At 40.0% G+C, this 72,089-nt stretch overlaps 1 protein-coding gene across 1 annotated transcript; it reads right to left on the bottom strand.

The window, feature by feature from the left end:
- Positions 1 to 44,887: 44,887 nt before the first annotated feature.
- Positions 44,888 to 69,545, bottom strand: TMEM182 (transmembrane protein 182). Its single transcript, XM_030476737.1, has 5 exons — positions 68,870 to 69,545; positions 68,399 to 68,498; positions 66,956 to 67,054; positions 56,766 to 56,903; positions 44,888 to 46,490 (listed from the first exon to the last, which is right to left on the bottom strand). The coding sequence occupies exons 1-5, from the start codon at positions 69,008 to 69,010 to the stop codon at positions 46,267 to 46,269; spliced, it is 702 nt and encodes a 233-aa protein (XP_030332597.1). The 5' UTR covers positions 69,011 to 69,545; the 3' UTR covers positions 44,888 to 46,266.
- Positions 69,546 to 72,089: the final 2,544 nt, after the last annotated feature.

The following is a 72,089-nucleotide window of genomic DNA, read 5'->3' as shown; positions in this document are numbered from 1 at the left end:
TCAACAAGCTTTTGGGTTATTTTGAAGAGTTTTGAATCTTGTTGATCCAATCCCAAGCAAGACACTCTTTTCCATATTTCTAAAAGCTGGTGATGTACTTGTTATATTCAATTGTTATTCAGGTGTATTGTTATTCAATGTTATACTGAATGACGTGTATCTGTACAGTGCTCACTCTTAAAGATACTCTGGACTTCACTAGGGCAAAATAATACGCAATACTGAGTAGTTATACTGATGACTTGTACCACTTTATCATTATAGTTCAGAATACTCTCAGTTATTTTACTGAGATAAAGTTAGCTAACATAATGACAAGTTTTCTGACCACTATAAATACATATTGCTGTCACATTTAAACTAGTAGATAATTAATGCAGAGCCAGCTGCTGCTAATATACAGTACTAAGACTTGTTAATACAAGGCTCTAATAAAGCTGTTAATACTGATAATACCATGCAGCATTTAAAACTGTTGCAAAATTTTCCTTGGAATTGTCTCCTTGCTACAAATGGTTTTGTTGCATTTTGGGTTTCTTTTTATAATTAACCTCCAACAGAGTATACCATGTTATCTGTCATAAAGTCAACCCTTGCCTCAAGGGTCCTGCAGTTTAAAAGGCAAGAATAAGAAAGCAAGATGTGCTAAAAATCTAAACCAAGTAGGATTCATTATTTGCCTTATAACAGAAGCTGAAGACCCAGTCAAGCACAGGACTTCACTGTTTGTATGCACATTGCAGACACATAAGAAAAGATAGACTTTGTCCTGAAGAGCTTGAATTAAAATAATATAGACCTAGAGGAAAGTATAGCTTTACAAAATTGCTTTTTGCTTGCAAGAGTCTCTCTGCGCTTCCCTCAAACCCAAGAAAACCTGTAGTAAGGATGGGCATTTAAAGGCAAAATCAAAACCTCTTGAAATCTGTGAAAGTTTTGGAGTACGCTTTTAAAAATTGAGCTCCTGTTACCCAGATGTCTGAGGAAGATCATAGTGTAAATGAAAGGAAAGAATTCTCTGCTAATTCACTCAGTGTTACAATAAAGCTAACTGAAAATGAGAATAGTTCTGATCACCAGAGTCAGAAATTGGTATTCCAACAGTTTCATAACAGAAATTGGTTTGCCTCTATTTTACTAAATTATACTGTTCAGTAGTTAGAAACTCATTTTATAAGCAAATATGTACTTACCTATTTTTTAAGGCTCTGACCCGCTGCTCGTCTTAATGGCTTATAAATAAGAGTGTTCCAAGTGGTTGATACCATCTGTCTGATTCTGCTAGACAAAAGGGTAGCGGACTAGATCTGTGGCTCTAGCTCATTTAGTTTATATTCAAGAAACTGTGACATTAGTCTTCAGTATGGAACACTGTTGAAATATTATGGAAGCCAAATGATTGGTTTTTTTAAGAAAAAAAAATGCAAGCAAATGTAATTAAACAGGAATAAAAAAGAATGACATGGCAGCTGTGGACTGTGTTATTCTTTGGTCCCTAGATATGGATGGGCATTGAAATAGCCTCTCTTCTGGGAATTCAAAAAGAGGCGCAGAAGGGGAAAAGTAGGTTTCTGAGTGCTCAAAGTTAAAACCCTCTCACTAAAATAAAGGCAAGAGGGAAGAGGAGTAGACGGCTGCTCTGAACTATGTATGGGGACCGGATCTTTGGACTTGTGTATGGTAGCAATGGATGGTCCTATGTCAGGTTCCCATGTGAATTCAAGGAATACAATCACCTCCAATAAGTGGAAAAGACTGTCAGTGATAGATGGAAAAATACTCTCTGCCCCAGGAGGTGTCAGAAGATAGTTCAGTGCCTGGATCCTAACTGCCTTCAGGCATAAGCAAAAGGCAAGTTTGTGTCAGTGACCAACATAGTTTCTGACATGCAATACCCTTGACACTGAATATTAAGGGTAAGAGAGATCAATGTCTCATTTTATAGAACTCAAGGTTTGTACTCTAAAATCCTGTTTAGAACATGGTTTTCACCCTAAGAGTTAAACACTGACTAAAGCCTTTTCCACATAAAGGGTCCAATTTGCTAATGATTTGTATCCATGCACAAATCAACTTAATAGCACTATTTCTGGAAATATTGCAAGCAGAGAGATAAGTTTCACATTCATCAAAGCTGTTTAAACCCATTTAGAGCCTTTTTTTTTTTTTTTTTTTTTTTTTTTGAAGCATTAAAAAGATTTAGCCATTTAAGGAGAGACCAAGGCTATTTTCACAAAATTATTTGAAATTGTTAAAAACTGCCCATGCTTTTTCTAAAATGCACATTGTGATGCCATTAGGGCAGTGCTGACAGGAGTGTAGACAATGGATTTTTTCTCCCTCTCCCTTTTTTTTTTATATTGTTTGGAGTTGCTTTAAGGACTACTTTGGCCATTCGGATCCACGTCTGTCTTGTTCCCTTGAGAAACAGATACTATTAGTAGAAATTTGTGAAGAGTCAGAAAATTATTTATCTTTTGACACTGATGACTATACTTACACTCCAGACTCTTACCAACCAAAAAGCTGTCTTTAAAAAGACATGGTGTTAGCACGATTTTTTATTCTCCTCAGCAGGAGGGATGATCACAAAGTATACATCATGGTAAAATAATTTTTTTCTTTTTTCCCCCCAAATTAATTAACCATATACTCAGTTTGCTACATAATACAGTTTGTCTGTGTTTTATAGGGTTTATCAGTCCCTGTGGCAGTTCTGAGCACCTACACAGAAAGAAACCTATACAACGACGTTTTCCTCCAAATCTCATTTGTCCTGAATCAGGCAACACAGTTAAACATAGAAAGAACAAAGTTTCCATTACTCCTCTCTGATTCAGCCCTGCAATGGCCATCAAAATTAAAATCTCCTTTTAATCCAATCTAATTAAAATTAATTGGAAGCACATGCTTTAACCCAGTTTGCCGAACTGTCAACGTAATCGGTTTGTCTTATTCTAGATAAAGCCGTACCTGCTTGCTAAAGGTACACACGTTCTGGCTTCTTCATTCATCTTTGAATATTAATAAACTACCCAGAAGGCAGGTGAGAACAGTTTTCTCAATGATTTGTCTTTTGGTGAGAAATGCTTTCAGAAGATAAAACAGTAGTCATAATACTCACAGACCCCAGCCAGGCCATGAAATGAAGCTGAAATGATCTTTTGAGAGACTCCTCCTTCAGTGTCTTGGGAGGAACATGATCAGTGTGATTTAAGAAAGTGAGTCTGTAGGAAAGGGAATGGGGAAGACAGACACAGAATGAAGAATGCACACTGGAAATGTTTAGCTTGCACAGATAAACAACCAATGTCTAGCGGCATCATAAATCACGACGCAAAACTCCTTTCCTTGTCCTGCCCAAAGACTGCTAGATAATACTACAGGATACTGATTGTACATAATATATGCCTGCTTATTGAATGAAGCAAGAGAATTAGAAATAATAATCAGATAAATATTTCCAAAGTTGTCAAAAAGTCAAGGAACATTCTTCTTTTCCTGCACTTCTAGTCCTTTCCCTGCCTGCTCATATTGTCCTGCTTTTGGTTGAAAAAGACAGCTTTGCAGGTGAGATACAGACACAAGTGTGCAGGCACACACACACATGCATGCATGCACACATTCTTTAACTGACATTCATTTTAAAGGCTGCTGTGCAAAGTCTGGTGGACTCATAACATGCATCTCCAGGATAAATACACATGTACCATTTTGGAGGCACTAATTTGTCCAAGAAACAATTTTACCTTTCCTAGCTTCCAATATATATGGTAACTAGAAAAAAACCTGCAGCTTACAATCAAAGGACAGATTTTCCTGGTACTGCCAGATACAGAAGGTGTAATGTAGGTAAATCAGGAAAATCAACTTCTCTTATGTCTTTCCCTTTCTATTTGTGTGCTTTTGTAAAAATGGATTCCTTTGTTAAGGATTAATCACTTTGCACCTCTCACAACCAGCATTAAGTGAGTAGAACCAGTCTACTCCATTTCCACTATGACTTTCATCAAAAGATCTCAGAGCATGCTACTACATTATATAATCCCCACAATGACAGCCTGAGTATTAGCAGCTCTTTTTTATGAGTAAAATCACAATTGGGTTTTGGCAGAAGTGTCAATATAATCAACCCCCTTTGTATCCCCTTCTCCCTTTCCAAGGTGCTAAACACTTTTCTTTGTTACAACCTCTACATCTTGCACTGGTCCAGCACAAGTGTTGGTGAGCCATGTGGTAGACAGGATCAGAGAACTAGATCTGCTGAAAAAATACCTTTCTTTGGGGGCAGAGAAGCCTATGTTTCAGTCAAGTCAGTCCCCAGCTGTGACTCACCAAATACATGTCTGTGCCAGAGCAGAAACAGCACCAGAGTAGAAACCAGTGGACAGAAGAACAGAAGGGCAGTACTGTGTCTGCTGAAGCTATCACTGCCACTGAATATCTACCTATAATCTAAAAAATAAAATTAAGATCCAGGGTCCTGCCTCTTCTTGGGTCAGGATCAAAAATCAGATCTTTAGTTATCCACTCAAGGTCACAGAGAACATCAGCAGAGAGAGAATACGGTCCCAGAAGTCTGCTTACCGGCTCTGCACTGCCCTGATAGAGAAACCCTGCTTAAAATAGCTCTTAAAAAGTTTTCAGTGACTTGCTTCTCAGGATATATAATTGCACATTACTTGTGGCATTTTAATCACTTCTGAAAGTACTGTCTGGAATTGTAAAGTTATTTGAAGACAAAGCAATCTCCAGCATGCATAGTTTAAAATGGGCTAATGTTAGAAGCCTGCACTGTTCACAGTCACATTAACAAGGCCTTTTTCCCTCTCCTCCCCTAAACTACATGCCAAAAGATGTATGATCCACTTTCTGAGCTGGGTCACCTTTAAGAGCACAGTGACACACCACAGAATTATTTGCCAGTCCTCACCAGAGATGTCTGCAAGTGCAAAGCCTGTGACAAAGGACTGAAATGACAGCACTTCAACTCACTTCTACATTGTGTTTGTTTAGGAAGGTCCTAGAAATTGTATTTCGCCAACCACATTCGCTATCAACACACAATTATCTGGCTTAATCATGTGGAACAGTGGCAAATTCACCTGGGGCTTAGGAACTAATGACATTCTCGTCTGAGCTGCTTTAGTGAAATGGCCTAGCACCTGAAGCAGGAACAGCAAGATTGCTCAAGAAAATTTGGTTTTCTTTTTTCATTTCACAGCATAGGGGCTCTGCTCAAATCAACAAACGCTCCTGATTAAATAGCTGTGGTAGTTGACTTATTTGCACTTGTGTGTATGGCTCTGAATGTACATTGAGAATCCCTAACCTTTACAGGAAAAGAATTGTCTGTGACTTGTTTTTAATACATTGTCCTTTTGACATAGAAAATAGTCAAATAATTTTGTACTTTATAATTTAGTATGATAAGATCTGTAAGTGTGGGTAACCCCACACTAGCACAGGGGCAAGAGCAAAAACCCCCTCATCTTTTCTCATGCTGAATGTATTTGTATCTATTTTTGTCTGCAGCCTGGGAAGGGCCATTTAAATTCTGCTTGCTCAACAGAAATGCAGACCCTTATGTTGTCCTCCCCCCTAGTATACAGGAGATGACTTGTGTTGCTGCTGACTATGCCACTCAATCTCAAAAGTTTGCAGGCTGGTGAAGATGAGAAATTGAGTGTTCAGGCTCCTGAATGCTTCAGAGGAGGGGTAAGAAGGGCTGGGTGATCACCCACTCCTCCTATTTTGACTGCAGGAGAGAAACTAGCCCAACAGCCACTGGAACAGGTTGCTCAAAGAAGTGGTAAATGCTCCATCCCTGGCAGTGTTCAAGGTTCTGTTGGGCAGAGCCTTGGGTGACATGGTCTAATGTGAGGTGTCCCTGCCCATGGCAGTGGGGTTGGAACTGGAAGATCTTAAGGTCCTTTCCAACCCTAACAATTCTATGAGTCTATGATTTTGATGAATAAAGTCTGAAAAAAAGCCATTCAGAAAGATACAGTAGGTAAGACTTTCATACTCACCTTTCCTAGTCACATTTAGCACTTTCATGCTCAACGACTCTGTATCTGAGGAAAACACCGAGAGACTTGCATAAACAACCACAAAACAAGGCAGCTCAAAATTGGGCTCAGTGTAACCACTTTCTCTGCTATAAAAATTAATTAGCATTAACTAGAGTGTGGATATATTCTCAGATTGATATACAAGTGAAATTTAGTTCATACGGATAAGCTGCACAGCCACACACTCAAAGTTGATTCTGCATTCAACTACTAATAATACAGTATCCTACTAATACAGAATCAGCACCAACCTATACTTATAGCAGAAGCCTCACACACAGCTTCTATACCCTGATTACTCCCAGGCGAGCATGAGAAGGACTCATGTAAGGTTTTGGACAAAGCAGGTTTTGCTAGAACAGCCTATGTAGGCCACATTTTGGAAGCCCAGAGCCTTATTTCCTGGCCCATTCTAATGAAGCTCTGGCTGCAAAATCTTTGGTAATTGCTGGAGGAGTCAGTGATTCAGGATCCTCTTAGCAAACAGTGCTATTTCAGGTAGTCCTGCTAGGTTATGTGCAAATATACATTTTCCCTTTTGGGTTAGTGCCTAGACATAGACAAGCATAAATCTGGCTAAAAGAGTTTTGCTGAAAGATACTGAAGGCAAATCCAGTTTTGTAAGTAGAAGGCTAGAAAACATCCATTGCCTCAGAAGCAGACAAGGAAGCTATTCAATATGGTTACAAATGAAGTGAGTTTGATTTGAGGTTGGTCTCCAAAGGAACTGCTTGCTGACATGTTTTGCCATTTAACTGGAAAGAGCTGAAAGTTTGCAGCAGATGGACTGATAGGAAAGAGTAGAAGGGCACAGTTATTAAGATTAGCTTTAATGTAATGTTCAAGATCTCAGGAGGAGGCTAGCATATGCTTTTGTTTGTTGTGGTAATATAGGAGCTACCTCAACATAAAACTAGGTAAAACAAGAATAATTTTGGAAACTGTGAGGGAAATCGGTTCTTCATAGCAAGCTTTCTGTGTTGCGAAATCCTGAGGCTTACCTGGAAGGCCCATTACAGAACAGTCATCAGAATAAGATGTCACCACCAACACCTTTGAAGCCCTCAGCATATTACAATGTCCCTGGAACTGCTCAAGCATCCAAAGACCTGGTTGCTAAAATATACCTCAGCATCACTACTATTGATTTCATGGGGACCTTGGGTTTTCTACAAGCCCCAAAGACAGTCCACCTGTTTACTTAACAGGCACTGGGCTTGGCACTGTCTCAGCAACTGCATTACAGCCTGCTCTTGGTCTCTGCACCAGGCTTTGCATGACTGCAGGGATTATTTCCTCCATTCTGTCATAATTGTAGTTTTGTTAGCACTCCAAATCACAGTGCTTTTTAAATCTTATCTCACCACTAGTATAAACCAGTATAGCTAGACTGAAGCCAACAGTTACAGCAAATAACATTGACAGAGTATCCAGACAGTAAATCCAACTTACTGACAGGAAGAAAGTACTTTTTCAATATATCTCTGTCACTGCTTCTACAAGACTCCTATGCGTTTTAAGAAAAGGGCATACTTGAACACTGGAATACCTATCATCTCAGGGAAAAGACCATAGCTACCAAAACAGTTGTATTTTGGTAACAGATAGGGGGATAAATGCAGGCAGCATGAGTTTGTATGGCTTCCATGACACCAATGCATTGCCATCATGAACAGTTTAGTCAGTGAGTTCAACAATTTGAGGACACAATAAATTCACTGCATGCCAGGAAAAGCATGTCACTGATAATGGGGAAAGGTTGCTTCCAAATGGTCTTACCCTATGGCTGTTTTGGACATTTTGCTGCTCTGGCTGTAGAATTGGTTAAATGACAGAGAAGCAGAAAATGTGAGATCAGGTGCATTAATGCAGGTATGTATGTGAATCCTATCATTAAATTTTTCATGCCAGTCCCTACCCAGAAGTTACTATACGTACAGTCACTTATCACTAATACTAGGTTTCATCGGGCATATCTGAATCAGGAAATAATATGGTAATTTTCACAGTCACCAAGTGGAAAATATTTATGGTGCAGCAGTTTAATATATCTGTATTTTATATTTCTAAGATTGTACCTGATGACATAATAAGAGTTTGAGTTTAAATAACAACTGGATGATTTCAGGAGGAAGAAAAGATTGTACTGTTAGAAAGCTTACTCCTTTATAAAAAACATTTTCCATGTTCATCAGGATTGCCAGCCTGGGGCAAGCTTAATTAAAGTCAATGGAGAAAAAAATTGAATACTTAAAAGTGCTATTTGGGGCTCACAGAGCTTGAATGACTCAAAATATGAAATATTCAATTACTAATAATTGTGAGGTTTTGTTTGGTGAGCATTTTGTCACTTACTCCACACTTCACATCCTTCCCCTTTCTTTCCCTGCTAGATAGAAGGGTTAAAGGAGAAGAAAATTAGCAGCTCAGCTCCAGGGGTACCCATGTTTCCCCAATCCTTTGCTCTTTGTCATCCTGATCTCTCCCTTTGATTCAGACCTTATGCTTGCTGCTTCCCCTCTTTCTCCTTCCCTCTCCCCCTGAAACACACACTCTCCCCTCTCATTCTTTCTTTTTCACTTGTTCAGAGTGTGATCGTGATTCATGAGGCGACGATCTGACTTTGAACGTGACCTTACATTTAGCAGCTCTGTTGGCTTAGGTGCCTGGGAGAGTTTTAATTTCTCACTGACTTGGGCACATCGTTTAACGATCCCAAACACTTCAAATAACGGTTTGGAGGAAATGATACCAGGACTTACTTTTCAGCACAAGCTTGACAGGCCTTGTAAACGGAAAATCCGTTGGACAAAGACAATGAAACTTGAAATGGTTTTATTTACTGGATTGCAGTATTAGAGGAAGTGAGCTAAAATTTAAATATATCCCTTGCCCAAAGGTGCAGCTGATTCCAAATATTGAGTTTTATATCATAGGAGGAAGAGCTCATTGGGATTGATGCTTCACTAAAAGTGCTGTGCAAGAGGTCAAGCAATTTCCTCAACTTTAGAATTAAACCAAATCAAACCAGTGTTTAGATCTATGTATTAAATTGGACACAAAAGAACTGAAGTCAGCCTGCCAGACCAATGTAAATGCTTCCTACTGTATTTCAAATATTCTCCAAGTATTATGAACAAAGGAAAGCTTGGGCTCAGTTTTGGGCTGTTCAACAATTCCAGAATTACAGAAAGAAACAAGAATAAGGTTCATTAAGTGGCTGATGAGGACAGGCCATTTGAGTGAAAAAATTTTAGCATATTTTGCTTTCTTACAATAAAAGAAAATCCTAACCCGGCGAAATGGCCAATTAATTAGCATATTCTCCAGTACTTAACGACACCTCAGTAGAAGGCAACTCTTAAAATGTGAAACCCTTGACACTGCCAGCATAGAAAAATAAAGTACATGTCTCTCAGTGGGTACCAGAGACCTATATTATGTCCTACTGTTGGTTACAGAATTTTCAATATTTTCTTATCCTTTTTCACTCATATGAACTGCAGCTTATAGCACTGGTAATCATTTCCTGTGTTTGAAAAAGAGATGAAAGCATTCATGGATGAAAGCAAGTTGGATTTAATCTCCTTCTCTCTCATCCAGTGCACTGTACTGATCATTTTCCAAAAAAACAAGACTTAAGCTCATTTTTGTCATGACAAAACTAGTTTCATAATAATCAGATGGCAATTCCTAGTGTACACAATTCTAATATAATTACCAGGAGGAAATGTAGAGGGAGTTGCAGGTTTGAGATAAAGAAAAGCCTGTGAATTTTGTATTAATGTCTCAGACTCTCTTATTTGTGCAAGTAATCAATCTTTCGGGGAGTAGAATAGTAATTCTTTGTGAAAAAAATGACAAGAGTCTGAGGAAGAAAGAAGATAATCTGAGTTTCATTCTGTACACAGCAGGTCAGCTGTGATTGACAAAGCTCATCACAAAACTATAGCTCCCGGAATAATCCCAATAGCAGAGTTTCATTTGCAGCCGAAGCAGTGTTAATGACATGTTTAACAGCTGCTTGTTGAAGTTTGGAATCTGCATTAACCTGCAGAGCAGTGAACAGAGAAATGAGGGGAAGTATTGAAATCAAGCCTTCATTATGCTGACAGCCCAGGGTAAGGGGTAGCAAGTGGTTCGTGGAGAAGGAGGGCAAAGAGGCGCAGGTTTGGAGAATTCAGTTGCAGATAAGGATAGTCAAGGAGATGACAGCATCTGATCAATGAACACAACAGGCTGCAAAAGGGAACCAACATGCTTGACTCAAGACACAGACGAAGGGAAAAATTAGACAACTGAAACGAACAAAAAGGGAGAGGTGAAAAACTAAGGTCTGACAGCACGGCTTGTGAAGAGGAGAACCAACAGCACCATGCCTTGCAGGCTATCACACTCTTCAGCAAGCCCATTCTCCAGTCTGTAGATGTTCTCTTTTAATCAAAGGCCTTTGCCTACCCTATAAAAAGGATCATTTTCACAACATTGACTCCTGCTGACATCCATTTCAAGATAAAAGGCTCTTCCCTAATGAAGAAACAATGACAGGACACTGAATGCCTTTCCATGCCACACTGGTATCCAGTAATTAGAAGTTTAGAGATCCTGGTCTGACTCCAATCTTTCTGCACCAATAAACATGTTAGTAGCCAGAGTGTGTGCTTAAGTTGCCCATATACTGTACTGTTCTACACCAATCCCTCCTCTCATACTCCCAATACTAATGTCACACAAGCAAAGGGCAAAGCCTGGAAGTTTCTGATCTCTACGTGTGTGCTTCAAAATGTTGGCAGCACCAGCAGGCATCTTTTTATGGAGATTGCAATAGATAGACATTTACATACAATACCTTAATAGGTTAAACAAAATGCTTCAAGCTGTACTTTGTTACTCAGAGTCCTGGGATCAGTTATGGCTTCCATTAGAAGTCATTGGAAGGCCATCTCTCACACCAATTATGTTAAACTTTTCTTCTTGTTAACCCATTGTCTAAGGGGCTGCTTAGTCAGCATTCTTCACTGGAATGGGTGGTTCTCTGTTGCTTCATGATATAAAAAGGACACATTTAATCCTTTAGAAAACCATACAATTTAGATCAGAAATTGTAGGTGGAAGGCACTTCCAACTCAATCCCAGACTATCTTAGGCTTTCAGGCAAATAAATCTAAGCACATTACAGCTTGAACTGAAAAGCTCCCAAAGTGCCTGACAAAATATCTTTCCAAAGACAGGCACTTGAAAACATAGGCACATTTGTGGTTAAGTTACGTCTAGCTATGGTAGACTCAATAGACCCATCACAGTGCCTCTACACTACTACAATAGGTACCTTTACCATTAACAAAAGTGACCATTCCTGGGAAGCTGGAAAAGATTTTTGTCTTTCAAGAATATTTGGTATTCAAAGCCAGGACATCCCAAAGGTAAGCACGGGACATAAAAATCAAATATAAGTTTGGAGATATGCAAGTGCAACCTAAGTTTAGAGGTCACACTAATGATAAGGTCTACCATTCAACCTGCCTGTGATTTTCTTCACATGCCTGCAGCTCCAGCATTTTATTTGTTACCCCTTTTTTTATTTTTGATTCATATGTCTTTGTCTTTAGTGAGGGTCAAAATCTCTGCTCTGGAACAACATTGTCTGGGAAGCAAGCCAAAACACAGTTGATGCTCTTTGAAAACAACAGGAGAAAGCAGAACAACATAGCACTGGCATAGTCCAGAGGCTAGAGCAGGAGTCAGAGACCTGTGTTATATAAATACCTTCAGAGTGACTTATCATAGGACTAAGGGCAATATTTCTTGACATTCTTAGTCAGATGGGGGGTTTTTTGCATAAAAATCAAAATTAGGCTAAATATTGAATGTTCCTGTGGTCAGTTTCTCTCTTTTGCATGATTGCATGTGATGAACACATTTAAAAGCATTTTAGTGGGGAGTCTTTTTACAAGCACTTTTGCAGACAACCTTCTGATATCTTACAGTACATAACAACTCAAACACTGCACTAGGGCAAAAATAGAGATAGAAGCATATGTAAGGTAGAAGCAGTTAAAATCTTCTACCATGACAGAAAATATATGTATTTTGTCCAGAAAAATCTCATTCTGTGCAATTTCACTCACTCTCTCAGCTGTCCTGTGGATTTAGGTGTTTAAGATCAGCCAAAATTTGGGATCATTTTCTTATGTTTAAACATCCATTTGCTGACAGTGAATAATGTCAGATACTGCTTTTAGTCTTCTTTATGCATACCTGCTAGCTATTGCATTATCAAAAAACTTAGATAGTATTGTTAATTTGTCGCCTAAAATATATGCTATGGATTTACACAGGTTTTGACAGTAAAATCTACTCCTGAGACAGTCTCCTCAATCCTTGTTCCCAAACAAACCTGAGGGCAAAGACTGAATGATAGTAAGCTGTTGAACGTGAAAATAAATAAAAAACAAAAGAAAATGAGATATATCTATGGAACAATTTGGCAGTGTGTTTAAGCGCTTTTGTTTTGATCTTTCACAGCTACTTTTTTAATAAAATGACTATGTTAGATAGAGAATTTTCTCAGCAAGAGCTTAGGAAGCCATATTATTTTCAGCTCAGCCTTTAATTTTTCAGTGGCCAGGAAGCGTATTATAGAGAATATAAAGTAAGGAGCAGGCTTAGTCTTTGAATCTAAGTATGCAAAGATTCACAGTTGCTAGAACTAACCAACAGTTCAGTTGCCACTCCATTCTGCTTCACAATATCGGAGTATTCTAACTGCTATTGAATTTTAACATAATTTATGAATTTGAATATTTTCTATATGATAATAATAAACAGTGAGGGGGGGTTGGTAGCATCATGTACTACTTGTGCTCTCCATGTCTGACTTCGTTAAGTGCTGTATCTTCTCCCATTTGACTACTCTGCAATAAAGTTAGCTAACACACGCTAGCATTACACTCGTAACAGTAAAAGCTCTATTTAAATTGGCTGTGCAGAGGTTGGAAGACAGGGCTTTACAAAAGCTGGGAGACAGAGTATGTAGAAACTACAATCTATGGGAGTTTCCTTGGAGACAAGTATTTCCCGATGAAAGCAAGAAGCATTTAAATCAAAACAGAAGTCTGTACAACTTTGTTTGAAAATACATTTTGGGAAACAGTACTGCTGTGTTAAAGTGAGTTGTCGACGTCTTTAATGACCATGACTTTGTATCAGGTCTGCTTAAAGTTCTCCATCAACGCTATCCAGCTTTGAAAGTGCTTTAGAGAGGCAGACAATATCACAGTATCTAAAAAGCAGAGAGTTGCAGGGACTTCCCTATGCGCAGTATTCAGCAACCTGACAGTTGAAGTAACAAGGCTTTGTCCAGGTAAATTGTGAGCAGTATTCCAGGAAACTGGGATAAACATGTGTAGAAAAGATCATGAAGCTACTGAAATGTCCTCAAAGCCAGCAGTGGGAGCTAGGTATACAGGATTATTACGTAATTTATTTATTTTTTAACTCACTACTGAGCACCCTTACCAAACCCCCTTTGAAACTAAGGATGTTAATCTGTGGTTGCATTTATGCTTCATCATGAAGAAGTCTCTCTGCAGAGAGTGGGACCAATTCTGTGCAATAAGTAATTGTCAAAACAGGGATTGCATGGTATGGAAAGGGGAGTACGCACAACTTAGAGAATACATTGATTTTCATTCTGTTTTGGTGTAAAAATATTGCAATCCTCATGTGTTTTTTTTACAGTTGTTTAATTTCAGACCAAGAGAAAAAAAACCAAAAAGGGACTGAACTGTCGACCACATACACATACATTACAGACACACACCAGAACCCAATTAGGTGTAAGGAAGTGGGAAGATCTTGACACCTTTTAGTGGAAGCATATGCACTATTTACCGTTAGCATTTCAGGGCATTTTTTATGGTCAGATAAGAATGAGGTGGCAGTAACATAAATGAGGATCAAACTCCATACCTGTCTGAACAAATTTCTTGCACTAATGGGTTGAATTACAGGAAATGATCTTATTGCCATATGTTCATTTTGCTCCTCTTAGCCATATGGCTTTATTGCTAAGCAAAATATTTCTAGATTTCTATTTTTTTCATCCTCAAGCTGGGACAAATGTCAGCATTTTGAAATTTTTCCCACATTAAGAATCAGTGGGGAAAATTGTATCAAAGCAGTTAAAATATTTTTCAGACTTTTACAAAAGTTTATAGTATAATTAGTCTAGCTTACAAAGCAATCAGTTATTTTGAGCTGAAAATAAGGATTTTTATATGGAGAAGGTCAGAACAGAATGATAATTTATCAGGATTTTGAAAAGTTTGTGTTATGAATGAATCAGCAAATTTAGTAAATAAATACTATTTAAGTTGAACATTTTTTCCAGTCATTTCCAAACAAACGTAATGCATGCTTTGTGATTTGAAGAGAAGCCAATAAGGTTTGGTTTAGGGCAGGAAGTGACTTAGGGAAATGTGAAAGTGGGAGAGGGAAGGCAGACAGAGATAGGTTTTGGAGAGGATCAGAGGTTTCGAATCACGCATGGAATGGGACACAGGAAGAAGCAAAGAAAATGAGCAAATAAATGGGGAATGGCAAAGCACAGAACACGAAAGATAAGGAGCTTTGGTAAGGACTGTGATTTCACTTGTGGCAAAGAGAGAAAATGTGAAGTCCTCACTTTGTCATTAAGCTAGCTATGACTTAAGCAAATTGCTACCCTTATTTTGGATTTGAGTCAAGAAGGGCTGATGAAACCCTGTGGTCATGAGAGAACATTAAACCGTGCCTGTGGTTTCAACACCCATTACTACATATAGCACACTAGGTGGATTCTTGGAGTGTTATCTTCTGGCTTAGTTTCAACTAAAAGGATCAGTTTCACACACCCTGAGACTACTCTATGATGTGAACCAAACTGCTAAGAAAAGCCAAAAGCTCTAAAAACAAAAAAATGTTAATGTACCAAACCCTTGTCTAGCTTTGCACAGAAGGATAGTGCCAGTCAGAGCAGCCTCTGTTTGAAATATCTTCCTAACTGAAGCAAGAAATGGTAGAGAGCTATATGGATGTGTGACAGCCTTTTTTTAGTATTTTCCCACCAATGTCCAGCTCACATTATGATAAGAAAATATAAGCAATCTTTCATCTTTCCCCTGATTGGAGGCTTGAAAGAAAGATCAAGACCACTGATAAAATGAAGAGTGAGGACAGTAAAAAACTTGGGGAAATTATCTCCATCACATTGCAAGGCAGAGATGGTGGTTCACTACCATGTTTTGGGGCAGAATGCAGCAAGCAGTTCTGCCCTCCAGTGCCCATGGCTAGGAAGCACACTCCCCAGCTGCATGACACAACACTTCTCCCAGTCACGCATTCCAAACCACAGTTATTCCATGTTAAGAAAGGAGACACATGGAATGTTCACCTTGCCACAGCTGAAGGGGCAGAGAGAGCTTGCTCTTGTTTTGGCAAGTCTTCCCATTCCTGAAGAGTCCTTAGAAAGAAAGACCTCATCCTGTTTAAACCTTCAACATTGATCTAAAAGCAGAGGCATTCTTTGTATTAGTGAGAGCAAAAATATGGGCAATTATTGTATATTTCATAATCATTCTAGGTTTTAAGAACTCAGTTAATGCAAAGTTAATGCATGTTTTCCCTGATATTTTTAAAGGTCATCCATCCTTTTCTTTAAAAGATCAAAAGTATGAACTAATACCACAGTAAATGTTCAAGCTGCGAAGTGTCCTTCCTCCATGACATGACCTGGGTTTGTTCCCTTCCTTGCTTTGATCTTTTTCCAGTAGCATGCAGGCCCTATAACCTTTAAGTCTGAATTGAACTTGCAAACCCCTAATGACTGAGCAGGTTCAAAACTGAACAAAAGTAGTCTTTTCTATTCATTGCTAGTAGGAATAGAGGAGTCCTCTACATCTTACACTGTCAGCATGGAAGAAGATGTCCATGATTATTTACCTTTAAATTAAAGAAGAGCTTTTCTACAGCTGCTAATAAAGCTAAATTTTACCCACTTTTGCCACGCAGCTGCCCTCAGAGAAAGCTGCTGTGTTCAGGACCAACAGTTCTTGTCAGTATTTGTCTGGGAAGAGAAATATTAGATTAATCCTTCAATGACAAACAGGAATTTACCCCCTTTTTCTGCCTATCATGGTAGGAAATGTGCTCAGGAAGCATCTTGGGAAAAAAAAAAGACCTTTGTCCTCCAAAAGCATAAGCTAAGAATTCAGGGGATAATTTCAAAGACATTCCAGGAAGGTAGGAGCTGATGCAATTTGGCCATTACTACCTTTGCTAGATTTTGGAGTATCATTATCTCTAGTGATACTCTTTGTGTAAGCCAGCTGCCACTTGCAATGGCACTGTTCACTAAATGGGTAGCTGGTCTCCTTCTAGACTAGTTATTTGCCTCACATTGCCATTTTCTTACTACAGACCTACACCATGGAATATTAGAATCATAGGACGGTTAGGGTTGGAAGCAACTTTAAGGATCATCTAGTTCCAATCCCCATGCCATGGGCAGGGATGCCTCACACTAGACCATGTCACCTAAGGCTCTGTCTAACCTGACCTTGAACACCACCAGGGATGGAGCATTTATCACTTCTTTGGGCAACCTGTTCCAGTGCCTCACCACCCTCACAGCAAAGAACTTCTTCCTTATATCCAACGTGAACTTCTCCTGTTTAAGTTTAAACCCATTACCCCTTGTCCTGTTCTACAGTTCCTAATGAAGAGTCCCTCTCCAGCATCCTAATTAATAGTCCCTCCCTGGCAAGCTTGTAGACCCCCTTCAGATACTGGAAGGCTGCTATGAGGTCTCCACGCAGCCTCCTCTTCTCCAGGCTGAATAGCCCCAACTTTCTCAGCCTGTTTTCATATGGGAGGTGCTCCAGCCCTCTTATCATCCTCGTGGTCCTCCTCTGGACTTGCTCCAACAGCTCCATGTCCTTTTTATGTTGAGGACACCAGAACTGCACACAATAGTGGGGTCTGTACACAAAGTGGGGTCTCACAAGAGCAAAGTAGAGGGGCAGGATCACCTCCCTGACCTGCTGGTCACGCTCCTTTTGATGCAGCCCAGGATACGGTTGGCTTTCTGGGCTGCAAGTGCACACTGAAGCCGGCTCATGTTCAGTTTCTCACCAACCAACACCCCCTAGTCCTTCTCTGCAGGGCTGCTCTGAATCTCTTCTCTGCACAACCTGTAGCTGAGCCTGGGATTGCTCCGACCCAGGTGTAGGACCTTGCACTTGGCTTGGTTGAACTTCATGAGATTGGCATTGGCCCACCTCTCAAGCGTGTCAAGGCTCCTCTGGATGGCATCCCTTCCCTCCAGTGCATCAACCGAACCACACAGCTTAGTGTCATTAGCAAACTTGCTGAGAGTACACTCAATCCCACTGTCCATGTCATTGACAAAGATGTTGAAAAAGAAAACAAAAAGAAATGAACATGGTTCATTAAAGCCAGAGGCTCTCACAGTGAAACACTTCAGCTGCTTGAGAGGTATGAAGGTGAAGTATGAAGAAGGGGAATTAGCCAAAGGATCTTTAGAAGACCCTACATCTATAAGGTATCCATCTTCAATGCATATGGGATTTGTGAGGCCCTGCATTGATATTTTCAAATCAAGATTCACAGTAACTGGACAAAAAGTCTTAATATTAGGCACTTTTGGTAGACTTATTTCCTATGAGGGTGAGCTAAGACATTTTTCATTCTCGCTTGGGATGGAGAGTTATTGAATGGTGACAACCTGAACGTTAACCTGGTGAAGTCATATTTTTAGTATGTGCTAAAGCATGTTGCAGGGTACACATATGTGCCAGCATTTTCTCCTTGACTTTAGAAGTATGACTTTACTTAAGGTTCTATGCAAAGACAGTGACTCATTACTTATGTTTTTGTTTATTATTTGGGTAAAAGGTTAGGAATTACAAATAATCCTTTATTATAATGTGTACAGATTTAGTTACTTAAGAGCAAAATAGTGATCCATTAAAAATTATCTGGGGGACTGGATTAAGCAATAAAGCTATCTGATAAATTTAGCTTTCTTTTTCACAATTCTACCTATTATTAAAATATCTTTTAAAGTCTCTGAATTGATTTGAAGCAGAGCTTTGTGGATATCTGATACAATATCTCCAGGGGAATTTGGAGATTACAGCATGTTCTGAAAGACCAATGAATGTACTGCCCCTTTCCCTGCTGTCAACAGGTACTGCTGTCCTACAGAGATAGCAGCTAGATCTCAGTAAGAAAAAAGATTGAGAGCTACTGTTTAGTTCTGGGATAGGAAATTTGAGTTTCTTATTCAGTCACCTTTTTTCTAGGGATGGACTTTTCTTCTAGCCAAAGTTTGAAGGCAAACTTTAAAACCAGTATTTTATTTTTGGTATGTATGTTCGTATATTTCAGATTCACTTCCAATTAAATTTATATACGCAATGTAAGGCAAGAAGGACATCTCAGACTATAAGAACTAGAGTTCTTGAAATGTGATCACAGCAGTATGCAGGAAGTAGGTTTGGCATGCCTATATTTTTTTTCCTTTTGAATTATTTAAATCTGTTAGATTTTGGTTCTGTTCTATTTACACATCTCTGATTCAAGAAAAAAATAGTGTTTTAAAAAATGTTACCCAGAAAAAGGCACTGGCATATGCAGAATTTGCCCAGAAACAATCCTACCAGAAGTAACTGATAACCACAAATTGTTTTTTTGACTCTGCGATACCATGAAACAAATGACAGTCCTCGTCTTTCTCAGGCAGCCAACCTGCTGCACTAAAACTACAATCTTACTTCAGGTTTAGTTATCAGAGAGGAGAAAACTTTGATTCTCTAAGCCAGGAGTAGATGAGTGCACATCATAGCAATGTTATGACCATTTAACCGTTTTTCCATAAAAAAAGATTAAAATGCCTTAGTTATGCTAGATTAAATGCTCATTCGATAATTGCAATGGACAGTATGCTTTCAGAGTAAGAGAATTAAATTAAAAGAAAGACAACTACAGAAAATGTACTAGTGGTAGAATTAGACAATGTTTCATCAGTCCCCGATGTCTCTACAGTAATGAACCTGTCAAAAGATAATAATATTTTAGTGAAAGGTGTGATTGGATAAGTCATGTTATTTATTAACTGTTACCCTAAAATATCATTTTTGTCTTATTATTAAAGAATGGTTAGAGGGCAGCAGGGATGCCTGACATAAAGCATTAAAATATGGATTATGGCTATAACAGGCCGTGGAGTGTATATGTTATGTTGTAAACTCTGTAGCATAACTTGCCCATACCCAATGACTAGGAGCATTCAAGAAACCATAAACGAGCAGACTTTGTGAAAGTTCTTTGGCTTGATTTGCTAATTCAGTAGTGTATTTAGCTAGCTCCCTGGAGCTATGTTTGCCAAAACATCTTAACCATCCTGTTTCTACATCCTTAGCTTCTAAACTTGATTTTCAAAGCATTACAATTAAATACATTCTTTTTTCTTTTTTTTTTTTTTTTTTTTTAATGATGGTGGTAATGGTAATAGGCAGGGGTGTGTTATGGAAAAAAGAACTATACTGCAGCAAATACCAAAAAAGCACTGTTCAAAGATCACAGCAAGCTCTCTGGTATTCCCATAGCACATGCTTTTTTATTGCAAGCCCAGACTAGGTCATCTAGCTGTATGGTAAAGAAGGGATCTTTATAAGTCCACTGCACAAGATAATGAAGAGGGAGGAAATAAGCAGTGGCACCACGGATGAGAGCAAAAGAGCTATTATGAGAAGGGCAGGATGTGGCTACTATAATGAGGAGACTATATGAAAACCACAGATAGAATGTACACAGAAAGGGTCACTCAAAACATTACTTCGTTTTTGTAAAAGCAGAAAAAGTAAAAAATCAGGAATCCAGGCTTCTCAAGCAATGCGTCCCATTTTTGCAAAAAAGCAAGGCACAAATAATTTTGTATTTATTTTATTTTTTTCTATCCATATTTCCTTAGCTCGAAATCAGCAATTACAAGTAGGATTCTGCCAAATCATACTGCCCTGTAGCAGTTGATGGTTACTCAGGATATTCTGTCTTTCCTGTGCTTGTTAGATCACATCACATTGATAAAATGCAAGATACGGAGCTGAACACAGCAGAAGCTTTTAAACAGCAAACTGTACCACCTTTAACTAACTACATGCAATTGCCTAAAACCATGCCTCAACTTCATTTTCAAGGAAAACGTATGCTGAATTTCCAGAAAGTATTTTAAGAGAAGATGAAAAGTTACCAATTATACCAAGAAAAAGCTAACCTTGTGGAAGGAGGAAAAACTACATAAAGTGAACCCATTCATTGATAAAAACACAATTACTCCTGTTAAGTGCAACTTGATCCAAAGTGCTAAGTGTGGGTTTACAATTCCTCATGTTTCTTGAAATACAAAGCCTTCAATGAGCCAGGGGCACCAGCAAGTTTTCTACTTTTTCCATTATTGCCAGAAGAACTTTTGCTAAATGCATTAACTCAGGGAATAACAGTGCAACACTGGATAACACTGAACTGGCAAAGCTTTCAAGCCTCATATGAAAGGCTGCTCATAGACGCATCAAGATTTTTATCATAGGAACATAAAAGGATGCATGACATACTGGGACAGATACTAGGAGGGTGCACATCACCTCAGCTTCATCAGTATTGTTGCATCGCTGGCACACCCTCTTACAAGCCTGCAGATGTGGCATTTGGGGCTGTATGAGACACAACACGCACATGTGTGCATACACACTCATGTGGAAAGACAAAATCCCACAGAGTAGAAATGTACATATTAAATTCTCATGCTTTAATATTCAGTAAACTCCATCAGCTTTTTTGAAATGAATTAATATTATCAAAACCAAAGCAGACACTAAATTACTGACAAAACCCAAACCCTGGAGCTGAGGCTACACTCCTGTTTGGCTAAGTACACAAATCTTGTTCCATTTTCCTTTCTGTGAAAAACTGAAATCTTGGAAGTCTTCCTGACCTGGTTCACATTTATGAAATTATAACTGAATCACTATTCTGATACCAGATCTCTGCAATACTCAGAATGATCATGAAGACCTTTTTTTCATGGCAAACCAAGGCTCATCGCTGCTGAAGAAATAATGTGAAATAGATTTTACTGTTTGACTCTTCTAAGGATGATTAGTGCCAACCTAATGTGCAAGTGGGAGTATCAGAAATACACAGAGTATACAAATTTAAATCCTAACACAGGATTATATGAGAGTAGCTACTATCACAGCGTTTGCCACTGACACAATATTATTGAGATAATGTGGCTGTAGCAATCAAGGACACCACATCTACCATGATACAGAGTTTCATAGGAGGGGAAGAGAATGGACATAAACAAAGCAAATGTGTGCTTTACTGCAAAGCTGAATGAACCATTGCCCAGAACAAACACATGAAAAAAAATACAAAGACAGTCAACATACCCTCCTAATTTGGAGACCTCCCCAAATATAGTGCAAACCACTCCTTACAGGAACTGAAGAGTAGGTTTCTGAGGTGGTTTGTGGAAGGGCTGTTAAACAGCTTATTTGCACCTTTATGCCTGGTAACAAGATGGTGTAAATACATATCTAATACCTACACATATACCTCTACACACTTACAGGAATACTCTTGCCCCAAGGAAGTTTTGGACTATACGGTACCCTTTGGAAACAGTTGCTTTTTACTGGACAGAAGGTAACCCACAGCTCAGGTTTCTAGAAAAGCACATAGCAAAAAAAAAAAAAACCCAAAAAAAACCTCCCAGAAAAAAGATTTGTTTTCAGCTCACAATAGATGGATACTATTTGTGAACTGGCAAAGTGAGAGTTAATCTAATTCCTAAAGCTCCTTATAAAATGACAGTTCTTAAAAGGGCTGCACCTACACTTATAGCTAATGATGCAAGGAAGTGGAGAATCAGGCCCACTTGACTCTAATCCTACTGAGTAAAATATATATTTGTACATTAATCAGAGTGTGCACAGAAATACCTATATAACAATACATAAGGAAATGAACGGATTAAGGCACAGAAAAGTCCAGATGCTGGATAAGATTTTGCGTCCTTATTTTTAGCAGTCAGCATCAGCAAGATTGTCTTTCAAAGGAAGGAGAGAAACTGACTTCACAAAGACACTTGTGTTTCAGGTCAGCGGTACTTAGGGAGTATTTCTGTTCCCAGATGGCTTCCTGAGTATATTTATAAGATGCAAAAAAAGGACCTGTGAGTATTTCCGCACTCACTGCATTTTAATCTGGACAAGGGATTAAAGGGAGGTTCTTCCCATTGCGTGCATAACAGTCGCCAACCCACTTCATATAACCGATGCCTGTCTGAGCAATGTCTATGCCAAAAGTACGGAAGGTGCTTGGCCCCTGAAGCCTTACTAGAAGAGCCACAGAAAACCAAATGATGTACACGTACATCAGCACCAAGGATCAGACACAAGTTATTGCCAGTCTCTGTTATTTACTCCTGAAATTCTTTGCACAAGCAACAACAATGTACAATGATCTGATAAACAGTACCGCTCTTTTTTTCTCTTTCAAGGTCAGTTCCAAGAAACCCTCGCTAGAATCAGCTAATTAATTTTTGGCCTCTTTAACTACAGGGTATTTGAAGGCACATGTTATGAATCATTTTCAGTTGAGATATTAAAATCAGATTACAAGAGAAAAGCCTTGTAAATATTTGCCTTCAAATGAGGCTAAGAATAAATATATATTCAGTAATTCATCCATATTTAGCAGATATTAAAGAGACAAAGCATAGCTTTAAATTCACTTATCATTTTATACAAAGAGGGGAAATATGAAACTTGGCTTGATTAGCTTGTTTCTTCCTATGCTTTGTAATACCTTATTAAAATTTGAACTTTGAAATTGATATTATCAGTCAAATAATGTCAGCAGAAATATTTAATCTGTGGTTAGAGCTTTATTAATAGAACTTTTATTTGAAGTGGTTTATGTCCAAAGAGAAAAAAATAATAAAAAGAAAGCCTGAAATGGACTTGGAAGGTTGATTTGACTGATTCCATTTTGAAACTCTTCGTAACTCACTGCTAAAGAAAACTCCCTAAATCTAGCTTCCCACATACACACTTCAGACTTACAAGACTGCTGTGCTCTCACTGGGGAAACTGCTCTTTTTTGACTGGGAGGTATTCAGGTCTTCATGCGACACAAGGTTCGACTGGCCTATCACACTAGGCAGAAAAAGACTGTTGTGTTCACTGGGAAAGACCCATAAGAAGTGTTTTCTCTTTTCCTCCCCTAATGATAACATTTTAACCATTGAAGAATGTCCATACAGTATAGAAGTGAAACAGGGAAATCATTGCTTCTTGCCTATTTTTGACAAATGAGTAGTGTTAAATGATGAAACAAATTTGTAGAACTGTGATAGGCCAAACCTCAAAATTAAATATAATTATTCTGACAAAAAATGAGGATGACATTGCAGAGCCTCCAAGGGTGACATTAGAAATAAAAATCACTTCAGAATTTCACTTATAGAGGAGCTGCATTTATGGAAGTCTGAGTGACTGTCATTCATAGTATTCCATTTTGTGCTATAGTAATGTCATTGGAAATAGATTTCAGTTTCCCTGTAAAGTATCTTTTCATCTCCACCGACACATGCACCAAATACTGCAGAATGCACCCTATAAAGAAATATATATGAGAAAGGGAATCATGACGTCTTGCTGTGCATTCTTATTTTTACAGTAAATATTCTAGTTTTCAGCCCTGTCAGTTATGAATTTGCAATGATAGGAATTACCTTGAAAATAGCTGAAGGAGAGATATGGGGGGAAAGCATGAGGGAGAAGGAGAGGAAAAGGGAGAAGGGAAAAGGGAAAGGGAAAGGGAAAAGGGGGAGAGAGAGATAAGAGGGAAGGACAGGAGGAAGGGAGGGAGGAAGGAAGGGAGGGAGGGAGGAAGGGAGGGAGGAAGGAAGGAAGGAAGGAAGGAAGGAAGGAAGGAAGGAAGGAAGGAAGGAAGGAAGGAAGGGAGGAAGGGAGGAAGGGAGGAAGGGAGGAAGGGAGGAAGGGAGGAAGGGAGGAAGGGAGGAAGGGAGGAAGGGAGGAAGGGAGGAAGGGAGGAAGGGAGGAAGGGAGGAAGGGAGGAAGGGAGGAAGGGAGGAAGGGAAGAAGGGAGGAAGGGAGGAAGGGAGGAAGGGAGGAAGGGAGGAAGGGAGGAAGGGAGGAAGGAAGAAAAGAAGGAAGGGAGGAAGGGAGGAAGGGAGGGAGGAAGGAAAATGTCAGAGTAAAGAAATAAAGATAAATTGAAAGAAATAAGAGAGAGAAAGACAAGGAGAAAGGAGAAATGTGTCTTACTGGATGAATTCCAATAAGACCCCCAGTTTCTTGCTGTAAGTATATGAAGAAATAAAAATACAAATGTTGGTTTGACATTCAGGAAATCAGGGAATCTGATTTTAGAAGCGTTCAATAATCTTCGACTGTTTTTAAAAAATTGACTCTATTCATTACCTTGTTACCACCGAAGTATTCCTTATGTAAGGACAAAATAGAAGAATACTGCACATAGTAAAAAACCCCGCACTAATATACCAGACTTTGGGTTTTTTGCACATTCATAGGTCTGAATATTTGTTTCACACAAAAAGTACAGGTCACAACTCTTAGGAACAAAGAAGGGAAAGATAATGCTTTCCACTTTAGCATGGTTTTAGTCAAGACAAAACCAGTACAAAGCCTAAAAACAAGAGATACCTGAAAAGATCTGACTATCAGACTTTGTTTTGACTAACAAAAAGCCTTTCAGGTCTCTACCTCCCTGCTGATTTGTGAATGCCTGGCTTTGATAACACTGCATGTTACTGGCAGAGGTTATGGCATTATCCACTGTGAGCAGTTCATGAAGACAGGCACTAAAAAGCGAACTTTGAATTCTCTACTTAGCATTTTTCTTTCAGAATGAAATTTATGAAATGTGTTAGAAATCACTCTGTAGTAGCTGGGTGAAGCACATTGTTTTACTCCTGAAAACCTGACTAAAACCACACAGCCACAACTGAAGTTTCTGTCCATAGCAAAGGGGGCTAAATAAATTGCTTTCCCAGGACTATGAAAGTGAGGATGAGAAGGGGAGGTGAAAGGAGCTTTTTGCAAGCATTAAATATTAAAAGATGTGACAAAATCAACAAAGTTTGTAACAGAGAAGGGTTTACTCGGTTGCTGGTGCTTTCTTACAACCAGTCTGAAGGAAAATAAAACCTCTGTATTTAATGCTCTCCCTAGCACTGCTCTTTCCACCCCTCCGCCCCCCGCCCCATCCACAAGTGCCTGCTGGGTGTAGTCCAAGGTGGTAGGATCACAGACCACCTGTGGCATCCCTCAGGAGAGCCCAGAAGATCATGGTAGATAATCATAACTCTTATTCCCCTTCCTAACCTCCTCATTCAGTGACAAAGTTTTTATTCAGGTATGGACAACAAAACCCCCAACCAAACAACCCAACCAAAATCAAGGAGAACACAGTTACTTCCAATAAACACTGATCAGGGACAGAAGCTTTGAGTCCAATTGCCCTCCAGTTTACAGCAACAGCTTTTCATGCCAAACAAGAAAATAATAGAAACTTCAGAAGTGAAGGTTTCTGCTTTGTGCTCCTCCAGCCTCAATCTTGTTTAATTTTGGTTTGGGGATTTAATTTTTTTTATTTTTTATTTTTTGTAGCAAGAGGCATTGCTTGCTGCATATAGACACTAGTGTTTGCAGAATTCAGCATTCAAGAGTTTACTTTGTTGTGACAATGTCAACACTCACACTTTCTTAGTAGACTTTAACAGTGTGACATTACTGGTACAACTAAAGCAAGCTTTAAAATATTACTACTTTTATAACTAAAAATAAAAAGCTATCAGATTTTTTTCTGAAAGGATGAAAGAAGGCTGGAGAGAAACTCTTCATCAGGGACTGTAGCAATAGGACAAGGGGTTAAAACTTCAGAGGAAGTTCAGGTTAGATACAAGGAAAAAGTACCAAAGAAGTGGTAAATGCTCCATCCCTGGCAGTATTCAAGGCCAGGTTGGACAGAGCCTTGGGCTGCATGGTCTAGTGCAAGGTGTCGCTGCCCATGGCAGGGGGGTTGAAACTAGATGATCTTAAAGTCCTTTCTGACCCTAACTATTCTATGATTCTATAAGATTGGTCACAACAGTGAAGAATAGGGATGATAGCTGTGACATGAGATCAATTACTAATTAATGTAGTCTAAATATTTAGATATTATTTGGTGTAATTAATTTCCAAATGCCAAAGAGCTACTAAACAGAGTATTCCTGTTTATCTTAATATTCATGATTTTTTCTTCATTTTAGAAGAATTTAAAAACAACAATGACATTACATGGGAGATTGTCAGAAGGAACCAAGGGACTGGGATCCCAGGTGTCACTGCTCTGCAGAAGAAATTCTTCCCCAAGGAGCAGCAGAAGCTTTTCAGAGTCCTTCAAATTAGCAATAATTCTAAAGGCAAGTGTTTCGCGATCATATCAGCACTTCTTGTATTTTCTCTCTAGCTCCCCAGTATGCTGTATTAATTTAATTCTTCCCTTGGGATGGAGGAATAAAATAGCATGAAAAAATGCAAAATAGAAGGCTACTGTTTTTAGCAGAGGGGGCTTATTTATGCTGTTCTCCATAGCACTGCCATCTCCTTAAGAACCAGAGGGCACAGTTAGTTTAAAAGGTTTTGCACGTGACAATGGTTCCAGTATGCACCCTTTGGGCAAGTCCATGGGATATAGCAACCACTTGGGATTATCAAGATGAAGTGGACATAGGCATCTGCCCTGAAAAAAGTAGCTGTGGGCAGAATACCTCCTTTGTCAGGCACACAAGACTGGCTGAAAATTGTTTCCCACTGGTAGAGAAGCAGCAGCCCAGTCATGTTCCTGACCTGAAAGTTACCTCCCTGCCCCTTTGCTGAGTTGCTGGCAGGAGTTGGAGCAGGCACAACGAGGATGTGGTGGGAGCTGGAGGTTTGAAAAGGTGTGAGGAGCAGCAGGGAAAACTGAATTATAAAGGAGAGAGGTGGCTGCTCAGGAAGGAAGGGAAGAAGGCAACAGCTCACCAGGCTGAGACTTCCGTGCTGCTGAGGAGGAGCAGAGGAGGCTGCGAGTGTACTCTTCCAGTAGGCATGCCAAGCATATGATTGCTGCTGATGGGGAAAGAGCTTCAGTGAACAAGCACATTCTTTATAATGCAAAGGAGTGTTTCATTACGAGCTGGTTGAGGAGCGTTACTTTGGCTCCGTGGATGCGTGAAAAGGACAGGCAGCATCCTGACCCATATGGCATGACCCAGCTGCTGAGGCACCATGGCTGCATGGGCCAGAAAGCTGGTTTTCTGAAAACATTGCACAGAGTCAGCTTCTGGGCTTTTATAGTTAAACTTTTGAATTAAAGTGTGTGGCAATTCCCAGGACTGTATCCTACAGTTGCTCAGCATGCAAGCACAGCTACAATCTCAGCATTTAAAACAACATCTGAAATACACTTTAAGCAAGAAAGTAGCAAAGCCACTCACTTTGGCTTAAACAAAAATACAGACTAGCTGTCATCTTTTTGGCTTATACCACCACCTACATGGCTGCAGTGTGATTCTTCCCCTGACAAAACCCTGCAATGCTCAGGTTGCAAATGTTGTTGAGAAATCTTTAACCTTCCCAAGTGGACTTTCTTCAACCAGTTAAAAATATTTCTATCCAGCATCAGTTCTGCAATTTTCCCCTTTAATAAGTAAAAGCAAAGCATAGGGCCCAACTTTTCTGTCACTTGCCTACCATATGAAAACGATGCTGGCATGTGCTTTGCGCTGCCTTCCCCCATCACCCAGTGGGTGAATTTTGTAGCCTGCCTTGTTAGTGGCACAGCAGGTCGCCAAAAGGAAACCGAGTTGTTTGTACGAGATGAGATGTTGGGCTGCCAACTGTTATAAATCTTGTGCTACTTACAGCTTCGGCTTTTCTTCAAGCCTACTCCACCCCCTGCTGTGGTTTCAACTGTTGGAGCAACATTAGGAGGCACAACTGAAAGCAGTAATATTGGCATTTTTGGGGAAAATAAGAGAAAATGCAAGGAAGCGGCTAGGCACAAATGTTTCATTGCAAGAACTGTATGCATAAGACCCGCAGCCGCAGAGATTTAGGCCCTGTGATAGTGGAAAGGGGATTTGTCCCCTGCAATATTTACCTGTAGCTGTACCCATTGCTATAGGCTTGTTTTGTAAGTGTAACTGCTTGTAGCCTCACACGTGCTTCCCCACTGTCATATCATATTAAATGAGCTATAATTGTAGTCTATTAGAGTGCAATAACCTAAAAGTGATAGTGCATGACAGCACCTGTCAACACGTCACAGAGGATTGTATGGAATGCTGAATTATACCCATTTTATACCACATTAATGAGGCAGCTCATTCTTATCTAGTCATAAATAAACAGGTTTCAATTTCTTTATACACCATGAGAAGCTTTTTTTTTTCCCCTTTTTCACAGAGAGACACAGAAGTGATGATAAGGTGATCTATTGCCTGAAAAAGAGTATCGGATTGTGGTCAATAATTACAGTGATGATGTAATTTTTATCATTATTAATTGCTTTATGAATACATCTTAGTGTGACCGTTTTTTTCCAGTTTTCTGAAGAATAGAGAAACACATAAAGAAAAATAAAATTGGTTGTCCTAATAAAGTTTTAATATAAAATAAATGAATCGTCTGATTGCTTCAGCAGCACCCAAAGGACGGACTGATATGGGCAGAAACCTGCTCCCCTTAAGATCAATGGCTGTGCTGGGGCCTGGTTCTCCTTCATAAACTCTTTAAGTCAGGTTTGAAATGGGAATGTAAAGAGAAAAAAGGGAAATGACAGTAGTGAGAGGAAAGACAAAGAGCGAGAGGCTTCCAGCCAAATCAAAAGAAAAGCAAACGTATCAAAGCACATGTATAGTGCCCATTATTTTCCGTAACCTCACTGGATCAAGGTGTCTTCATTTCGAATAGCTGCTTAGGCTTCAGAGCCATAAATACTGTCTGTACTCTTGTGCTGAGCCCATGTGAGGAGAGGTCGATACAGTCCCCCGCAAGTGAAGATCTCTCTTGCCTGAGGCTGGCAGAGGCCCTGTACACCAAACACACCAGTCAGTGATGCTGAGAGACAGATGTGGGGAAGGGTGGTCGTGTTAGACAATTTCTTTCCTTGCTCAAAGTTACTCAGCTAATGCAAGAAGAAGAAACCCAGTCAGGAATTTTTAAGCACATATGATGTGCAGAAATACAGCACACATCTTAAGAGAGAGGACCAATAAAGACTAGATGGTATTTATGAGACAAAATATTTTATTGAAAATAAATAATAATAAATAAATAGCAATAAATAAGGAAAATTAAGGGAGGGAAGGACCAGCTACTAACCAAAACGATCAATAAATCCTGTTCCTTTGCCAGGCATTTCCCACAGGGCCCATGTAATGGGTGTCTTTCGGGATCCTGGGAAATAGCCTGCTCTTTCTTTGATCTTTGAACTGTTCCAGGAAGAAGAGCAAGCTTGAAAGCACAGCTCCCAGGAGGCACGCCAGCTTTTCCCTCGTGAGTGACAATGAGGAATCCAGCCTTTGGAGCTGACACCCAGGCAGCCAGCATGACTAGACTCTGATCTTGCCCATCCTTGGGTCCACATGGGACCCCAGAGTGGCCCTCTGCACCCAGAGTAAGCACCAGTTTGCTGCAGGAATGATGGCTTGTAAATCCAGTGCAAATCCGTGACACTTGCCAGTGCATACTCTGACACAGCATGATATTTTATTCTGGTATATTTCTCAGGACTGGTAGTTGGTAATTTTACCAGTAGTGGTTTTGATGGACTTAAGAATAACTACTTGCATCATTTGTCAAGCCTTATTTATTTATTTACATATTACTTTTTTAAAAAGCTAAAGAATTGCTTCACTTGAATATTTTGTCTGTAATCTTAGCTTTATAACTGGGAAATGGGTTTAGAATTATGTCCTTTGTCTCCAATAGAAGTGAGATAAAAATCCTCATTTAAAAATCAAATCATCATTTCCCTCAGAAGTTGTTTGCAAGCCTTCTTCCAACAAAGGTACTATATCTTGTTGTCCTGGGTTCAGCTATAGCAGTCATTTTTCTCCTGCTTAGTAGCTGGTGCAGTGCTGTGTTTTTTAACTTTCAGCCTGGGAACAACGCTGATAACACCGATGTTTTTAGTTGTTGCTAAGTAATGTTTATTCCAACCAAGGACTTTCTCAGTCTCATGCTTTGCCAGGGAGGAGGGGAAGCCGGGAGGAAGCAGAGACAGGACACCTGACCCAAACTAGCCAAAGGGGTATTCCATACCACAGCACGTCATGCCCAGTATATAAACCGGGGGGAGTTACCCGGAAGGCCCAGATCACTGCTCGGGTCGGGCTGGGTATCGGTCGGCGGGTGGTGAGCAATTGTATCCTCTCCCCTTGTTATTTCACTAATCGTTATTATCATTGGTGGTAGCAGTAGTGGTTTTGTGTTATACCTTAGTTGCGGGACTGCTCTTATCTCAACCCGTGGGAGTTGCATTCTTCCCATTCTCCTCCCCATCCCTCCGGGAGCGGGGGGAGGAAGAAGGGGGGGGGGGGGGAGTGAGCGAGCGGCTGTGTGGTTCTGAGTTACCGGCTGGGCTCAAACCACGACACTTGTGAAAGCAAAGTGGAAGGATAGAGGGAACCAGTGCCATTAGGTACTAGGCAAACAGAACAGGTCAAAATTGTTCCTGACTCTGGCTTAATGTGGCTAATAATTTTGGCTGAGAAAAAGATTTCTTAAAGAAAGAGAAATGTTTTTCATATTTTCACAGTATTTCAACATTTTGTTCAAAAGTTATTATTTTTAAATTTCTCTAAATTAAAAATGCACTTCATGAGCATTTCAGTTCCCCCAACTAAATTAATCATTAACTTTGACTTCAACCCCAAATCATTTTTTAAAACTTTTTTTTTCTTTCATTTTGCCAAGTAAGCCAATAAAATTATATGTTTCAGGTCAGTCCAAAATGAATGTTATTTTTTTCTTCAGTTTGACCAGTGAATGGAAAAATCAATTATTTACACAACTCTAATTCACACAACTTTAAAACGGCTTGGAACTGTCTAGTTGTGCATGTAGGTAGTTAGTTACTGTGTGATCTTATTACTACTCTCTTAATTCTTGCTCTTTCCCCTCCTAACTGTTGTTGTCTTTTAAGTCAAACCATAGACTGTTACAGGCAGCCACTTCGCCTTCCTATATGCCTGAAACGTGTGTGTAGGGCAATTACCCCTATATGAGTGGGATAAAAGTGGCACAGAGTTGTGCCCATTACATGTCCATCAGCCCTCCCTAATACGTAGATGCCTTCCTGTCACTGTGAGTGACATTCTCAGAATGCAGTGTTCATGGCCTTCTATTTTCTTCTGGAAGTAATAATTCAGTTTTACAGTCTAATAATTTAACCTTTCGTATTGAACCTGTCCATTGCTGTGTTAACTGGAGGCCAACTCAAGGAAGGAAACACAACAGAAACCTTCCAAATCTCCATAGCAGTAGGAGAGCTAAGTGTTTGATTTCAAAATTGGAAAGCAGATGAGAGAAGCAGCAAATGACAGAGAAGGCTGGAAGAGTTTCGTTCCTGCCTGCTCGCCAATGTTGGCAAAGGAAGAATAGATAAACGAATGAATAGCTCTTGGTGTAGATATAATTACCAGATCATTCAAATACATCTTTATCTTTCACTGTCTCTTCCAGGTTTTTTGTTGTTTGGTTTGTTTGTTGGTTTTTTCTTTCTTTCTTTTTCAAAGAAACATGTGCTACTGTTTTCTGGTCTCTGCTTAGAGAGAGAGAAATAAACTCTGGTCTGAGTTTATTTCAGTGGACTTATACCTCATTTGCAGTGTGGTAGCAAAGCTTTCCTTGCAACCCAAGAATAACACTTTAAGTAAGATGAGATGCACTGTAAAAATGTTTGATTCCTTCTCAAAACCAAATGGATATTTCACCTTGACCTAGACAAATGGCAGATGCTGCCAAAAGCTCGCTGCAGCAAGTAGAGACAGAGGAAAAAGCAAAGTTTTATTTTTACAGTAGCCCCCAGATTACTCTAATGATTCATAAATAACTTCTGTGTTGTTTTGGTTTTCCTTTAATGATTTTTAGTGCCCTTTTAAAGTTTCACTTTAGCCCTCTTCACCCTGTTACTAACAAGGCAGTTGTAAGAAATCTGCCTTCAAATATGATACGCAGCCTGAAAAATATGTTTCTTTCTGAAAGGGGACTCACTGGCAGCTTATAAAGCAAGCCCCTTCCTATTTGTAAAGCATTTCCCATACACCCTCTGTACATATAAGTCATAGCTTTCTGCCTCTGTGCACAACAGAAGCTGATCCAGAATCCATGCATTAGACAACTGCGTACTGTTTCAGTGCATTGAAGGAACACTGGTGGGGATGACCACGAGCAGTTGGCATGAAGATTCTACAGAAATCCTGATGCTAGCCTTGAAAAGTTACCTTCCTCACCCTGTCCCCTGCCCTCCACACTGTTATTTCCCAACTACGCAAAGCTGGAACTTTGAACTATGCAAAAAACTATGACTGTAGATCTTCTTTGGGATCCTAGTTTACAAGGTAAGAGATGGCAAAGGTAGGCAAAGAAAAACCATCACAAGTCCAGACTCCAATTTCAAAAGAACACTTAACCTTTTTGGTGCCAGTCATGGCCTCCACAACCCTGGGTGCAGGCCATAATCTCGCACAGAGCATGTGAGAAGGAATCAGTACCTGAGACCAGGACCATGAGGGAACAACTCTGGAAGCAACATCTTACATCACTAGCAGAGAACTACACACCATTTTTTGTGTAGAGAACATACTATGGAATAAATTGTACCTACTTAATTAACTGTACTTTGCAGTTCTATATTATTAGCTGCTGAGGGCAACTGGCGGCTTGGCACTGTAGACAGTGTGGATTGCATACACAGCCTGAACCTGCTAATTGAGTATGTGCAAGTGTATGCAGCTCAGCTGGCGGATGTCCCAGACCCTCCCGCACTGCTAGCAAAGGGTCTCAGGGTCTTCTGCTGGACACCCGGTGCAACTGTGTAGGTTACAGTAGCATCACCTCTGTCAGCTATGTGTGGGGAATCTCTTGCAGAGCACTTGCTCACTGCGTGATGCCAAATTTGAGCCTTGATTTGCAAGGGCTGGATATGGAAGGAGGCTTTCTTCTCCCTGGCTGCACTTCTAAATGAATCTTTATCTGACATCCAAGTACCACCCACATTTGCCAGATGACGCCCTGCTTCAGGCTCTGCTCCTGGTTTTGTAAATTCCATGGAGACCCCAAGGACAGTGAAGTGCAACAGTAGATAGATCTCAGGGCTTGGTTTGAGGTTTTGATGGTTTGGTGGTTTGTTTTTTTTTGCTACTTCTTCTCTATGCAAAATTAGGAATTTAGAATTCCTAATTCAAAATTTAGAAAGATCAGTGCAAACAATACAGACTTTTATAACACTTGACATCAATGTCAGCAACATTTGAGCTCTCTATAAAAGAAGTTTGCAGTTTAATTAGAATGGCTTACATCCGGCAAGTGCATTCAGAATAAACAAAAATTAGAGCATAGGGATCATTTTTTTTTTCCTAATGGTAGCTTAAATAGGGAGAGGGGAGAATTTAATTACATCCACACAGTCCGAGCCTGTTTTAGAAGCACATTGCCAGAGCAGATGCTTCTGGTTGGTGGCCAAGGGGAGACGCCACTGGCTAAGTTAGATGAGGTGCATGTTACGCAACGTGATAGTAGGAAAAAGGAGGGACCAATATTAGGCCTCTGCCCAGAACCCTTCTTTTTGTGATGCTGCCTCAGCATAAAGTACAAGAAAGTATATGTGAAGCCTGATTGTCTTCATAGTTTATTTCCTATCTTTTGAACTCCACTTCTTGCTGAAAGTATCATGGATAAATTGCATTAGCTTTGATCTGAGCCTTTCCCAGCACCCCATAAAACACAGCTTTGCGCACCAGGGCACAAACAGCATCAATAAATGGGTGCATTTAAGGGCAGGATTTTATGGATCCATCTGCCAAGCATTTTCTCACAAGAGGAGAAATACATTATGAGTTTAAGCAGATGCCAGGTCTCACCAAACTGTTCGTTGCCAGCAAAACATCAAGCCATCCCCATGTTTGCCTGACCTGGTTGCTACATTTTGGAACTGAACCTGAAGAAATCACTGAGGCCCTGACTCTGAAGGAGCACTTCAGGGAACGGAGCATGGCAGGAGATGATTCTGAGGGCACTGAAGTATTTTCTCTGTTCCCGCCTGGGCCAATCATGGTCCTCAACTGCAGCTTTCTGAGTTCCTCCCAGGCTGAAGGAGAGGCAAAGATGTACACCAGATTTATAATCAGTTGAGGAGATGTCACATTCAGCCTTCCTGATCTCTGAAAAAGGCAGAGCAGAACAACAGGCATTGCCACTGCATAAAACTGGTAAATGGCATGCGGAAAACATAAGGGTACTGCACAAGAACATGGATAAGTAAACATGACTCCACATTCATAGAATTCATAGAGTTATTTTAGTTGGAAGGAACATTTGGGGTTCATCTGGTCTGATCACCTTCTCAAGACTGGGCTAGCTTTGGTGTTAGTAAATCAGTCCTACCATAGCAAGGGGGTTTAATCAGTCACAGAATCATAGAATCACAGAATGGTGAAAGTTGATCTCATGACACAGCTATCAGCCCTTTTCTTCATTGTTGTGGCCAATCTCACAGAATAGTTAGAGTTGGAAAGGACCTTAAGATCATCCAGTTCCAACCCCTCTGCCATGGGCAGGGATACCTCACCCTAGACTATGTTGCCCAAGGCTTTGTCCAACCTGGCCTTGAACACTGCCAGGGATGAAGCATTTACCATCGCTTTGGGCAACCTGTTCCAGTGCCTCACCACCCTCACAGTAAAGAACATCTTCCTTATATCTAACCTGAATTTCCTCTGTTTAAGTTTAAACCCATTACCTCTTGTTCTATCAGTACAGTCCCTGATGAAGAGTCCCTCTCCAGCACCCTTCAGGTATTGGAAGGCTGCTATGAGGTCTCTATGCAGAACATGGTTTTTAGAGCCCTGACAACACTCTCTGACACCCTCAGTCCCCTGGAACAGACAGAAGTTCCCCTGATGAAGAACCAGGGAAGGACAAGCGTCCCATGCAGTGTTCAAGCCTCCTTGTAGCACTCATCAAGCTTTAACATCTGACTGGGACAAAACTGTAAGAACTGGGCCCACCCCAGATTTCCCAGCAAGAGAGGCAATCCAAGCCAGGCCCAGCGTTTTGTGCCACCAGTGTGTTCAGAGCATGCGTAAGTTTTCTGTAAGATGCTAAATTCCCCTCTGCCTCTCCATAGAGGCTGTGCTTTCTGTAAGACATACTGCACAAGGGTATTCAGGGGTCAAAACACATGTGAAATGTCTACAGATGAGTATCCTTCCCCCTGTGTCCTATTCCTGGTTTTCCTCTCTTCTCTCTTCCTCTGTTGCTCTTGCTGATGTATAAACTGCCAGAATTGCTTGGGAGAGGTGACCATTTAGCTTCTACCTCCCCAGGCCTCCAAACACCTTCCCAACTGCAAACAAAAGGGCAGAGCACAGGCAAACCCTTGCCAAAAGGCCCATGCCCTGGGAGAGATGTACTATTTGCACAGACAAAAGCTCCTCCTGCACACCTAGATGCCAGCAAAACCTGATCACCCAAATGTTTGTGCAAAGAGAATAAAAGGAACAGGAATGTGATCAGATGGAATCGCTAGCCAGCTTTAGCAAACACGGGCTCTAATTAATTTTTTCCTCCCATTGTTTACCCAGCTTTGTACGTAACTGAGAGCTGAACTGGGCTTATCAGTAATTACCAACAGTTCTGGAAACTTTACATGTTATTGCGCTGTGTTACTACACAGGGTAGTGATCCATAAAGATGAGTGTCTCTTCATCCTTTGCTAGGCAATGTTTAAAGAAAGCCAGAAAATTCCTCTGACCCACTATTAGAGTTGTTGTGGTGGAAAGCAAAAAGGGGGAGGGAAGCAGAGGGAGGCAGCACATCTGTTTCAGATCTAATTATGAAAGTTTCCCGGACATAGTGTCATGCTACCTCGGTGGCGGTGGCAGTGTCAGAGGATGCTTTGCGTGCAGCCAAGCTCCTTTCCCGGCCCTGGAATTGCATTTTCCCATTCTATAGTGACACCTGCTGGGAGCAACTGAGCAGAGACTCTCCCACTGCTCTGCTCGGCGAGGGGCTACGGACTACAAAATGAAGGGTCCACAGCAATCAGGCAGACTGATTCTCCTCCTTTGCTTGCAGATTGAGCCAGGCTCTTACCAGAGGGAAAATGGATCTCTGCAGAGTGATTAATGCTCAGAAATGCCCAGAATGAGCAGCCTCTGAGAAGCAGTGCTGGAGCATCAGCCAGAGGCCTGCAGGCGAGAGAAGGAGATCAGAGAGTTGTTTGGATGAAGGGGGCCAAATTTAGCCCATGTGGCAAGGAGGTGAAAGCAGGGGTCAATTTGTCCCCTTTGCAGAAGCTGAAAGGTCACACGAGAAAAAGGGCCATGTTACACTTGCTCTTTGCTGACAGTCTTTGCGCACATATTGGCCACTGTAGGAGGACAAGATCCTGGGCCAGTACCTTTGGGCTGATTCAACATGGCCATTCTGATGGCAGCCCAAAGTGTGGCTTCCCTGTGCTTTCTAGTCTCCATCTCTCCTGAGGATTTCACTGCTCCTGGTCAGCATTTAGACCCTGTTATGCCTGGCATGTGGGCTGCAATGCATGCATGCAATAACCAGGAAAACTGAAAAATCTTGCCCTAACCCTGCACTTCCCTTTCCCCCACTTGAAGCTGAAGGGAAAAGACAACCTGGCAGAAAAAGTGCCAAAATGTTTTAGAAATAAATGACAGACACCAGAGTCATCACACATTTTCCTAGGCAGGATAGTAATTTCTGTAATGTATTTTTAACCGTGAGGAGTGATGGGAGGGAAGCCACTTAAATCTAATGCAAATGGAAGATTTGTCAGTTATGCAGTTTGTATAATGTCATATGTAGAAAATGTTATAAAAGTGGAAGAGATTACAGAGAGGAGAGACATTTCTAAAATTGGAGGCCTCCTTTTAGGTCTTTAGACCCCTCGGTCTTCCAGATCACTGGGAATGTTTTTCTCCAAGGAAGGGCAGGAGCCTATCTCAAAAACTGTGACAGCTTTCTAAGCTGCATGTTACTTAAGAAACTTCGCTCTCCTTCTCACTGCTACCTCTTCCAGTCTCTGCCAACTGCTGCTCCTCCTCATTTCAGCTCTTCAGTCATCCCCAACCACATTAACCACAGAGGGTCAGTTTCCAAATGCTTCCCGGCTGTTTTCTTCCCTGCTTCAAGGCAGCAGCAGCTTCTGTGACCAAAAACCTTATCTAATATGGAGGCTTCCTGCTGGTTTGGTTTTGGTTCCAGCCTCTGCTTGAAGGTGTTGGAAACAGGAGCATTTGACTGGCTGATGAACAGTGACAGCATCTGTTATGAGCATGTCTGGAAATTCTTCACAGCAGTGGTTCAATAGGGTTAATTGTGCTGACCCCATTTAAAAAGCACTTTGAGATCTTACGAATGAATATAAGTGTTTTTAAAAAACCCTCTATTATAGTTATTAATATGTATTACTCTCACGGCTAGTTATTTAAGCAAGAAATTACTGAAGCACCCGTTCATAGCAAGTAGAGCAGCACCGCAGGAACAGGAATCTGGTAGGCTGTAAAGAGCTTTTAGCACAACATCTGGGGCTGTCCTGGCCCAGAAACAGCCATTGTTGTTATTAGAGTAACACAAGACTTCATATGCTGAAGCATATTAACCTCAACTTTTGCGAAGGCCGACAGTCTTGAAACCCCCCCAGAATAAACAGGGAGGCCGAAATACTTTTAGATGGATAAACCTGAGCCAACAGCAAATGCTCCGCCACGCGGGGAGAAAAGCCGGGCTCTCATTAGCGCTAACAAGCCGCTTGCTCTGGAAGGAGCTCCCGGCAGAGCTGCTTTCGAGGGGAAATGAAGCCCTCCGGTGGCAGCCGAGCGCCTTGCAGCAGCCTTGTCTTCCCGCCCTGCCACGTCTCCCGGGCCCCTGCGCTTCGGCCCCGCTTTCCCACGGCCCTGCTGGGAAGCCCGCGGTGGGTGACGCAGCCCAGCCTGCCCCTCGGTGACCGCGCCACAGCAACACACCCCTGGCCCAAGCATCCAGGCCAGGCTGCACGGGGCTTTAAGCAACCTGCTCTAGTGGAAGGTGTCCCTGCGCACGGCAGGGGGTTGGAACTGGATGATCTTTAAGGTCCCTTCCAACCCAAACCATTCTGTGATTCTATGAACCCCTCTCCAAAAATTTTGTCGTCATAGTCTTCTTCCTCCAGCCCACTTTTATGAGTCGCTGAGTGAGAGTAAACAGCAGCAGGCTGACAGATGCAGGCATCAGCTGAGGGGATTTCCATCCTCTGTGTAACATATGGGTTGTGGCTTGCACAGGGGTGACATGGCTATTATCTGTGTTCCCTCTTAAACTGAACAGCAAATATAAATCTCTGTAGCTGTGATGCAGGTTGCAGCTCTTCTTTCACAGAGAAAGAAGTTGATGGGCATCCGTGTCTCATGAGGTGAGTTTGGTTTTGCCAACTCTTTATCTTAATGCTGGAAGAACAGGTAGTTCAGAAGCTCATGTAGCACAAGTGTCCTTTTCAGGCTTAAAACCACACCTTCGGCATTCTTCATCAGTAGAATCCAGGTGCACTGAAAAGCTGGCATGGGCAAAATGCTTTTTGTTAAATCACTCTCTTAAGGTCCTGTCTTTTTCTATTATTGAGCAGTTTCTTAGACACTCTTACATCTAAAGGTATCCCTGTGTCTAGACATACAGATGATAAGTGAACAGGCAGTGTGTTTGTGCTGGAATAAGGATCTGACCAAATAACCTAAGCATATGACTGATCAAAGAGTTTCAGATATCAAGATGTAGGGCATTAGCTTCTAACTGGGGCTTTTTCTTTGGTCTCTCTAGTTCACGAATTTCCTCCTTTTCCAAGTGCAGAAGCTCCTTATTAAATTAAAGAGCCCATAGCTGATTCATGCAGAGTCTTTAAGGGATCTGCTCATTTCGCTGCAGCAGCAGAGATATGGGCACAGATTACCAAGGGCAATCTGAAGGTGATTTCACTGTCATTGAAATATGCATAGAATTTGTTGGGGTTCTTTTCTTCAGAGAAAAAAGTCAGATATGCTTTTTATAGCACTTAATAATTGGAATATAATTATTTAATATTTCCATACATCTGAATTACCAAGTAATGCTTCTTACTGCAGAAAGGTTATCCAAATATTTTCCTACTGGGTGAATCACAGGTTAAGACTTGTAAAAGGGTCTTATGTACTAGAACCAGCTGTCACCATCCTGTCTTTGAGTGTGTATGTCATTGCCTTGTGACAGATTTCTATGTGACTGTTCGTGCAATAAGGTACTACTAGGTTTTCATCAGGGCTACTAAAACTAAGCTGACAGGAGTTAGAGGATATTTTTTTTGTCAGGGTTAGAGGATTTTTTTTTTTTCTGATGGCAACTAGAAGCAAGTGCCTCCCGTGCATTGCATTCTCTGTAGATACAGAGAGTTAGTAGCCTATCATCAGAAACATCTTCCAAGGAAATACGAAGCTCTTGCACAGCTTCTATACAGTACTGTACAGATCCAGCAGAAGTGCCACAACCTGGTGTGAATCCACGTTCTGAATCCCACCAGGCTATTTTCTTCAGACACACCTAACATTTGAGAATCCCACAAATTAATGGTGTATTGTGCAACTTCAAGGGCAAAACAAGCATTTGAAGCTGCAGTGATGGGACCACAGTACTCTGGGCCTTGTTTCTGTGGGTAAGACAGAGAGTATAGTCCAGGTTACAGTTCCTCTCTCTTTTACTAACTCTGTCTCGCATACCACAGCATAGTCACGATCAGCTGACAGAATACTCAAGCTAACTTTTTGGAGCTAGTTGGTATGTCCATGCTACCTTGCTACATAGACATCTCTGGAGACTGCATTTATGCTGTATCCTCCCATGCCTGGACCCTGGTGTGGGTCCTGGAGCAGCTCATGTAGCCATGCAAGCTTGTCTCAGCAGCAAGTGTGCAGCCTGGCAGCAGCACACCAGTGCCTCGAAGCATGTGGTGCTCCAACCTTAACACTTCCTTCCCTAAAGTCTGCTCCTTGGGGAAGGTTGAAAAGGTGCTCTGCTACTGGACTATATGATCTACCTGCCAAAGAAACAAGTTACGTTATAAACTTAGCATTAGTCCTGGCGTATATAGACATATGCTGTTCATACTGCATTGACTAGAAAGTTGCTATTTAAAGTTCAAGACAAAGCTTTAAAGCCTGAAAAGGTTTTGATGTAATTGCTGGACTTGGGAGGACAGGGACAATGACAAACGACACAGACAGGACTTCAGAGAAAAGGAGTGAAAGAAGGATTACATACAAAACTTCAGCTTCCTAATCAATACCCACCAGAGCTTCTGGGCAAGCACTATCCTATATTTTCTGAGAGATCACTGATCACCTCAGCACCTCAATTTAATATATCTATCAGGGTTAAAAATGACCTGGGTATGAGATCAGTCACTTTATTTCCTATGGAAGATTCTCCCATTCTCCATTAATAAAAATCTAAATTCCCTGCAGGGTATTTATTTATTATTCCCAGGTTAAGTCTTCCTGGGAGTCGCTTGTCTTGACTTTGTTCAATGTTTTGTAAAATTCAAGATTAGGCTTATCATATTAAAAGCAGGATTCAAACCTATTTCAAATCTCATAATGGCATCCTTTCCTGCTACAAAATCTCATCCTGAACTCAATATGGGAAGACAAAATTAGTCCTTTTCAAGAAGCAATCATCAAAGATCAATGACCATCAAAGTGTTTTACTTGGAGGAAAAAAGAAAGAGGCCAAATTTCAAGATAGCACAGACAGTCAGTGAGACTGGAGTGCTTGAAGCTGGTGGAATTTTTTTAAGTCATTCACAAATACTATATCTACCCTTGACAGGTCATTTCATTCTATTTAGCACTTTTTATTCTCTGTGGTTTATAAGCTCTTAAGCAAATGTAAGAGGGAGGAAAAGCTAACGCATCTGATAATACACTATATCAGGCTGACAACCTAACTAAATTTCCCCTATGCTGCTAGCAAAATGCTGTTCCAAAAACTAATAATGCATACAAAAAAAAAAAAAAAAAAAGGTGGAAAAAAGGGATCATAGAGATCATGCCGTCACATTTAACTTCAGAGAACAAAACCTGAAGCTGATTTCTCTTTAGATCAGTTGTATACCAGTTGGAACATGGGTGCCTAGCACTGCGACAGAGTAATATGATCTGAGCTTTAAATAGCTGCCAAATAACCATGTGGTGGCTGGCAGCATTAAACGTGTTGCAATGAGAATGATCTGTTTCAAAGTAAAGCCACATAACAGAGTCAATCTGATGTGGTATAGAAAAGGAGGGGGGAACATTTTTCATTATCTTTCTGGGTTTCTGTTTAAAACATGTTTCCATCTTAAAGATGCATTAGTTTAAGGTCTTTTTCTTAACCATTTTAAAACCTGATTCACATGCAGGTCATTTCAGAGAACATCTCCTTGGGCACCCAGGCACAAGGTGGAGGGGGATGGTGTGCCAAATGTGAAGTACCACCACTGAGACCATTCCCTTGCTGCAACCCAGTTCAGGGTGGCTCTCTCCTGCTGTGAAAAGCACCTTCCCTGCCCAAAGGCTCTCTTTAGTTTGTACCAAATGCATGCTTGGCAGTTTTTAGGAACAGATAAGGAACAGATCTACAGCAAATAACATGGGGTGACTTCAGCTCCAGGCCCTCCCCTTATCCTCACAGCAAAATGTGAAGCCTTGCAGCACTCCAGGATGTAGGTAAAAACCAGGTGCAGAGCTTGGGGATGTCAAATATAGGAGATGCTGCCAGCCCTCCATTCCTTCTTACCTTCATGTCAAATGGTTCTCCTGATCCCTATTGTCAACATGTCTCCTGCACAGATGAGTCACATTGTGGACTGGGAAGATAGACCAGTTAAAACTACTAACGTGAGTAAGAGACATGGAGGGAAAAGCAGAACTGTAAATACTTGTGATTCTTCATCCCTTCTGTCACTTTTGATTATAGACCAACTTCTGTTTTCAATTTCAGTGTCTCCACCAACATCAGCAGCAGCAATCCAGACATGCTCTAAGTTAACACAGCAGAATTTCACGTGAACATACTTTATCTAGTCTTCACTGCTGGGAAATCACACTGCTGAAAGGACAGGCAGGAATAGGAGAACCAGGGGAAAACCCACCTGCTGCATCAGAAGGTAAATAACTCATTTAGGAGGTTAAATATGACTTCTTAACAAAGATACTGAGCACAACATACTTTGCAGCCAGTTAGGGTTTTGCCGGCATGGAGACAGCAATACAGACCCTACTTAACAGTTGTCCTACTAGCAGTTTACTAGCACCCTATAGAGTACAGTCTCAGTTGCAGCAGCTAGGCACCCTCCAGAAAAATAAAGTAGGCTTTATTTTGCATTTCCTCAAAGGAGAACATTGCTTTACCTCAATAATGTAAGTAAGTGTCAATGAACAGTCACATATTTCATGAAGCTCAGCTCCAGTGAAATGTCCAGCTGCCGCCCCAATGAGTAACAAGGATAAACTAGGGGCAAATCTTTTTCTGACTGTTTTTGTCGGCAGCTGCCTTTGCCATGTTGTGTCAGCACATCCCCCAGGAATCCACAACAGCTGCACAGCGGGCTGGCAGAGGCATCACAGAGGGATGCTCACCCTCCTTTCTCTCCCTCCTTTCTCACCTCCATCCCCTTGTTTTCTCACTGCCTCCTTTGTGGGTAGTCATGGTCCCTATCACGTTTGCACCGGATAAGCGGATGACTGTCAGATTGAAAGTAATCAGAAAATGCTTCTTACCTACTTGTTCCTTTTACCATCATTTTTCCAAACATCTTACTTAAAAAATAAATTAAAAAATCTCTTTTTTTCCAATAAGACCACAGGCTATTAAGAGAGCCAGGCAATTAAAAAAAAAAAAAAAAAAAAAAACAAAAAAACAAAAAAACAACCAAAACCAAACTCAAAAGCCCATAGATTTGTAAGGAACATATAGGTTTTTTACCAATTTCACAGACTATTTTTATTACAGTATTTAATCCCTTTACAATCTTTTATTCAGCTCTAATCATGAAAATCCCTGAATCACCACCAAGGATTTGCTAGACAAAAGCGTATCTGAAACAATGCCATGGAGTGAGTCTCCTTAGCTGGTTTGTTTTCCTCAAGTTCTTACAAACCCATTCCCCTGCGCATAGTTCAGAAGAACAGAGATAGTCTGTGCTTTTAGGTAATATCTGTACAGAAATGCCTCCCCACCACCCTCAACACCATTCCCTGGTCTGCGGCAGCTATTTACAATGCATCGTGTGTTTTGGAGGGAACAAGCAGCCTGTCCCCACCGTTTCAGAAGGAACCTGACTCTTAGTTCTGCTATTAGGAGAAGGTGGTATCCAACTGAGGCAAATTGATGGAGCTAATATACTATTACCAAAAGTGTGAGTTTGACTGAAGAATTTTTGACTATTCAAGCAATTTCTACCGACACCAGAAAGGCCTCCTGAAGTTCTTAGGAAGCCCTCAGAAACACCTTGGATCTTCAATGGCCATTACATTCACAGCCTGATCCGAACAGTTGTCTCCAAGAGAGGCTGCCTCGCGCACAAGAGTGTAACTAATTTAGCTGCATAAGGGAGAGTGTTCTGAAGATGCACATGGGCCGAATTAAAGGCTCCACGGGAGCCTTTGGCTCTTTCCTTGCAGAGTTTATTAGTTGCTGCTGCACACATGGTTAGGTTTGCTGGAAGAAGTCCAGCTCTGAGGCACCTCTCAATTCCTTCAGCTTCTAAAAGTTGCAAGAAAGTGGCTCTGTATTGCCCCCTCTAAGCTCTTGTGGAGAAGGACTCTCCCCTGCAGAGAAGCAGACAGGGTTTGGGAGGGGTACCTAGTCAAATAACTCTTGATTATTGAATTTACCTCCAAAATTACCAGTGAGTATCCTAGACTGTAAAGGGGGTAAATACCAACAGATTGTATTATTTGAGAAACAGTATGTGATTGTGTAATTAAGGGCAGGAATATAATACCATATGCACAAGGGTCAGGGTTAATTTCAGCATTTCCTGACTAACCAAGGGCATTATGGTGTAAGCCTAATGTTCTCCGGATGGCTATCATTTATACGGAGTTCATATATATGCTTATGAATATTTGGTTAAAATTCACCCATCATACTCTCTGACACATTAATTAAAACCACCATGTCAGCTGCCAATAAAAATATTTTTGTGATTTGGTAATTATTCTGAATCTCATAGTCCCAGCCCCCCTACCCCCGCCCTTGTTGTCTTCCTGTTCTAAAATGTATAAAGCTAATCTTGATGATGGAAAAATAAATAAGTAGCAGGAAAGGCTGGAAAGCTTCCAATCACAAAAGCTCCCAAAATGGAAGCAACATCCAATCTGGCCCACCACATCTTCTAGGTGGGCACTCCTTTCCTGCCTTTTAGTGATGCTTTCAGTATTCATAACAGCTGTGGAATTAAGCATTATGAACAAGAAAAAACCAACATGCAGTCTTTACTTTTCCCCATCAGTCCCAAACTATTCTGCATTGAGTTACAAAGTGAAAACCAACACACTCTCAGACGGATTTAATTTCAACTTGGGCCCAATGCAGACAGTTTCTCCATTGTTAAAACCCCACCCCATCTTTTCCATACCATGCATACAGCCCCATCCTTACCCCATCTTCCAAACATATGGGCACACACACATACACAGAGAACCAGCCACTCCTACAATCAACATAGAACCAAATCCATCTCCCCTGCTGTCTTAGCTAGGCTCATTGCTTTTGTTGGGATGACTAGTAGGCAAGTTGGATTTGGTCTTTAATGTGGATTTTTAATATTTGGGAAAATGAAGGCTACATGAAATACACATTTTCATGTCCTAGATATTGTCTTCATAATAAACCTTTTTTAATAAAAAAGTAATTTTACACAACCAGGAAAATGTTTGTTGGAGAAGCCGATTATTCCAGACAAAAATAAAAGGGTTAAAACTTGGTTAAAATATTAATGCTATAATTCAAAGTACAATTTTGGCATAACTTCAGCTAGTGATTTAACTATGGCATTTTGACTTATAGAATCATGCAAGATAAATGGATTTCAGAACACAAAAGTATACAGCTTTCAAACACATACAGAAAAGAGAAACGTGTACAGAAGCAGTTAGGCTTCTACAGGTACAGACTAGCACCAGGTCACTGTTCACGGCAATTGTCTTCTCTCTCATCCTCGTCCCATGGATGCTGTATGAACAACTGCACTCTATTTTTATAAAGTGCAGACATGTTTGCTTATACTAAAGCTAAGGCAAGTAGTGGAAAACAGGAGAGGGGGTAGATTGAATTACTGTGTGTGAATGTTTGTTCTCTCTTCTACCTTGTACCATTCTCCACAAGCAGACACACAAAATAAATGTTAAAAGTCAAATGTATAAAATGTTGATTTGGCCCACTTTGTGTTGGGCTTTTGGTTGCAGAAAATTTTTGCCTTCCTCTAGTTGCAAAACTGCAAAAATGCTGCTAATAGTACAATATGGAGAACCACATGTGTACTTTCTAAAAAATTAAAAACAACTAGTTGAGACTAAAGGTGGTTTCCTCCTGTAATGAGTTTTGTTTCCTTTACCCTTAAACAAGTAACAGAACTTCCAGAAGTTTGCCTGCACACTTAAGATTGCCATAAAGGTAATGTATAAAATTGTGTTCCAGTTTACAATTGTGATGAAGCTTCACTAGGATTCCTTTCCTACTGTATTCCCTTCAGCAGTGTACATCTAGTCTGAGTGTAAATAAATGGAACGCCCTACCAACAAGAACAGCATCCCTGCTAATAAAGCAAAAAATACTCCTATAGGAGCCAGCATAAAAGACCAGCCATAACGCACATAAACAGCAAAGTCTGGGCAATCCATCTTTTTCATGTTTGTGTAGTTTTCCAGATCAGCCATCGCCTGGACCCAGATGACATACATCATGACTACCAGCGAAAAAAAGACACCTGGAAAAGAAACACCAGGTTTTAACAACAGAGTGTGAGACAAATGCTGGGTGCATTTAGTGTAATACCTAGAAATCTGTCAATACTTCAGGTCCCATCTGCAAGACACAGTCAGCCACCACTGGATATTTTTTGCCTTTGGCTTCCTTTAACAAGCCCTATCTCGATCTTGCTTCTGATTTGCACTGAAAGTCATCCTCCTATAACAAAGGATATCTTACTTTGGTAGGCAGACTGAAACTCTGGTGTGTTTAGGGACAAAATTCAAGCAGGTATTTACTGTTCTGAATTCAGGAGCCAAGGAAGGATGGAACAGGATGACCTGGAAAAAGAATACCTACTTTTTTTTTCCAAACTCTGACATTGTTTCTATTGCAGTTTTTTGGATGAGATATGAGAAGGGGGAAGGAGCAGAAAAATCTATCATCTTCACCTATCTACATTTGCTACTTTTTTCTTACGAAAAGGGCTTTATTTGGAACATACTACCTTCAGTGTATTCTACTCAAATATTTAATTCAAGATCCTCCACATTAGAAAAGAGGTTCCTGGTGTAGGAACAAAAGCAAACAATAATGAAATAATAGCTATGAAGCAGGCTATTAGTATTAGCCTCAGATTGGATACAACAGTTTCCTGGAATTAATCCACCACATAATTCACAGCCTTTTCCCAACCACTCCTCTGAAAGGGCTTTGGATTGTTTACACATGATAGTAATAGGAGCACATGTCCTTACAAACTTTGTTAATCTCTTTGTTACTATACACCAGAAGGAGATATAAGAAGAAAGTACTTTCCAAAGTATCAGTTGCATTCCTAATATTTCATTTCACTTTAGAGGAATGTGGACACTTGAGAAATGCAAGCCTGCAGCACAGATGCTCCAGCAGATTTGGTAGAAAACTGAGGGCACAAGTCTGAATATTTGCATGCTCCAACCTGTACCCACTTGCTCCCTTAGGTCCAGCTGTCACAGCACAGTTATAGCAGCAAAACTATGCCAATATTAAAATATTTGGAGGACACCAACCCATCATGTTTTTACCCCAGGACGCTTATACGCCTCATTAGAATCACAAAATCAAAGTGCATACTTCTGGGAACACTTCTTGCCAAACCTGAGTCTACAGGCTGTAAAGCTGCACAGTGTAATTAAAGGTATTTGTGGTCTCTTCCCCACCCTCCTAAATACTTACAATGCAACCATCAACAAATGTGACACTTGTGGCGAAACCCACAAATGTACTTTGTAAGCACCCATGGATTGGCATTTACTTCCACCTGTCCTCGTAATCTTTCATGGTTACCTTTCACCATCCCCACCCTGAGATGCTGCTTCACGACCTTTGCCTGCCCTTCTGGTGATCTGATGGCATTCCTGTTAGTACTTTATGGTCAAAATGTAATAGCTTTACATTGTGGACATCCCGATCATCTGACAGGTGAGAGCTCACAACTCAGTGTTTGCGAATACTACCCTTTTGAAGCCCACCAAAAAATGAGCTGAAGTAGTTAACCTAAAGCATAATCCCAAAGGATCTGCAACTTTTATGAGGCTGAAAGTGGAAAAAATAAATAAAGAAGGAGGCAGACACATTTCCTGTCTGTGAAATATACTTCCAGGATTACATTTTTTGCTAGGGCTCAAATTCCTAACAAAGTTTGAAAAAAACCCAATACTCAGCTCTAAAAGGCATAAATTCATTTTGAAAGTATTTTACCCAAGTAAAACTCAATTTTGATGGAATTTACTCTTGTATTAAACATAAAACCAGTGAAACAATCAGAGAAAAGGATCACCTTAGGGCCAGACATGAAGAATGAGAAATTAAATTGAAGACTCTCCAAATATAAGTCAAATTCAGAGGAAGATTCCTATAACAGAACATCTAATGATAACAGATAATGCAGGCAACATAGGAAAATTAGAAGCAAACAGAGCTAGTAACTTTTGATGTAAAAGGATTCAGGGCCAAATTTATAAATGGAGTTATTAGAAACATGGAGTTTGTCCAAGGTTTCAAAATGTCAAAAAGAGGAAAAAAAAAAATATATATATATATCCCAAAGATTTGGAAATATACATCAATAATATGGCAAAATCCATATGAACATTGGAATTTACCTCTTCAGAGGCTGTGTCATTTTCAAGTATCTGTAGTCTTCTATTTATTCTTGAGGCAAACTTATTCCAAAATGATAATAATTACAAAAAGTGGTGATGCATATTCCCTTACTATAGTAGCAGGCAAATATAACCGGGCTTTGCACATCTGACATGACCTCTGGCACCGTGGGCAGATACAACACTAAGTAGCTCACTTAGTCAGAAGCATCTGCCATGAAAACAAGAATCTATTAGAGGCGCTTAAATCTCAAAATGGGCACCCCTTGCTCTTCCGTCAATCTGAGACAACACCTAAGTGGTTAAAACAGAGCCAACACCACACAGGTGCAAAATAGCAAGGCAATGCTGCCAGTGGTAAAGTGACTTCAGGGAAGCTAAAATCCATCGGGTGATTTCACAGCAAGCTGCTAATACTTGTGTGTGGCAAATTGTTGGGTATGGAAATTTGCTGAAGAAATGTATGTCAAGCAGAGATAAATGTCCTTCTTTAAAAGAGAAGGAAAGGGACAATATCTAAACCCTCTTATTTAATTAAAGCACTAGAGGAGTATTTAAGGGTTCTCACCATCTGTTAATGGAGGCTAATTAGTAGGTATATTGCTTAGTGTGTTCAAGAAATGCCTTGAACACTAGTATCAGGCTAAGAAAAAACTGACCATGTCCTATTGCCTCCAACAGCATTTCTTTCATTAGTGCTCCTTTTGTCTAATTTTCAGAGAGTTGTAATTTCATGGGAGTTAAGCACTTAGGAGTTTACTGAATATATATTTATTCTTGGAAATCTGTTCCTGCAGTCTTGCACTATCTATTTTGAATGTTATGAACTCTCACAGCCAAGTTCCAGGGCAAAATTACTGAGATTGAAAAAAAACCTCCACAATTTCATGAAGCAAATATTTTTAGGAACAATGTGTGCTATGATGTATTTCTACATTTTTGGCATTTAGACCTTTTGCATAGTGTGCGGGTGTCCATTTGCCCTTGCCTTTTAGTGAATATAAAATAAAACAGCAGTTGCATGAATCAGGAATGATGGGGGAAATTATTCCTAGAACATGAAATATGTCTGAGAGAGATTAAGACAAATAAATACTTCCCTCCTCCTTCCTTTTCTCTCTTTTTTACCATTTTGCATTTTTTTTAAGAACACACGTTTGATACACAGCTCTGTGCAGTGTGATAAGACGTGGACTTCTCTGAGGTCACTCTTTCTGTCTTTCTCATTCTTCTGAATTCTTTTGAATTTCTTTCAAACAAATACTTGTGCATATTGCAGAGAAGAATACAGAACCTTTAGAAATGTCTATGAATTCAACAAGCAGTTTGCTGGCCTTTAGTACTTATTCTTCCCACGTAGAAATGCCTTTCACTTGTCAATGGTGAATGGCTGTTTATGGCATGAATCTTTTACTATGCAGACATGAAGACAACAGGTGCTGGAAAGAATGATGTGAGCCTTTTACTTGTGCCTAGAAGTTTAGAACTTTTTATCTCACTTGAGGAAAACTTGTATGTGTGTATACATTTTTTTTTCCAGTTGCATTTTTATGTCCTTTTCCTCATTACAGATTCTGCCACCCACCTTGGCCTCTTGTAACCTTTACTTAAAAAGTATGGTTGACATTCCACTCTGAAGTACATGCAGAGGATCCCACTTAAGTGTTATGGGAGTTGGCACATATCTCTGAAGACAGATTTTTGTCTTTATCTAGGAGCTGGAATTAAAATATCAGCTTTTTCACTCTTTTGGCAGAAAGCAGAAGTCATACTGGTACTTCTATCTTGCTTCTCCACGAGGTTGTGATTCTGTAATGCTCTGTGCACATTCTGGGGGCTTGGTTGTTTGACATCAGTACAACAGGACAGTTTTCACCACCAGCCAGGCCCAGGGTAATTATGGACTTTACCGAAGTCTGTCTTAAGTGATTATTTTATGACAGCTTTCCCTTCTTTTCCTATGACCTTTGAAGCAACTATAAGGCTTCTTACAGTTTGCATTACTGTAGCTGCTCTTGGTCCATCCTCTGATATTGTAGGCATGAAGGTGAGGCTGCAAAGACAGCACTCAAGTCACTGACTGTAGTATTGTTGAACTGATATGCCCTTTTCCTCACAGGTGTAGCATCTGTATTTTCATGTGCAGCCTCGGAGAGGTAATGTGGTTACAAAGCTTAACAGAGAAAGCTGATAGTCAATAAGCTGCCACCAATGCCAATAACTGCGTGTGCCTCTCCATTTGTACTAGTTCAGCTGCAGCACTCGATAAGTGGGCAGCCTTTCTTCAAGATCAGGATGAAGAAAAGGTAGGTGTGTGACTGCCACAGATCAGACGTCATAATTGCTCTGTGGGTAGGTTTGCCGCTATTCTGGACCCCAGATGTGCAACACTGTGGAGAGGCTTCTGAGGTCTCTTTGGCTGTTGGAGACCCTTTGCAGTTCATCCACATGGGCACCAGTGATGCTGGCAGAGACACCTTGAGTGGGTAATTACAGGGCTCTGAGGATTACAGGGAAGGGCATGAGGCCCTGGTGACAATGGTCTCAAACCTGCTACCCAAACAATAAAAACTATACTAATGCTGGTTTACACTCTTTGTCAGCTGCTAGCTTTGTAGCTAGTCTTGCAAGCAGGTCTTAGGCTTCTGTGACTATGAGACCCTCTCTGAGATTCAAGGATTGCTGGAGAGAGGCAAGATCCATCAGGCAAGGTGGGAAAAAAACAACAAGCTCAGTAACCTTGAGAAGAGAAGCAAGCAAGGACTATCGGCAGATGGACATCAAAGCCTCCAGATAAGCAGTGGGAAGGGAATGAGACAGAGCAATGAGGGAGGCTCATACACTTCCACTAAGAAAGCAGCACAACTGAAAACCCATCTCAAATGTGTGTACATAAAAAAACCCGCTGTTGGAATAACACAGGAGGAATTCTAGTGGATGATGCCATTTCAGCTGCAGACATGGTAGGACAGCTTGCTTGACTGGAACGCTTTGCTGGATGGATGCAGACTCTTTACAAACAGGCAGTTAAGATAGGGTGGGATGGCTGCAGCCTGTATTGAATGGACAGAGATCTAAGTCATAGGAGCTTATGGGTTAAGATCAACAAAGTGGACAAAAATGGTGTGATCATGGTGAGCATCTGCTACAGGTCACTCACTCAAGAAGTAGTGGACTGGAAAAACAGTAACAATTTCTGGATCTTACGAGGGACTCTGCTACCCCAATATCTTCTAGAAAGGCAACATTGCAGAGAGCAAGCAATCCGGGAGGTAGATAGCTAGACTGCATCAATGATAACTTTTTGAAACAAGTGTGGAACAGACAAACTAATGGAAGTCCTTTGCTGGACCTGTTATTCACAAATAAAGAAAAACTGGTCAAGAATATAATAGATGGTGTTAGCTGTGGTTATAATGGCCATGAAATGTGAGACAAGGAAGTACAAAATGAAATATAATCCTTTGTAAACAAGAAAATTCAGTTTTAAGTAACTTTAAGCTTGGTGGCTTTGTACATAACAACAAAACTTTCCAAACCTAAAAAGCCCAACCAAAAGAACATAATAAGGATCCTTGTATAAGATAAATCGTTGTAGCTGACATAGTTTTAGAACCTTATGACCTTCGTATAAAATTTACTGTAAGCAAAATAAGGACTGTACATAAAGAGTGTCTGAAACTAGCAGATGTTCAGGATGTGCTGTAGCTAAGTTAACTGATAAGTAGAAGGACGAGAAGAAATCACTCACTTATGTCAGCAGTGTTACTGAACTAATTAAACTGGCGTAAGCACTTATCTACTGCGCAGACCTCAAAGACTACCAGAACAAGAATTCAAGGAAAACATAAGGTGATGAAGAGGAAGATGATGAAGAAACGACCACCAAAGGTCCTAAAGACCACTACCACAATAAAGTGCACATGTGGGAAGAATGTTCTAGGAATGTGATGTCATATATAATCAACTTCATGAATATGTATACAATATAATGAATAGGTATGACTAACGACAATATAATCACGGTCTGATTGATGCTCGGACAGAACATGCTAGGAGGAGCTATCCCCCGTGTTCTCTGGCGCCGCAATAAAGAATACCCGCTTGTCAACTTAAAACTTTGTTGCCGAGTTTTTAATGAGTTCTACGAATCAAAATGGCAAAGTTTAGTATCCTAGAAGGAATACAGAAGGTGAGCAGGAGATTAGAGACCCAGAACTTCAGGAGAACAGACTTCAGCCTGTTCAAGAAACTGGTAAGCAGGATCCCAAGGAAGGCTGATCTGAAGGACAAAGGATGCTCTGAAGGACAAAGGTGTCTAGAATATCTGGTTGTTCCTCACAGGCAACTCCTTAAAGCACAAGAATGGTCCCTCTCAGTGGACAAGAGTTCAAGCAGGTCTTGCAGAAATGAAAATTAACCTCATACATAGCTGCATAAGGAAAAACACAGTCATCAAGTTTGAAAATACTATTATTTCCCTTTCCTCAGCATTTTTTGACATTGCATCTGGAAAACTGTGTCTAGCTTGAGGCTCTGTGGTAAAAGAGAGATACTGATAAACTGAAAGAGAGCTACTGATAAAAAAGAGAGATACTGATGACCACCCACATGGCTAGGGGGATGGATGATGAGGAGAGGCTGAATGAGCTTGGGAGTTTTAGCCTCTTCAGAGGTCTGCACACCGACAGGATGAGACACAGTGATCACCAGCTGCAGCAAGGAAAATTTCAGGTGGATACAAGGAAAACAAATTTCTCAAGTAAGTTGGTCAGAGACAAGTGTCCAAAGATGCTGTGAAACATCAGTTAGTGGAGATTTTAAAAACTTGACTGGATAAGGCTCCAAGCTGCTTGATCTAACTCTGTAGCCAGCCCTGCTTTGAATCATGGAAGGTCAGACTTGATTGACACAAGAGGTCCTTTCTAACCTAAATTTATTCTGTATCGCTCAGGAGCTCTGTCTTGGCTCCTTGTATAGCTCCCTCCAAAAGGCAAGTCTATCTGACTTAGCACATATAAGGTGAAGTGTCCTTCTGAGAGTGTTTCTTACTATGGATGGTAGAAGTTTAAGTATTTGGTTCATAAAAAACACTTAGCTTTCAGATGGCTGAACAGTTGGCATGAATTCTGTTCCCAATAATATCTTCAGCTGCTTTCTGAACCCTAAGACGGCACAGCAGACCATGCTACAAGCTGTTCTCTTCAGTGGAGGCAGAGCTTTTATCTGCCACCTAATTTGTCAGTTGAGGCTGCAAAAGGATACAGATACTTCAATCCAATAACAGGTATTAAAATTGCTTCATCTAACATTTTTCTTTAAAGATATGTAAGTAGGAAAATGACTGATCTTCCTATCTTCTACCAAATTTCCACAGAACTACCTCGTCTAACTCCTTTCTCAGAAGCCTACTATTCCCTCCCATATAAGAGCTACTTGAACTTTGCGTAAGACAGCATCCAGGCCCTTTCAAAACAATGTATATAATTCCTTTTTTTCTTCAAATTATTATGCTGGTTTCTGGTTTACAAGAACTCTAACTTCACCTATGATTTAGGTCACATCTTTTCATTTTCCCCTTAGGTCTCTGTTTGAATAGATCATAGAATGATTAGGGTTGGAAAGGACCTTCAGATCATCTAGTTCCAATACCCTGGCTGCATCCTGATCACATGTTGATATGAATGGTAAATATGTACCACTTCTCATCACTTCTCCCCTTCACGTCCTGTTTTCCTTTTATTTTTAGGTCTTCTAGTCTGAAGGAGATGGATAGAGGAACAGGTCAGGGCAGCAGAGAACACAGTAGAGCACACCATCCTGCCTTCTAGAGGCAGGCTAAAACATGCCTCTTCTGCATCAGGTTCTACCTTAGCTCTGACCACAAGTTATCCCAGATTTAAGATATTAACTACTGTGGGGAATTCCTATTGGGAGAGAAAGAAAGATAGCAATTTCATGCTATCATACCTTTGGGTCAGAGAATCCCTGTTACTCTCCTTTTAACACAATGGGCCATTGATTAGTAACACCACAGTTGGGAAACTGAGCTGTGCCCAAGACATCTCACAGGATATAGCTTTAATTATATCAAATGCAAAATATTTATAAGCAATTCTTATGTCAGCATGGTCACTCCCACAGCATGATTTTAATTCATGATATAATTAAACCCTCACCTTGGCAATAGGAGTACTTGTGAGAAGAGCTGAGAGCAACAAGCATTTTTCAGTGTTTTTGTGGGTGATCTTAAGTGTTGGGTAGGATAACGATGTTTACAGTGAGTACCTTCCCTGGGCAGCCCCACCCTACTGGTAGGACTAGAAGTAGATACAGAAGAGCTTGGTCAGGAACCATGTCCCCCTACCCAAGCCAAAATGTCTTGTGCAAGCTGAATGGCTCCAGGGTCCTATATGCTGCTGCCACCACTACCTTTTGGCAAATCTTAGCAGGATTTTGCTAAATATCTTTGCTTTTCAACAACAATAATGCAAATAATAAAAATAACACAGCTATTCTCTGATTGCTGATTGAGAACAGTTCTGAAGTTGAAAAATACTACATAGAGAGAGAGTAAAAAGTCAGGATTTCCCTTGGAGAACATCTGCTCTATACGGACAGAGGGTGAGAGGGGCAAAGAGACAGGTTCAAGGTCAAACACTAGGATAATAAAGCTCACTTAACTTCACACATCTAAAAAAATAGTCTCTCAGTGTTCCCTCGGTAAAGGAAATAGAGGTGTAGGGTTCCTCCATAAGCATTCATCTCATCCAATTAGGCCCCTCTTTCCAGATGAAATGAATCCCCAGCTAGGGGAACTTCTCATGTACCTACTGTTTTTACTGCAAATGAGTGTTATTGCCTCTTGCAGGCCTCCTAGGGAAGATAAAGGAGACTAGTGCAGACTTGGGGATTTAACTTTCCCCTGCCTAGAGGAGGGCAGATGAACTGACCCAGAAGGCAGAACAGACACATCGCTTCGCACCTCTGCCCATCAGTTCCTGGTGTCTTTCAAGTGCCCTTTTCCTCTGTAACAGCCTCTGCTACTTTCTAGTCACAGCTGAGGTTTTTTATAGATCACAAATGAAGAAAAATAGTAGGACTCACATGGGCTCTTATCCTGCAAATTAGTGACAAAAAGCATTAAAATATCTTGTGATTTCCATCAGACTATGAATATTTTTTGCATGTCTTTTAAAAGTGTGGAGGAGTAATTCTCAAGGGATCAAATGCAAGTATAGAGGAGGTTTTTCAGCAAAAATATTATAAAATACTTCCCACACTTCATTGAGAATCCTTGAAAATGGAATAATGATCACTTGCTGTGTATGAAGAGCTGAGAGGTGAAGTGGGTAAGCAAGATCAGCAGGTCAGTAACAGAAGCAGAAAAAGAGCCTGGGCCTTTTGGTTGTGACATGAGTGGCTCTAGCCTGTAACAAAATACTGCTCTCACAGGGCTGCCTCTCACCAGGCTTTATGCAAAGGAGAACAGCGACTGAGCACATATCATTTACATCCTACACAACTGTATCTTACACACCAGTGTGACATCTTTCCAGACTTTTCAAGGTTAACTGAACATTGTCCCAGAGAGCTGCCCATATCACCTGAATCATGGCAGGGTGCATCCTCCACAGTACATGCGGGCTATGAGGAAGGAGGAAGTTAGGTTATTTGTTATCTTTCATTCACAGAGGTTTAGAGCTCCAACTTATTAATATGTGATAACTATTTTTTGTACTCCAGTGTGCTCTGTCTTCCAAATTCTTTGAGCCCACTGTAATGATCTTTTTTGTCACTTATTAAAAAAACACCTCTCTTCAGCCCTTGAGAATCCTGTAAGGCAGCATCCTTAAATATGCATTCTTTTTCCTGCTAAAACAGTAGATTGAAATTGCAGTGTAATTCCATGATTTGTCCTGGATTATTTTTTTTTTTTTAATCCAAAAGTAGCTTTTAGAATAACTTCATGACTAAATAACTGTAGAAAGAATTGTCCCCATGGCAGGCACTCCCGAAGCCAAAGGATAGAAACATATGCTTTTTCTTTCTTTTAACCATGAGTAATATCATTTTTGGTCAAGGAAAAGGGAAGAAATACCTCATCCTTTTGATTCTTTAATTGACTGAACAAACAGTATACCCACCAGAAATGATGAAAAAGCCTCCTCCTGCTTTGTACAGAATGTGGCTGGCAAAAGGAGCTGCACAGATGATGAAGAAACTAGCCATCACAATAGTGACTACTCCCAGGAGCATCAGAACTGTCCAGAAACCTCGATAAACTGGAGAAAGGGAAGGAGGAAAAAAGAATATAACACTTTTTAGAACTTAAACAAGTGGTATATTTGGCTAACAAAGATTTTTAATTTCCTCTTCTCTTCTTACTTGCCTTATTAACAAATGAAACATTCATTCTATTGTGCCTATAAGTTACATATCATGTGGACTAAATTAGGTTTGAACGTCAGTCCTTATCTGATGATCATGGAAAATAGGTTGTAAATTACCATGAATGAAATCTGTCTGCTTAATATTTAACAGTGACTTGTAAGATAACAACTTGACCAAATTTATGCTCTTTAGAAAATGGTACACCAAAGCTGTAACAATGTTTCTTTGGGATAAATGATTGGACTGACAGGATGCAATTGTTTTACCCCAATTGCCTGGGAGAAGCAGAGAGCTGCAACATCTTGACATTCTTAGTGCTCAGACCATATCACCAATAGCAATCTGCAAGTTCTCTACAATTTACAACTGGATAATTCTCCTTATATATAGTCATATTCAATAGATGAAAATCTAAAGCAGGAGGTGGAAGAAACTGAAAAAATGTAACCCAGCTTTCTGAAAAACAGCTAAGTATTTTAAACCAGCCTATTCCTGCTGTAAAGCTCTTTGTATTTTATTAAATTTAAAACATGATGTTTCAGAAGCCCTGTTAGTGCCAAGCAGTGCTGAATTAATGGATGCAGCTGGTGATAAATGAGCCAAGAGTTTTGTGACATACTCTGGCCAAAAGAGTCTTTCTAACAATTATTTTTTAGCTGGTTAATTGCACATCCATTTAACAAAGTCATCATTTTACAAATGCTACAAGAGTGACATACATTTCTCCCATGAATTTAAAAATTGGTACATTAACACAACCCATTAGTAAAATTATGAGTTGCAAAGATCTCCATCGTCAGATCTGAAAATCTTGAAGCACTGACAATTCAGTCAGTGAAAAACATTTCCACCCAACTGAGGGAAAGCATATAAGCCAGCTGGCAAGTCAGGAAAAGTGAGTCACAAAAGAAACTGCCACTTATCATTTGACAGCACCTACTTACTGTTGTGGCAAAACACAACCAAGAAACTATTATGCTGGTTCATATCCTGAAAGTTTCCAATTCATACAGCTTGTTAGAGCCAGCTTCTGGAATAATTTGGGTTTGCCCTCATCTGAAATCTGGAGGTGCACAACACATTATCAGCTTGTGCTTCCCACTATTATGTTCCAGAAAATCTATAGTTTTTAACTTGACCAGCTTAACTCATGCTAAAGTATATACTGTCTTGCTTCTGTGTTAGCTAGACCACATTCACCACATCACATTAGCCACACTTTTTAAATAACATCCTTTTTAATCCATGCAAACATTCAGGGACATAATTTTGCGTCACACTGGTCAGCAGATTTGGGCATGAAAGGATGAATGCATCTGAAATAAGCTGGCAGAAGGGTTAAAACTGTGTTTTGGTTCATATCCAATACAAGTCTTCTTTCCACATATACGAAAAAGAATATGGAAATAATAGGTAAGAAATAAGGTTGTGGCTCAGCAAAGCAGTTAAGTGTGTGTTCTGCTCTAAGTACTCTACCTCTTACGGGATTTAGGCACCTGTTTGAAGTTAAACTCCTAGTTAAATGATTCACTTAAAGTAAATGTACAGTGAATGGAGACCTAGAGAGGTAAATCTCTCAAGTCCTTCAATCTTGGGTTTCTGAAGCAATTTCATATTATTTTACTCATGAGACTACTTTGCTAAGCTTCATCGCAGTCCCCAAGTCCATGGGACATTACTTCCTCATTTAAAACCTAATACCGCTAAATCAGTCTATAACCACCCAACTCTTTTACATGGATGGCCCAAGGTACTTCAAAGTCATGCTACATAATAGGACACATTGGCCAAAATGGACCTTGAAAAAGCTTTCTTCGATACCATTACAGTCAGCCACCTAAATCATACAGCATTGTTTCTATTTTCTGAATGGATGAGGATACAAGATTCTCCAGCATTACAAAATCAGTATCCAGTTTCATCATCTGCTCTTCATACAGGAAACTTTGAAGTCTGCTTTTAGTGAAATTTTACCAGAAAAGCTTTATTTGTTCAAATATTCCTGGAAACATAACACAAAAGGAGTACAAATGTAACTGATGAAAATCTGTTTAAACCTCTCTGTAGCTATACAAGACAAAAGCTGTTTCTCTGCTCCAACAGCATAACTATTTTATACATTATACATGAAATACTGATTTCACCTAGCTATCACCTGAAATAAGCTTCCATTCTGTTTCTCTAGGAATAATTATTTACTCTAGAGATTCACAGATAAATTCTGATGACCCTAATGCTTGTTTATCCAGCTAACTCCGTCATTAAACATCAGTTAGAAAACAGAGTATAGTTGGCAAGTAAAAAGTCTGCAATGCTCCCAGAACTGCAACTTTTCAAGCAAAAGACTAGCCCCTCTAATTTGCAAGACAGTAAGTCATTTGGATCATTTGTGGCACAGGTCTGAGGAACATCCTAAGAACATTTAGACTTTTTCTTTAGCAAGAAGCCATTTTTCTGCAAAGGCCTATTTTCGCTCAGACAATATTTTCCATCTTCTCTGCCCAGATGGGCAAGATCAGTTCCTACAGGGCTAATAATTCAAAATTACAATGCAGCCCTACTGTCATTTACCTTAGGTGGCATCTACACTTGAATGCGAAAGAGCCAGTTGAAATTAAACCTTCCTAAGAATTAACTTAATCTTCAAGTCAAAGACTGCTGCTCTGAGATTTAGGTGAACCATGACAGCTAAAATGCAACAGAAGATGCTGCTTTGAATTATGCTTCTTTACATCCCATGAAAAGGGCTGACACTGTGATCCAAGCAGCCTGTTTCAAGAAATAATGGTTCAGTGTACTTATGCAAAGTGTTAACATAAGTTTGCACCATTTCAAGTCTCACTGAGGCAGTTCTTAAGATAGCCCATGTTCCGGTCCAGATGACAAAAAGCACACTTGCCCCTGCAAGGTACTTTACAGATATGTTTGTTATCTACCTGAAATACATGCATTAATCAAAGTATTTCTTACAATAGAAGAATTAAAGTACAAGCACTACCGCAGAGTCCGAGGTAAACCTATCTGCAGTGTTAATCTTGGATACCACTACTCTGTGTTGCAAGAGTGCTAAACAGAAGGTTCTGTAACTTGCCTTGGTAAGCTGCCCCTTTGTCGGGTACAACATTTGCCTTGGCAGTGACAGGCAGGCCTAAAAATAAAATAGTACTTAGAGGAAAACAGGAGTACACACAGTATGCTTGTCTTTGAGTTCTGCACCGTTTGGCCTCTATACTACGGGAACATTATAGCTGCAGTATATTCCTCCAAAACTGCATGACCTGTAGTTTTCCCTTGCTACTTGTTTTTCTCCCTAAAGATGCTAATTTGGGTCCCTCTGGAGACTTTTGCATCATTTGAAAACTAGTAGTAGTATCTGGTTTCGAATAAGGGGCCAAATTTTTTGAGAAATGCCTGAAAATTATCTATCACATTAAGTCCCAGCACTGACTATAAACTAAGACATAGATTCATATTTTAAGATGTTACTGGTGCATGATATGAAACTGAAGCAATAACGTATTTTGACAAAGTTCCACAGTTGTGTCACCTACAACACACACTTGTATAGTAGCCATACATATACACCTCTGAAGCTCCATAATGGGTTATTCAGGAACAAGTTAGCTAAAATGACAATGTGACACCCATTGACTATTGGAGATGTTAACATCAACCTCATGAAACCATATCTTATTGCCCTTGCTGACTTCAAGTGTTTTAAAATCTCTGCCATCAGCCCCTACATTTTCTATGGCCTATAAAAAAAAAATACCAAACCCAAATCCCAGCCACTTAATATTAAATTTAATATCAACACAAATTATTAAGCATTGAAAATGCTGAAAAACTTCTGAAGCATGTGTGAGTACAGTGTTGCATAAACATTACTAAGGATAGGCAAAATGACTTGAGAACATTGCCTTGAATTTTCACCCACAAGCTCACATCCTAAAGTGAACTTTTCCTGTGATTTAACTGTGGATTGTAATTTAGAATATGTCTTTTTTACCTCTTTATTTCATGTAAGAGATATCAAAATTCATTTGACATAAGTATTGCCACTCACAAAATACTGTGAAAGGTGAAGTGCCTGAACTGCTCTAAGTCAGGAGTATCCATCTTCTCTGCAGATAAACAACTATGAATGAGGTCAGAGATCTCATCAGCACATAGGAGACACACCTGGTGGCACAGTAAACCTTGCATGACTTTTCTCAGTTTCACTCAGTACCCTTTACTAACCCTTACTAGTAATAAACCCTTTTTTTTTTTAATAACCTTAACAGTAAAACAGTAGGAATACATTACTTTTTTAAAATACTTTCTTTATCACTGCTTAGTGGCTGGGGTGTTCTCCCTTAGTAAATGTACTGTATTACAATATCTCATGGGCAATTATGTGATTGTATTGCATAACAGCACTTTTTTTCCCTAGAAATAGGCTACTGCCAACATTTCACTGTAAAATTCTTATTCTCAGATTTCATTGCTGATATTTTTTAGATTACTTTAGGTGAATTTCAACCCAGTAACAAACCTGCCAATAAATTTGATCACACCATTTTAGATTTAACAGTTGCTGAACCAGAATTTCGCTTCAGTCCTATAAATGTTGTGTATTCTACATTTTATTAGGCATTACTTCAAATCCTGGCAATAAGCCTGGTACTAGACAAAATAAGGTGCTAACAGTCAGGAAAAAAAGTATTAGCAGCTATAAATCAGAGTACTAAACTAATATGTCAGTGCAGCCCCATTAAATGTCTTCCAATATAGCTTCAGAAGGCACCGGGGCAATTTACAACAGTTAAGAAACTATTGTCCATTTCCAAATAAAGTTAAAAAAACAAACCAAAACAAAACCAAAAGTCAGGAATAAAATTAATGACTTAACTAAGTGCTAGATTTTGCATTTCTTTGTCTTAGGAATAATCTCACTGTAGCCAGTGGGACTCCCTGTACAAATAAGTACTTTGTACATTTTTCAAAAACAGGCCTAGTATTGTCCTGTAGTAAAAGAGTTTTATAAAAGTGTGATAGTCCTTGAATATCACTGTTAAGTAATGTAATGCCATTATACCATGCATTAATCTAGCTATTAATTATTATTTAAGTACTACACTATTATGATTTCAAAATAGCCTGACAGGATAACCAGTCTGATTATGATTACACAAATACATGTTTATTTTAGGATGCAGAGGTCACTATTCTGGCACTTTTATTCTATGAGCTAATTTCATATTTTTTTATTCCTAGGTTGTAGTTTGTTGCACATACATTTGTGAATCATCATATAAATGAATCTGCTGGCATCACAATGAGGTGCTGTCTAAGTCTACTTAAGAGCTGCGTACTATAATAGCTGTCACTATAAACCACTGTACCATCACAGAAAGTCACTAGAGTCAGGCTTCCCCTGAGTTCATTTAGATACCTGTTACAGGTTAAGATAAATGACATGGCCTACAAATTTCTTTTAAGCACATTAACCATAAATGATGGCTAGCACAGCTGTGGACCATACCTTACACTGCAGGTGGGTGAAGTCCTCACCACTGTTGCCAAGATATTGAACAAAACCGGTGAATGAACAAAACCATTATAACTGTGATTAAAAGATACAGCAAGCTGTAATTTCAACGCGGTGCTACTTAACCCTTTAAAGCTGATCATGCATCTGACAGTAATGATGAAATCTGAAACATTAAGACATGCATTCAAATTTCCACTATAAGCATCACTGAAGGCTTTTCTGCCTTTACATTTCCACCTAAGGCTATAATTCTTGACATCAAGAGCTCATAATCTAGGTTTGTACAGCAGGATGAACCAAGCTTTTGGTCTAAAGCCTTGTAAAGCGTACTGTAACACAGAACTTCAAGGTCCTCAGTGTTTTAAGTCTTTTGGGAACTATAATACAAAAAGTGTAAAACCAACATACAGGAAGATGTAAATCAGCTAAGGGGATAGATTGAGCCTCTCTTGAACTCTGGAGCAGGAAGGCTTTAAGCCAAATTCATGCTGACACTAACGCCAAAGGAGCTGTGTCAATAGAGAACTTGGTCCAGACACTGCACTCAAAAACCATCAGAGATTTTATGTTCCTCAGGAAACTTATCTTTGCCTGAGCGCTTCTAACTGGATGGTAACAAGGCACTCCACAAACAAACCACACTTTTGTTTCCACTAGGGGCTGCAGTTAAGTCCGAATTCCTCTGATAAGGTCCCAAAGCCTCTTAGGCCAGTCTGTAAAACAAGTCACGTGCCTTTGCTTGCTCAGAAAACTAACAGTCCTGTTAACAGGAAGTTAGAGATTTTTAGAAAGATGTGTTGTACCTACATATTTTATTGTTCTAATGAAGTGTAAAGCTTTTTATTCAGCTGTTTATTTTTCTACGAAAGAGCAAACTAAGTATTTTTCAGAATATTTCTTCTTATCCACGCCTAATTAAAATAGGACTTGAAAGACTCACTAAAATTACAGCTATAAACCTGTGTGAGAGATTTCTTTTTTTAACCCCAAAAGTGAGTATGTTGAGAAAGTTACGAGCCATGAAAATGGTAATATTCTATGAAGAAACAATAGCAGAACCAAAAAAGGGACAACAACTTCAGTCTTTTGGTAGTGCCCTTTTGTTCTATGTTTAGCTGATGTAAGGTATTCGATGAAGCCAACTGGATATAAAATAGTTGATGAAATCTTGCTTTTCATGAAATTAAACTGAGGGCTCTTGCCACTTGGTTTTACAGAGAAACATTTCCTCCACTGTGAATCAAGAAGAGGATAACCTTCTAACATTTCTTAATTTAGCAACTGCAGTTGCAGAGAGGTTTTAGAAACTTGTTTGCCAAATATCATGGGCAGGACTGTCAAACTAGACAAAAGGAGAAAAAAGTTTTAAATTAACAGAAGAAATGATGACATAACCTTCTTCACAAAAGGTTGTGAAAGATTCTCGAACAAGCATACCTGCTGTAGTAAATAACAGCTTGGATGCTGAAAACGAGCTGAAGGCATGAAAAAAACCCTCTTCAGTTTTAATGAGCTCGAAAGCAATCCAACAGTATCTATTTATATAGCAGGAATGGCTTTGAATATACCCTACCTGGGCCAGCATCCCTAGTACAGTTCTGTCTATTTTTAATCTCCTTATATGAAGTATAGATTAGAAAATTATATTTGAGCAGTGGTTCTTTTGGCAAACATTAACTAAAATTAATTAAACTTTTGATGATATTCCTTCTCCTTTCCTTATTCTTTGTTTGTCCACTTCTGTGTAATCATGCAATATGAATTGAGGATCCTTTGTGAATGTATGAGTGAATGGTGGAATATAAACTCTGTCTAGATTACTGGGACCTGATGACTCTGTCACTTTCAAATGGAAAGATAAACTGTTCTAGATGTGCTGTAAAATTACAGGACATGGTGAGGTCTGAATTCTTCCTGGACAAACAGTTCATAATTTCTAAAAATTAACAGAATCATTATCAGTCCAACTTACTTTCTTTTTCATGTCTGCAGCATAAAAAATGGATTCTGAAGACACTTCAAAGTTAGCAAAGGCATAATTACAGCTTCAGGACAGAAAGGGATCACTGAGTGAGCTCAGAGACATGCAGCATGCACACATTGTGGATTATTTAAAAATATCCTATGAAATCATCAGAAATTATTTACAATACGTTTGCATAAAGTCCTTGATCTGATGAAATGTAACCAATATTTTTAAGTAGTTTTTCAGAGTTGCAAATACAGAGCTTTCCAGGCATTATTCAAACATAAGGTTTTCAATTACTGTACATCAGGAGTTTCTCGTTGTTAATACCTCAGTTTAACATAGTAAGTATTATAGAGAATACATATAAATTTTAAAAGAGCTCACAAAACAAAACTGTCCATTGCTACAATCTTAGGCGCACACTGTTGAGAGTAACTTCAGTGCCTCACCTCCCTATAGTGTCAGTGTAGTGAAGCTGGCACATCCAGCAGTCAGTGCAGTATATCTGAATTAGTTCATAGAATCATAGAATCGTAAGGGTTGGAAAGGACCTTAAGATCATCTAGTTCCAACCCCCCTGCCATGGGCAGGGACACCTTGCCCTAAACCACGTGGTTCAAGGCTCTGTCCAACCTGGCCTCGAACACCGCCAGGGATGGAGCATCCACAACCTCCCTGGGCAACCCATTCCAGTGCTTCACCACCCTCACTGTAAAGAACTTCTTCCTTATATCTAATCTAAACTTCCTCTCTTTAAGTTTGAACCCATTACCCCTTGTCCTACCACTACAGTCCCTAAGGAAGAGTCCCTCCCCAGCATCCTTGTAGACCCCCTTCAGATACTGGAAGGCTGCTATGAGGTCTCCACGCAGCCTTCTCTTCTCCAGGCTGAACAGCCCCAACTCTCTCAGCCTGTCTTCATACAGGAGGTGCTCCAGCCCTCTTATCATCCTCGTGGCCCTCCTCTGGACTCGTTCCAACAGCTCCATGTCCTTTTTATGTTGAGGACACCAGAACTGTACACAGTACTCCAAGTGAGGTCTCACGAGAGCAGAGTAGAGGGGCAGGATCACCTCCTTCGACCTGCTGGTCATGCTTCTTTTGATGCGGCCCAGGATATGGTTGGCTTTCTGGGCTGCAAGCCCATACTGCCGGCTCATGTTAAGCTTCTCGTCAACCAACACCCCCAAGTCCTTTTCTGCAGGGCTGCTCTGAATCTCTTCTCTGCCCAGCCTGTAGCAGTGCCTGGGATTGCCCCGACCCAGGTGTAGGACCTTACACTTGGCTTGGTTAAACTTCATAAGGTTGGCATCAGCCCACCTCACAAGCGTGTCAAGGTCCCTCTGGATGGCATCCCTTCCCTCCAGTGTATCAACCGAACCACACAGCTTGGTGTTGTCGGCAAACTTGCTGAGGGCGCACTCAATCCCACTGTCCATGTCGCCAACAAAGATGTTGAACAGGACCGGTCCCAACACCGATCCCTGAGGGACACCACTCGTTACAGGTTTCCAACTGGACATCGAGCCATTTACCACAACTCTTTGCGTGCGGCCATCGAGCCAGTTCTTTATCCACCGAGTGGTCCATCTATCAAATTAATGTCTCTCCAATTTAGAGACAAGGATGTCGTGCGGGACAGTGTCAAACGCTTTGCACAAGTCCAGGTAGATGACATCAACTGCTCTGCCGCTGTCCATCAGTTCCGTGGCTCCATCATAGAAGGCCACCAAATTGGTCAGGCAGGATTTCCCCTTAGTGAAGCCATGTTGGCTGTCACCAACCACCTCGTTGTTTTTCATGTGCCTTAGCATGTTTTCCAGGAGAAACTGTTCCAAGATTTTGCCAGGCACAGAGGTGAGGCTGACTGGTCTGTGGTTCCCCGGGTCTTCCACCTTCCCCTTCTTGAAAATGGGGGTTATATTACCCTTCTTCCAGTCATCGGGAACTTCACCTGACTGCCAGGATTTTTCGAATATGATGGACAGTGGCTTAGCAACTTCATTGTTGAATAAACTTAGACAGTATCAAGGCCCCTCTACGGCTTCCTCATAAAGTAAAATTGAAATATATTTCCACATGTGGCTATTTATTTAACAAAAACCCCAGGTTTATTGGAATACATAAGAAGTACTTGTTCAAGGAAGATACTACTTATGTCAGAAAATAAAGCACTTACTTACTTAAAAAGGAAATATCGTTTTTTTTTTCTTAGAAATTACCATCATTCTGCCATTATGCTTAAAGCTAAGCATTCATTTAAATATTTTGCTAAATAGTGGCTTAAATATGCATGTTGTAAAATTATGAGAAGTATGACACACCAAAACTATTAATTAAACTGTGTGGAGTTATAAGGGTGTTTTATACTGAAGCATACAAATGGTTTTCTTGAAACTATAAGCATTGAACCCATCTGCAGCCAAAAAAATACTTACTGATTGCAGAGTCATAGGAGGTTGAGTTGTGTTCATCTCGGATAAGAGGAAATGGTGACAGGTAAGCATGTGTACAATTCTTAGAAGGTGACTGGTTAGCTAAAAGTGAAAGATTAAGATTAATATTTTACTGCCTTAACAATAAAATATTTTAAGCCTGTTCTTCAAATGGGCAAACTGGGTTTCATAGGTCAAAATTCCAGGGTTTTTTCTCAGGCAATAGCTTACAGTGGATTTAGTTTGGTAAGAGATACCAGCCTTGTTATCCAGCCAAGGAAATTCCTTACAGGGCAACACAGATTTTGAGAACAGTAAAGCAGCCTTGCTGAAGGCACACTGCAATTTATATGCAATGCATATATATGCTTTTATATGCATATGTACCTTTCACTTGTGAGGGTTAATTATGTCCATCTCACTATCGCATGTCCCACAAAAAAAAAAAAAAAAAAAAAGAAAAGAGAAAAAAACCAGGAAATTACTTTTTCTCTTGTGAAAGAACAATGAAAAATATCAAGCATCTTCAGAAAGTTTACATATGAGTTTAGTTTATAGAATCAATATCCCCAGAGAAGGGTAATTTCACCCTTTATATTAAATGCTTATAAAAACATCACCTTCTTCCTTGTGAAAGATAAAAGCTGACTATAGCTTAAATCACATTTAAATTTCATATTCCTGACCGCAGAATTCTCCAGATAAGTAAAAAAGGAAAATTAACTACAGTGAATATTACACTTGCCACCTAAGACCAAGCAATATGGTTAGGAAAACATGGGTTATTGAACTCAAATTTGTATGATGGCATCCGCTTTTCACAAGGATTGTGGAAACCTTGCAATAAGCGGAGGGAGCTCTGTGCCTCAGAGATAAGGTCAAAGATACAAAAAGAAGTTTTGCTTGACCTCTCTTCATGGAGATTTTGTTTGTAAAATACTATCTGCATGTAGTGAAAGAAAGGGAAGGGTCATCTGTGAGTTTAGTAGAGAAATTCTTCTGGAGAGGATGTGCCCTACACTGTTTTCACAGCGAAACTGCCCTTAACCCACTTGTAGAACTAGTCGGAAAAACTCTCCAACCAAAAATTCACGGACCATCCTAACCACTAAGCTCTTTTTCCCTACATTGCAGAAACAAACGGTCTGTTTAACATAAGTGGCAAGAGACTGTCCTGATAAGAATGGACTCAGGTTAACAGGGCAGCCATAACACTCACAGAGTAAGTTGACAGTTAAACGTGTATCGTGTTGTCCCAGGGTTTCCTTTAACACACAAAAATGTTTGTCAAGAATTTATTTTAGGGTAGATAAAGAACCTGATCACTGAAGAAGCCGTAAGAAACCCAGTGACTCATAAGATGAAAAAAAAACCCCCCCAAACCAAAACCACATCGATTTTGAGAACAAACTACTGTAGACAATGTAAAATGAAAAAGTTACTTACTATACCAGAAATTCCACATGCTGGCATTATTCTCTCCTACATTTCCACTAAACCAGCACCTCCAGAAGAAACCTTCATGATGGAAAGTGGCCTTCTCTCCCTATGGGCAGGAAAAAATACACACAAAAAAAGGCATTATCATACAACTGAAATTAGATGTTGAGGTAAAACACACCACTATCATAATGAAACTCAGCCTATTATTTGAGCAGAGGTTAGCTATAGCATGTCTAAACAGTTGTACTTCATTTGAAAGAATCTCATAGTGCAAAAGTAGTATCACAAAATACAAATCCATTTTAGAGCTAATTACAACTGGTTACAACAGGGTTTAAAGCAAGCTTGTAAGTCTCCGGAAGATCAAAATGAGTATATTCAAAAGTTCATACAGAAATAAATTCTTACAAAATAAACACATCCAAGAAGCCTATATATATAATTCTCATTATAAAGAAAAACATCCATACTGACCACAACATCTTCAGGTGCTTTTGAACATGTTCCTATTTCTGTAGCAAGAAGCCAATAATCAGTTCCAAATGCCACCAAAAAAAGCAAAACCCCCAGAGCTGCAAAGAAGCCTCCAAAAAATATCCCCACGCTCAGTTTCATTATCAAGTTAACTTACAAAAAACCTGCTTAAGTACTTAAGTAAAATAAATAAAGTTATTGGGAAAGTGACTAATAAGCTGTTTGGAGAATGCAGCTCGTATCTGAAGAAGTTTCTCTTCACTTGACTTTCTGCCTGTGCCTTTCCCCCTAATGCCCTGTGATTCAGTTTGCGTCTCCTAATTTGTGTTCCATGTGGCTGGCTCAAGCCTGACAGATGAAAAGGGCCTTCTATTTTAGGACACTGATGGCAGAGCTTCATTCTGTTTCTCTGTCTGGGCGAGGCCAGTCAGAAATAGCTGACCTTCCCCTAACTATTCAGGGATTGACTTGAAATATTATTGCAGTTGGTGCATCGACATCAGTGGAGATGGAGGTGCGATGGCTCTGCCCATTCACGTGAATGGCGGCACAGAGCATGTAATAGCAGCAAGGACTTCCAAAGTTCAGGTTGAGTGGTCAATGTTTCCTTGGTTGCTAGCAGGGAATGAAACACATGCAACACTCTAGAAGTCACTATGTCGTGTTACTAAACGAAGGTTGAGAATTTTTTTGTAGTAGCCAAATTGGAGAGATGCCTTTGAAAAATCCAAACTTCATTGGTACTACCGGTACCAATAAAACTACTGGTAGCTATAAAAATTTACATCTTACTGTTAATGTAATAACTGTAACAACACTAAACTAAGCATTCAACTGATTTATTTAGATGCATCTTATTTGCATACATCAGAAATGCATGCAATTAAAAATTCCTCCCAGAACCTGATAAGAAAACCTCGCTCTTTTTTAAGAGAAGACACTTTCCCATGCATGTGCTTTGGCCATTTTGGAAGGTGATGAGGTAACACATTTAAATTCCAGGGACTCACTCCAGAAGAAAAAGGCTTCTTCAACAACTTCTTTTCATGCCAAACAGGCCTTCCCAAACATATCTAGTGGATTACGGGGCATGCTTCTATAGAGACTTGTTGAGTTTATACTATGCACCAGATTCTGCAGTCCTTACCCAGAGCAGAAAATATTCCACTGACACCTCATGATGGGAAGTGCTGAGATCAAAAGAAGGATGAAGTCAGTTTACTCCAGAAAACGTGTCACATAATTTTACTGCAACAGACTTAGGCCTCCAGAGGGAATTGTTATTCCAATATCCCAGTATCTCTTTGGAGGGTGCAGCAGTGTGCTCAAGGAGAGCAAGAAAAAGACCTCTCCTCACTTCCAGACAGATAGATGAACCAGAAATGTGTCCTCAGTGTTTTTATAACATTCCATTATCTGCCTAACACCATATTCACATTTGTTACAAGTCTTATTTTATTCAAACCCGATACTATACTAACTTCATACACAATATGAATATATTGTGGCCTTTTTGCACTGCCCAGTTTCAGTGGATGCAGAACAGTAAATGATTTTTCAGTCAAACAGTCTCTTTTTGCCATATTTACTTTCCTTGCATCCATTGATGCAGCTCCCGTTGCTATAGCAGAAAGTGATCTTTCAAAACATCACTTTAGAAAGTAACGTTTTATTGTTCTTTATTAAAGAAAAAACATCTTCAGGGAAAGAAGAACATACTGAATGTGCTATAAAAGAAAATAAGGCATATTTTAGAAAGTATGCCTTGCAGTTCAGAATAATGCTTTAACTTTTGGTCAGCCCTGAAGTGGTCAGGCAGGTGGATTAAATGATAGTTGTAGGTCCCCACCAACTGAAATATTCTATCCTATCCTATCCAAAATAGAAAGAAAGAAATAAGAAAAAAGGTAGGATTCAGTTCAGGACTAACATACTCAAATTTAGACTATTTCACATGAGCTATATGTCTTTCAATTATAATCAACAGCAATATAGTCAATACAGTCAGTAAAGCCTGGAGGGCAGTTCAGCACAACCTAGATAAGGCTCAGAAAGCTCAGTTTAATAAGTCAGGTGGACACCCAACTCTAATTACTTCCCAGGGTATCCTGCTGGCTCTCAGCTGCCACTCCAGAAGGGCATATTTCTCTGTCAGTTTTAACCACACCTGCCAGCCCCACGCAGTGGTCTTAGGTACCTTTTTCCACCTCAAATGGCACTAGGAGCCTAAGTGATGGTGACCAAATCAAGCCTGGAGAGAGGGATACACTTGCGTTACTGCCATTTCCCACCATTTGATGCTCCAGGATGCCTAAGGCATCTATATCTGGCAGGCAGGTATGACAAACGGACTTAGATGAGACCCACACCTTGAATTACAACTACAAGCCAGGTTCATAGCACCTTAAAGTGGTGCTAGATACCTCTGGATAGATGGCTGAAACCAGCCTCCACTACCTGGTCAGATCACTATTTAGGCACTACTGAGTGTTTTCACCAGACTTTCATCAACTCTAATGACAGCACAGATCCCTATTTCACTTGGAGGCATCTGAATGCAAAGGTATTAATCTGGAACCAAATCCTACTCACTGGGCTGGAGTTCCCAACCATTTTGCTGTTGTATCAGTAGCCTTACAAAGCACTGTCCCAATGCTGAAGAAATTTTATTCAGTGAAATTCAGAGATGTAGATAGTCACAACATACACAAAATCAGTGATAAAAAGTTCTTCCTGATATCCATTAAAAAAAAAACCAACCAAAAAACCAACCAACCAAAAAACCTCAAACCAAACAAAACAAAACATAATAAAATTGGAATAATTCTGATGTCCTTTTTAGCATAATGCTAATTGGCTCATCTTAATGAGGGTTTTTTCAGTCTTACCAGGTAAGTGTTTATAACCTCCAAAATATCAGTTGGACAGATGGACAGAGTAATGTATGAGTACAAAAAGGGACAAACCTGAAATTGGTGAATTCTGACAGTGAAAATAATACGAATACTTTTCACTTTCATGCTTTATTTCACAATTCCCAAAGCTCTTTTCAAAGATGGTTATGTGCTGCTATTCATACCTGTAGCTAAGGAAACTGTGGCACACAGTGGTGAAATTACTTTTTCAACATTACATCACAAGCAAAAAGAGAACTCCAGCCACCTGACTCAGCCACTGAACCACAAATAATAAGAGAAATAAAATGGCTGGTTTCAGTCTT

The sequence above is a fragment of the Strigops habroptila genome, chromosome 2 (genome assembly GCF_004027225.2).
Source record: "Strigops habroptila isolate Jane chromosome 2, bStrHab1.2.pri, whole genome shotgun sequence".
In the NCBI taxonomy this organism is placed as follows: domain Eukaryota; kingdom Metazoa; phylum Chordata; class Aves; order Psittaciformes; family Psittacidae; genus Strigops; species Strigops habroptila.
Note: the sequence above shows the minus strand (reverse complement) of the source record. Positions and strands in the feature narration are given on the sequence as shown.

Coding starts and splice junctions, on each gene's coding strand:
- TMEM182 (XM_030476737.1), bottom strand. CDS start 69,010: ATGAAACTGAGCGTGGGGATATTTTTTGGAGGCTTCTTTGCAGCTCTG. Junction 68,499..68,869: donor AAGCACCTGAAGATGTTGTG/GTCAGTATGGAT, acceptor TCCTGCCCATAG/GGAGAGAAGGCCACTTTCCA. Junction 67,055..68,398: donor CATGTGGAATTTCTGGTATA/GTAAGTAACTTT, acceptor TTTCACTTTTAG/CTAACCAGTCACCTTCTAAG.